Source organism: Myotis myotis, unplaced genomic scaffold, assembly GCF_014108235.1.
Source record: "Myotis myotis isolate mMyoMyo1 unplaced genomic scaffold, mMyoMyo1.p scaffold_m19_p_1, whole genome shotgun sequence".
NCBI lineage: Eukaryota > Metazoa > Chordata > Mammalia > Chiroptera > Vespertilionidae > Myotis > Myotis myotis.
The window spans coordinates 189,081,237-189,153,325 of NW_023416313.1; the positions used below are offsets into that span (position 1 = coordinate 189,081,237).

General features: G+C 43.2%; 1 pseudogene; it reads right to left on the reverse strand.

The window, feature by feature from the left end:
- Positions 1-16,722: 16,722 nt before the first annotated feature.
- Positions 16,723-18,194, reverse strand: LOC118678566 (annotated as a pseudogene).
- Between the last annotated feature and the right edge of the window lie 53,895 nt (positions 18,195-72,089).

Consider the following 72,089-nt stretch of genomic DNA (forward strand, 5'->3'; position numbering starts at 1 on the left):
AAGCTTGCTCCCCGCACCTCCCCCCTCCCCCACACACCTCCCCTCATCCCAGTCAGCCCCCAGGACTGGAGGGCCTGGCTGATGCTCCTGGGATGGGGAGAGGGGCCAGAGCACAATTCCCTACTCGGTCCCCCGGCAGTATGCTGGTTAGCTGCCTCATTCTAAAGTGGCTCCTGGGAGTGTGACTTAGTTGCGTCTCCTCAGATGAACACCACAGCTGTTTCTAGTGATGCTCTGAGTCTGCTGGTTTCTTCAAGCTCCTTTCTCTTTTGGGCGTAAGTGCTGCAGTGAACAGCCCAGGAAACCACTCGGCTTTAGTTGCTAGCTCAGAAATATCTGCCTTACCTGCAGGCTCAAAAGAAGAAGAAAAGCTAATTTTTTTTTGAATGAATTCAAATGATATTGAAAATATTCTTATTGCATCCCTACTACGTGCTAGGTTCTGGGGACACATGTGAACAAGACAGTTATGATCTCTGCTCTCGTGGATTTTATTGTCTGCTGAGGGGTATAAACAACAATAATAGTAGCAATAATGAAGTCAAAACACAAAATAATCAAATAATTACAAGCTGCAATAAGTGCAGTCTCAGTACAATAGGTGGCTGGAATAGGTGCACGTTCCAGATAGAAAAATACCTGTTGTCTTGGCCACTTTCACAAGCAATATCACTAAATCGGCCACAACACCCTTGAAGTAGGTGTAGTCTCCCTGATCTTAGACACAGGGAGAAGTTGGTTCCAGGGACACACTGGGAACTGCATGTAAGGCTGGTGTCTGACTGCAAGGCTAGCATCCTTTCTGGGCTGTTCTGAGGCACAGCAGGGCCCCCAGCGGGGTCACGGGATGTGGTGGAGTTTCCAGGGTTCTGTCAGCTCTTGGTGCAGCTCTGTTGTCCTGTCTGCAAACTCCCTGCCTGCCAGGGGAAATGAGAAACCCGAGTCCTCTCAATGAGTGCATGGTGGCCTGGATATAATTCACTCCCTGGGGAGGTCTTGTCCTCTTCGTTAGCCATCCAGGCTGGCCAGGCCAGGCCTTGGTTCCCAGTGCATGAGTTCCACGTGGGGGTGGGGATGGGGGCAGCTTGTGGTTAGAGATGACCTTCTGACTGGGACTGCTATTCTAGACCCAGAGCCATGTGCCCAGCCTGTTCCTCACTCTGCCAAGCTGCCTCATATGCATTCATAGTTATTTACATTTCTGCTTGGTCCTCTCCATCCTTCTCTTCACGTGGCAGTGCAATTAGGGTCAGGGTCGCAGATATATGCAGGGGACACTCCATAACAGCTGCCTCACTCCATTGCCCTCTTCTTCTGCAAAATGCACACATACCCACACAGAAGCACTCCACGGGTTACCATCAGATGTACAAAACAGAACCCAAATCTTCGTCTCCCATGGCAAAGAGCCTGGGTGGAAAACGGCACTGAGTTCTTTGCAAATAGGCTTGGCCACTGCAGTGGTTCTCAGCATTTTCAGGCTTAACCCCAGTCAATTCAGATAGCTACTTCCAGCTGCCCCTCCTCCCCTCAGGGGGACCTAAGATCCTTGACTTTACAGGATGTCAGGGGTCAAGGGTGTGTGGTCAAGGTGTTGGGGCATGGTCTGGCTCTTTTTTTTTTTTTTTTTTTTTTAATTCCAAGTATAGTGTTTATTTTTCGACCCATTTGACAATGGCAGGCTTAGAAAACAAACCAAACACTAAACCAACAAGTCTGCAGAGCTGACAACATTGCTTTGCCTTTTCTGCATTGAGATTTCTCATGTAGTTCTCATGCCCTCTGAAGACATTGAAAAATCTTACATAAAAAGATTATTATGATTCTTTTTTTTTTTTTTTTTTTTTTTTTTTAGGAAATATAATGGGCCAAATCTAATCATTTATGTGTATTTCTTTCTTTTTTTTTTTTTTTTTTTTTTTTATAAAATATATATTTTATTAATTTTTTACAGAGAGGAAGGGAGAGGGATAGAGAGTTAGGAACATCGATGAGAGAGAAACATCAATTAGCTGCCTCCTGCACACACCCTACTGGGGATGTACCCACAACCAAGGTACATGCCCTTGACAGGAATCAAAACCCTTTCTTTCTTTTTTTTTTTTTTTTTTTTTTTTTTTTTAATTTATTGCTTAAAGTATTACAAAGGGTATTACATATGTGTCCATTTTATCCCCCCGCCCTAGACAGTCCCCTAGCCTCCCCTATCCCCCAATGTCTTATGTCCACTGGTTATGCTTATATGCATGCATACAAGTCCTTTAGTTGATCTCTTACCCCCCTACCTCCTGCCCCCCAACCCTCCCCGGCCTTCCTGCTGCAGTTTGACAATCTGTTTGAGGCAGCTCTGCCCCTGTATCTATTATTGTTCAAAAGTTTATAATGGTCTCTATTATCCATGAATGAGTGAGATCATGTGGTATTTTTCCTTCATTGACTGGTTTATTTCACTTAGCATAATGCTCTCCAGTTCCATCCATGACGTTGCAAATGGTAAGAGTTCCTTCCTTTTTAGAGCAGCATAGTATTCCATCGTGTAGATGTACATGGTCTGGCTCTTGGCTGATATCTAAGGTGCAAATGTTCTTCTCTGGTTTTTGGTGACTACTTATGTCCCATCTGCATCTCTGAGATGCTCACATTTCTCATTTGGTTCTGCCTATTACAATAGTTCTCACAGGTCACTTGACTATTGTAATTATCTATATGATAAAAGCCTAGTGACCATTACGGTGGAATGACCAGAACAACCGGTTGACCAGTTGCTATGAAGCGCACTGACCACCAGGGGCCAGAGGCTCAACGCAGGAGGAGGAGGCGGCATGCAGTGAGGCCTGGAGGCCACATGCTATGGCCCAGGGATCCCAGGAACCGCAAGCCCAGAGCTTGCTTCTCAAAAAACAAACAAACAAACAAACAAACAAAAAACTGAAAAAACAAAAAAATGGCCCAACACTGCCATCCTGGGAAGAATGGCTCCAGGAGGGAAAGGCTTCCCCAGGACCCACCTGGCGCGGGATCCTGGAGACTCACTGGTGTTGTGCAAGAAGCGCAGCCTTTCCAACACCAAAGCCAGTCACACCAACAGCTGCTCCCTGTCCAGCTCCATGGTGGACACAGTACTGTCTGGCCACCTCAGCTCCAACTTCCAGCTTCTGGCCTCCTGCCCACCCCTTTGTATACTTCCTGTGCTTGGGGACATGGCTTCGGCGTCCCCGGTAGTAGCACTGCAGCACAGCCAGAGAGTGGCAGGCCATAGCCACCAGGGCTGGCTGGGCATGGGCAGTTACACTGTGTGTTTACATTTGTAGGGAAGCAGGGCAGCCCACTCCTGCTGCCGGCCTCACCTTCTAGGCTAAGAAAGGCCCACTGATCTCCATGTTTCTCCTCCTGTCCAGAATGAAAACCTCTTGGGGATGAATGATCCCAGCGATGGGCTCAACACATGCTCAGTGTCACTGTCACAGACATTCCCAGTCATTATAGCCTATTCCTCAGCCTGCAGTGCCCTGCTCTACCCACTGCCACTCCTCACCTGTCACCCCCGGAGGACCACCTTATGTTATCTTATTTGAATGTGAGCAAGAGCTCAAATGCCTTTTCTGTCAATAGCTCCCTTGCCCTACCTTTCTTTCTCTAAAAACCTTGCATTTTAAAAATATATATTTGATTGATTTTAGAGAAAAGAAATAGAGATAGAAACATCAATGATGATAGAGAATCATTGATTGGCTGCCTTCTGGGGATTGAAACCTCTCCTGACCCCACTGGGGACTTCAGGCCCCAATCAACCTGGCCCTGATGGGCCTGATCACACGCCAGGCTTAGGGACCCCACCCGTGCAAGAATTTCGTGCATTAGGCCTCTAGTTATATATATAATACTACAGGCCCAGTGCACAAAAATTTGTGCACTCAGGGGGAGGGGGGCGGTCCCTCAGCCCGGCCTGTGCCCTCTCGCAGTCTGGGACCCCTCGGGAGATAACGACCTGCTGGCTTAGGCCTGCTCCCGGGTGGCAGAGAGCAGGCCTAATCCCTAGGTGCAGCCCCTGGTCGGGCTCAGAGCAGGGCCGATTGGGGAGTTGGGGCGCTGCCCCCTGTCATGCACAGAGCAGGGCGGATCAGAAGGTTGCGATGCCACCCTCAGTCACGCTCCGGGTAGGGCCGATTGGGGGGTTGGGGCACTGCCCCCTGTCACACTCAGGGCAGGGCCGATGAGGAGGTTATGGCTCTACCCCATCACACACAGAGCAGGGCCCGTGGAGCGGGGGTTGGGGCGCCGCCCTCTATCACCCACAGAGCAGGACCGATCAGGGGGTTGGGGCGCCGCCACTGTCACACTCAGGGCAGGGCTGATGGGGAGGTTATGGCTCTACCCTGTCACACACAGAGCCGCAGGGTCATCAGGGGTTTGGGGAGCTCCCCCCTATCAGGCACAGAGCAGGGCTGATCAGGGGGTTGGGGCGCCTTCCCCTGTCTCGAACAGAGCAGGGCCGATAGGGAGGTTGTGGCCCCGCCCCCTGTCACACACAGAGCCGCAGGGAGATCAGGAAGTTTGGGCGCTGCCCCCTGTCACATTGATCCCGGTGCCGGGAGGCCTCTCAGCTCCGCTGATCCCGGTGCTGGGAGGCATATTACCCTTTTATTATATAGGATAGAGGCCTGGTGCACGGGTGGGGGCTGGCTGATTTGCCCTGAAGGGTGTCCTGGATCAGGGTGGGGTTCCCCACTGGGGTGCCTGGACAGCCTGGGTGAGGGGCTGAGGACTGTTTTCAGGCTGGCGGGTGACTGAAGCTCCCAACTGCTCCTTTTTTTCTTTTTTTTATTCTGGGACAGCTTTAGCTCTGAGGCTTGACTCCAGCTCTTAGGCCTCTGCTGCTGAAAGCAGGTATCTGGTTTGTTTGGGTTCTATAATTGAAACACTGTATCAACTCCAGCTCTGAGATCTCGGCTGGCTGAAAGCAGGTTTCTGGGGTTTTGTTTAGCTTCTATATTTGTAACAATGTTTCAAACTGCAAGCTCAGAGGCCGGCAAGGCAGGCGGGGAACATTGGTTTCCTCTGTCACTGAAGCAAGCAAGCCTCATGTTATGTTCAAGCTGCCTGGCTGCCGGTTGCCATCTTGGCTGGCAGTTAATTTGCATATCTTCCTGATTAGCCAATGGGAAGGGTAGCGGATGTATGCTAATTACCATGTTTCTATTTTATTACATAGGATGCATTACATATATATAAAGATCACTTGACAATACTACTATGACTGCTACTACTAAATATTATAATTTTGGAGCTGTGGAAGAGGAATGTGGACTATGGCTCCATTACCTGACTACTCACTGGTTTTGCAACCCTCTTCCCTCATTCTTTACCTGGCTAACTCCTGCCCATTCCTCAGCCTTCAGCTGAAATCTATGTCTCCTTCCACTAAGTTAGATGGTTCCCCCTCTGAGCACCATGCACTTTACTTTCATAATAGTCATCAAAGTCCGTAAATATATATGTACACGTGTGATTCTATGTTTGAGGTTTATCCCTCCCAACATCCCCACCCCATTACATCATAAACCTGCTCAAGGAAGGGGTTTTGTATGTGTTTTGTTTGCTCCTGAATTCTCAGCACCTTGACATCATGCTTAGTATCCACTCACACAAAAGGAAAAAGAAAAAAAGAAGGATATAACGCGAGGCTCTGGGCTCACCCAAGATCCTGTGGCTAATTAGTGGAACAGCAGCACTTAAACCGAAGCATTTGGTGGCCTGTAACAGTGCCCTTTCCAGCCATAATGAGTGGTTTGCCATTGTGACAAGGTGTTAAAATCTGGATAATGCCTTCCAGATTCTGAAGACCTGTTTTTAATTAAAAAATAACAGAGTGTAAGATTGTGGCCTGAAAGGGGGTGCCCAATGAAAAGTGCCGTTACCGTACTGCTTGGAATTACACTGCTTGGAATTGGCAGCATTCCCAAGAAACCCTGAAGAAATCCTTGAGGTGGGCCATGCTGTGCTCATGTTAGGAAGCCAAAAGACATTGGGGGGAAAGAGAACACCTCTGTCCACTGCCCTTGTCCTGTCTGCACCCATAGACAAGGGTTCTCAGTGTCCCTGTGGAGAAGGTTCAAAGTCAGAGGTGAGCAGAGCTGATTGCAGGGGGGAGATGCACCGGAGCCTCTGGAATTACTGCCTTGAGTCCCGCTTGACCCAATGGAATATTGAGAGGCTGTGGTGAAGAGGGAGAAAGTGCCCCTGGCAAAAATATGATCTCTGGCCCCTCATCTGTCTATCATCCTGGTGATTGCCCTGGCATTTGGTGAGATGTGCATGAATATCTAGATGAATTGGGAAGGGCAGAAAATAAGTTGGGTTTTTCTCCCTATGTGAGACTACCTCCCTCTCTCAAGTTTGGCCTGGCTGAGTGTGACTTCTCACCAGCTTCCTAATAAGGCCAATTGGAGCAGAGTTGTTACTGGGAAGATGGTTTGCTTGATGCTGACGTGGGTCATGGAGCCTATATCTGATTGAGTCCAATGAAGGTGCTGAACTTAGGCCTGGTGGGAAGCAATGAACAGCAAGACCAAGAAGAACATTAGCTGCCAGGGCATCCGAACTTCATCAGGCCATGCAGTTGACCTTCCACTCGATGTTCATTTCCTTCATCCTGCTCATGTCACTGCCTTGTATCCTACATGGTCACAATAATGTTGAGAATGGGAAGGGTTGATGTTTAATTTATCACACTCACCAAACAGCTGTAGGTCTCTCTCAAGCTTTAACTGCAGGCATGACAGTTAACCCCTGATAATTTTATATAGCTAACTCCTAATTATTTAATGTATTGGTAAGGATTAGTTTTGTTGTAACAGAAGCCTGAATATAGTAGATTAAGTACACAGTGGCTTGAATTCTTTTACTTAAAAAATTCTGGAAGAAAGCAGTCCAGGGTACATATGGCAGCTCCATGGAGTCATTAGAGCTAGGAACCTTTCTCTTCAGCACACAGTTTTCATTACTAAAGTCTTCTTAGAAGAAGAAGGCTGCTGAAGCTCTAGCCATCATACCTACATCCCAGGAAGCATGAAGGAGGACAGAGTGGAAGGACAAAGGGCTCTTTTCCCAGCAGGGTCAGGTATCTTTAAACCTCTTTAAACAGTCTTCTTGGAAGAACCACACAATGTGGATCAGAACTTAGTCACATGGCTACAGAAAACTGCAAAGCAGGCTGGGAAATGCTTTTCAGCTGAGTACCTTGCTGGACCAAACAAATTCAGGGTTCTGTTACAAGGAAAAAAATAAGAAAGTGCTATTGGGGAGTAAGTAACAGTTTTTGCCACATTCTGTTTGGATTTCTTGGGGCTCTTTCTATTTTGTATTCCTGTTTTCCTGATATTGGGACTTTTCAAGGAGAAAAGGAAATAGAAAGAACTGAAAGTCAACCAATCCGTTTTATTGCTCACTATCAGATTTTATTTCAAAAAAAAAAAAAAACTGCCCGAGAAGAGATCAGAATCCCTGTCTCGATCTTCATTAGGATGTAGACATTTCCATATATCTCACACCTGCAGGTGTGGAGGGGGTAGGTGCTAAGTTTAGCTGTGGATATCTAGGGGAAAGGTTTAGTGGCAGGTAGACACATAGGTCTAGAGATGGAGGGAGAGGTAAGGGGTGAATACACAGATCTGGGGGGCCCCTGGTCAGATGGGAGTGGGAGCCCTAGGAGATAACCCCAATATATGTTCCTCCTGATTGTTTACTTCCTATTTTTACTGGCCATTCATCTCCATTGGAGAGTTTCTATGACAACCATGGGGGAAATGTCTATAATGTGTATGAACTCCCCAGAAGTCAGGTATTTGGCCAGCACAAAGAGTTGCTATGAACTTCTAGCCAAATTTCAAGAGATTCTGAGAGAGTACATGTTATTTTCCCTGGAATACCCATTTCTTTCATGAGTAATTTCATCTCTAATCCTCCTTGCTTCACACATCAACAGATTTACTTGATGTCCAGTGACCTAAAAAAGGAGAACAGTCTTGACCAAGGTTCCAGCATGCTTATAGTGATAAATTACTAAAGCTTTCCTCAGCAGTCCTGCCTGTGATCCCTGCATGAAGGGAGGTTACTAAGGGCACAGCAGCTTTTTAGGTAAACTGCAGTGTCTCCCAAGCTCTCCAGGATCCTCCTCCCTGCCCCACTCCTGTGCACATGTCTCTCTTCCTTAACCAGAGCACCAACTTGTAACTTGTCTGCTTCAACAGCTGTTTTTTCTACTGGACTGTAAACTCTTGGAAAAGAAGAACCAATCTCAGTTAAATTTGATATCCTCAGCATTTAGGACAGTGCCTAGCACTTACATGGTCCTCATTAAGTATCTGTTGAATGGATAAATAAATAAATAAGAATCAAATTGTTGTAATAGAAATTGAAAACACTTCTATTAATAGGCAGAGATTGCCTGGCAAGTTTTCACATATGGACTGTGTTGACATGACATAATGCTTTATTGTTTTGACATCTGGCACATGCATGTTGTGCAGAAAGCCAGGTATGGGTCATGAAACTTGGCCACAAAAAAGGGAATGAGAGACGGGGGAAGAAAAAAAGGAAGAGATGGGGGGTGGGGGGGGAGAAGAAGCTTGTGGTTTCCTAAATTCTATGCTTGTAGAAACAGGGATGATCTTCATCTGTTATTATATCTTACAGTTTGTAGTGTCACCAAAAAGTAAAAACCTGAAGGAATGAAACTAACAACAAAGTGGTTTGGGGAGGAAAAACTAAATAAATGCACATTTCTCTTGGAGGAAAAATGGGAATCCATTTGTCAATGGTTAAGCAATGTGATCTTTAAGGGGTAAGAAGCAGTGAGTTGTTGAATTTGACTGGCTCCATAACCCTTGACCAACCTATGTCCCATCTCTTGTGTTCACCTCTAGTGAAACTCTCCTCTTCTCCTTTGATTTTTGCTAAAGGGTCCTTTCCAAGCCAACCAGTCTTGTGAGCACCAAGCCTTATTTTCTTCAGATATAATCTTGGCCACCTGTGCTCTGTCTTAGCCTTACTTAGGTCATCTCTCCAGAATTCCTTCATGACCTTCCTTTGGTGATGTTTTTCTTTTGGCCATTCCTCCAGGTTCTTGCTTCAGATAGCAACCTCATTCTCCTCACCTCATGTCTTACTCCTCAATGAGAGTTTGTCTTATAAGGACTGGGGATGGAGGCTGTGAGAAAGGCTGTCATAGCCTTTACTATCAGGCCACCTCAAGTGATGGACCTCAGCCATGATTTCACACTAGAATCACCTGAGGAGCTTTTAAAGTTCTCAGAGCCTAGCCAGGGGTGGGCAAACTTTTTGACTCGAGGGCCACAATTAGTTCTTAAACTGGACCGGAGGGCCGGAACAAAAGCATGGATGGAGTGTTTGTGTGAACTAATTATAAATTTAAAGTAAACATCATTACATAAAAGGGTACGGTCTTTTTTTTTTTTTTTTTTAGTTTTATTCATTTCAAACTGGCAGGCTCCGGCCCGCGGGCCGTAGTTTGCCCACGGCTGGCCTAGGCTGTACCCCATAACATTGAAATCAGAATCTCTTGGGACGGGACCCAGGTATCAGTATTTTAAAAATCTCCCCATGGATTCTAATGTGAAGCTAAGGCTGAGAACCATGCTTGTCAGCCTCAAGAAGGGTTTTTATACATAGCTCCAGGCATCCCTGAACCCTCTGAAATTGAGTTCAAAATTCTGTGCATTTTTCTAGGAGAATGTGTAGCTTTCACCATATTTTTTAAAGGCACTTAGGATCTACAAACCCAGTAGCTGAAGATCATAATAAAAATTCTAGCTAAAAACAGTCTATTCTGTTGGCTGACTTGGAGAACGGCCTTGGGGAAAAGGTTCAAATGGATTCTCACAAGTTTTTTAAAGGTGAAATTTTAGGTAGTAGATCCCTTGCACTGCTTATATTTTCTCATCTCTAATGTAAAAGCACGTGAGGGACATTTTTCTAGGCAAGGTGTATAAGCCTGGTTCTCGACTCTATCGCATTAGAACGGAAAAAGACAAGCTGATGGGAACAAAGGGATGAACATGGCCCAGAGGGAATGCCGGTTAGGAGAAGCAGCTGTTGAGTGACTGGTTTTGCATGTGCGGCAACAGTGGTCTGAGATCTCTGACAGCTCTGAGGCACAGATGGCGTACTGATCAGAGACCAAGGCACCCGCCTCGCCTAGGCTTCTGTTGCTGTAACTGCATATACATACAAGCAAATATATGTACTTCGCGCCTTGCCTTGATTCATGTTGACAGAGTTACTTGGTCAAGCAGGTGGGTAAGAATGATTCTCCCAGCAGGAAAAGTCTGCTTCAGCTGCTTCATGAACAGCTATCCTGTGATAATGAGCTTCACCCCGTGCCACCGCTAAAGCTGCTGTCCCCTTCAGCAGCAGCCACATTAGAGAGGTCAATGCATTCACAGTAAGCTCTGGAGGGGTGTGTGTGTGTGTGTGTGTGTGTGTGTGTGTGTGTGTGTGTGTGTCTGTGTCTGTGTTTACATTCAGAGCCTGCCAGATACTTATTAAAGGTGATGGCACCCACTAATTAAACTAATTAATTTTTGTCCTCTCCAAAGATTACAAATTTATTGCCAATGGTTTGAGCTTCATCTGGACTCTAGTTTCCTCCTTTGCAAAAGGAAGATGTTGCACAAAAACGATCATGTCATCACTCATGCATAATACCCTCATCAGCTCCCCATTCCTGAGAGCCACAGGATCCCGGGGTTTATATTCAGACACCATTATGTTAACAAGAAAGGTCTTAGGTGCCTGAGACTTGCTCTTATCTGTTTTACATCTTGGCTTTTCACAAGATTTCTTTTGATGGGTGGGTGCACTAGAAATTAGGAAGTTTTCAAAAAGCAGACTATGAAAACTATCGGTCCAGACACAAAGTCTGGTAAAGGGTGGGTTAATGCAGGAAATCCATCTCTGAGTTACTAAAATGGTGCCAGCGAACTCAGGTTTCTACACTCACGTCCTTACACGGCTGGGAAATAGGAATCTGATTCCATTCCCATTGCGATAGATGGCAGCCCATGTTGGAAAACTTAGAAACAATCCTCCTTGGCTGCTCTTTCTCTGATAAGTACTTTGCCCCATACATGCAAGGTTTCAATTAGTGGGAAGTTGGCAGGAAGCTGAGATTTGGAAATCAAATATGTATGTCAAGGTGTTGTTTACCAGGTAAGAGTGATTCATTTTATCATTGAAATTTTAAAACCTTCATATGGTTCCCAAGAAGATGTCTGATTTAGAAAAGGCCAGGAGATAACTGAAGAAAAAGAACTATGGAAAAGTTAGAACTATTTAAATGAGTTCTTTCCAGAATTTAAACTATGTTTGGATTGACAAAAATTGATTAGTAGAGGTATCTGCTTTGTTGATTTGCTTTATGCAGTTTTTATTAATACATTTTCAGTTCCACTACCAAGCCCACTGAATAACTGACATGTTGAAAAAATATTTACAAACTGCTGGTTTGAGGAGTTGTCTAATTATTAGTCTGCTCATATGTCTGGGCCTGGCTCTGCCTAGGAAATAAGAACTTGTTCCTTATTCTAGTTCATCATGTTCTTTACAGTTGGGCTTCAGATTCCATTTCAATCCTTTTCCATCATCATTTATCCCATGAATAACTATGGATTACTACAGTATGCATTAACTTCTTCCCAACCTTCCCCTATTCCATTCACTTTATCAGGAATACCCCCTTTTCCCTCTCACATATCTGAGAAACTCCAAAACACTCTTCAAAACCTAGCTCTAATATCACCTCTGTGAAGCTGTCCATAGCTCTCTCAGTCATTCACCCCTTCTTATACTCCTGATCACACCAAACAGGGGTGGGGACCGTCGGGCCAGGGGCCTATATAAAGCCCTGGAAATCATTTGGTTTGGCCCTGCCAAGGCATTAGGGGTGAGTTAATTACATGTTTGACCAAATATAGCAGGCTACTTTTTAAGTTGATAATTTTGTATGGTCTGCAAATGATGTTATAAATGTCCAAATGGCCCTTGGCAGAAAAAAGGTTCCCCACCCCTGCTCTACAACATAAGTTATAAGTGATTTTTTTTTTTTTTTTTTTTTTTACTGAACCATGAACTCCTTGAGGCAAGCGGCTATGTTTTATATATCCTTATATCCCCAGTGTATATCACAATGGAGCCCAAAATCTCAGAGTTTTGTAAGACAATCATACAGCCTATTTTAAAGGCTGTTATCAAGGAATCAAAATAAAAGTGTCTAGGTCAGTCACCATTGCCTGGGGCTAATTTACTGATATTTGGCACTACCTGACAACTCTATCAATTTCCTTCTTCAGAATCAATGTATATCCCATGGGGTCAGAAACCTCCAGCCCTGACACCAATGAGCAGAGAAATAAGGAGAAAAAGTCTGGGATCATCAACTAACTTTAGTTTTGGAAAGTTAATGGAAGCTCCCTGAGATTCAACTGATAAAGCTGGATATGGTGATTTCAGGTCATTAGGACATGGTTAAAAAGGAAAGGAGTAAATGATATTTTTGTGTTGTTGCTACCACACAGTCCAACTGGTACTTTTACTGTCTTCTATTCTTCATACCTTCTTTCTTCAATCTTTCTCTTGTAAGTTTGGCCTTTTTGATAATGTGTTTATTCGTTCATAATTTCATGTATGAGAAAAGAATAATTGGCTTTGAAAAGAGCTCTTCTACACTCGAGAAGCTAATGGGAGGGACTATGGAGATGGGGAGAAAGCGATATTTAAATTCAATCACCAAGGTGTTAGATTCTAGGAAATCATGTAGGTATACAACATATCAACTCTTCATTCTCACAAGTAGTTTTAAAAGAAGAAAAACTAGATGACGTAGGTTCTGTAGACTCGATCCTCTCAATAGCCTTCTGATGGAACACACTAGCTACTTACAGGTCTGGCAGCTGTGATGGACATCCTAACGTGTAGTTGCTTAAAGGAGATTGGGAGTCTCCCTGGCACCTAAGAGTTTCGTGTGAGCCACCCAGGGCTGGCTTGGTGGCTTCTCGGGTTCAGGGACCCAGGCTTCTTCAGTCTTGCCACTGTCATTCCTGGGGTGGGCCTCCCACACGATCCAGTTCAGCTCACAACCACGTTTGAACTGCAGCCAGTGGAGACAGGAAGGGGCACGTGAAGTAGCCCCCCTCCCCCTTTTCAGCAATGCCTGGCTGTGGCCCACATCACTCATGATCATTTGTGTTGGCCAGAACTTAACCATATGGCTAAGTTTTAGTTAAAAACAAGGGGTTTTATTACTACAGAAGAAGGGAGCAGGAGTCTTAGGGGGCAACTGTCAATTTCTGCCATGTTGTCAATTCATGAGTTTTCCTCAAATTTGCCATTAATTACAATTACTTCTATTTTGTAAAAACTTCTTTTTCTTGTTAAGGGAAAGCTTATATGTTGGCATCTGTGGACACATATGGGCCCCTTTCTGGTTGCCGAAAGTTTTCTTGATTGATTTCTGTAAGTCCCTTAAGAGTGACATAATTAGAATATTCACATCCAAGAGCATAAGAATTCATTGGGTTTTATGCCCAAATATATGAAGAGAAAAACTGACTAAGCAACAAACACTGCCATCACATTTAAAATTTTACTCTGAAGAAGTATGCATCCCGTTTTACAGATGGGAAAGTAATATTTCCAAGGTCACAAAGCTGCTGAGTGACAGCAGGGATTCAGACTCATGTCTGCCTGACTCTGAAGCCTGTAAGCTTATAGGGGCTCTTAAGTGTTAAGCAGTAAACGCTTTGAGCATCTGATGGCCATAGATCTTCTCCCCCAGGATTCAGCTGCAGAGAGTTTAAAATTTCCACCCACAGACAAGTTTATCACCCCTCTGCCTCCCACCACTCCCGCAAGGTTAAGAAACACGTTCTCTGCAAACAGATTCCATACTCTGTAAGAATGCTCCTCTCTGCCCATGGGTAGCATGAGGACTTGTTTCCCTATGCCCTTCCTCACTGTGATATGAGAAAAACCTTGCATGTGGATTCCAAAGTACTTGTCCATTTGAAGAAAAAGGCCGAGGTGGGGAGAAAGGCTGTGATGAGGTCTGCAGGATGCACAGGACAGATGGCCCCAAGAAGGTGCAAGTGAGAGTAAGACTACTGCTGCTTAGCAGGCTTACAGCCAGGGCATGAGGAGGGGCTGTGCTAAGTCCAGGGGGACCCCAGGTAGCCATTGGGAAGTCTGGCTTCTGACCTGGAAGTGCAAAACAGACCAGAGGGCAAAGGGCACTTGAGTGCCAGCAGCTGCTTTCCTGGAAAGACTGAAAATCTCTTACCCTGAGTCCCAATTAACCTGGCCTGGACTGGACCTGAGGTCTTCTCAGGAGACTTAACAGTCCAACATTGACTTTCATGAACAAACTAGAGGCCCAGTGCATGAATTCATGCACGGGTGAGGTCCCTTGGGGTGGCCTGCAGGGATCAGGCTGAAACTGCTCCTACCTACCGCTTCCATTCAGCCCGCCGGCCCCTCTGTGCCTGCCATGGGCTCACGCCCAATCAGTTCTGATCGGGTACCCATCCCAACAGGGGTTAAGAGGGGGGAGCGGGACGCGATCAGCCCTCTGGGCGGGTGATGGGATGCCCTTGTTGGCCCAGGATCCGGATCCATCTTGCTGACATTTGCGCCGGTTGTCAGGAGCTACCTGGTGGCCACTTTTATATCATTTCTTCCTTGCAGAGCGTCTAGGGAGGGGAAGTGGCCATGGTGCCTGAGGCCGAGTCCCAGGAGGCTGGCGGCACTGTGGGGATGGTGCTGGTGGTGCCAACGCCGGTCCATCAGTGCCTGGCCTGTTCTCCAGAGATTGGACCTGCAGGACTACTGAGGGAGTGAGTGGCTGCCACCGGGCTGGTGGCCTGCCAGGACAGGTCAGTCAGCTGAGCAGTGCTCCCTCTGTGGGAGCACACTGACCACCAGGGGGCAGCTCCTGTGTGGAGCATCTGCCCCCTGGTGGTCAGTGCACATCATAGCAACCGGTCGATGGGTCATTCGGGTGTTTGGTCATTCGGTCACTTAGGCTTTTATATAGATGGGAACCGTTGGGAGTATATATTCCTCTCCATTGTGCCTACCATTTATTTATGTAATAATTTATATTGGAAACATACTGTGGCTTACTCAGTCTGTAGTAATTCCCCTCAAGCTCCCTGGCTTATAAAAAGAATTTGCAAAAGCCTTTTGAAGTTTTGGGTATTTCAGAGAACCTGCAAAGTTCCAGATGTCTTACCTTAATGATAGGGCGACTCCATGCTCGGCTGTAATAATCAGTCCTCCTGGTATAAACCATCCCTGACACCGTCACAGACGTACTCTAAGTGATGGTTTTGGAGTATATAAGTCTGCACCAAAGTCACCCAGGAGAGTCAAGAGAGGCTGCTGCCTGTTGTCCCTGGAATGTGGGCCACACCTGAGGGAAAAGTGGGGGACTGGTAGGAGGTGGTGGGGAGGTGAAGTGGGGGGAGGGAGGCCAGGTGGCAGGGAGGCCAAGCGTGGCTGACTGGAGAGGTTTGAACTGCCATCCAGAGGAAGCTGTGCCTCAGAAGACAGTGGAGATGATTTTGACCACTGTTTTTCTCTACAAGGAACTGGTAATTTACACAGAAGTTTTATAGATGGTTATTTCTGGGTCCTTAGAGTGAAGGACCCAGGGAGGTCTGGCTCCTTCTAGTCAGACTGTATGGTTCAGAACAGAATAATAGAAGTTTAGGGATTTTAGAGATGTTAATTTTGATTTTTTAAAAGAGAACCTCATGAGATGAGATTTCCTAATTGAAAAAACTTAAGTCGTTTAGAAGAACTGGATTCAGAAGGGAGAGGAAAGCTTAACATGGGAGCAGCTCAGGGGCACTAACAGGTCTACTGGTAATTACCATGTCCAGAAGCAGGGGTGAGATGGAACACAAATTATTAGCTTTTACAACTTGTTACTTTTCCTAGCCAAAGGCTAATGGAAGAAGGTGATCCTCGCTGCAACCATGGAATGACTGGTTGCAAATGTTGCTCTCTGGGAATTACTCAGAGCATTTACCCTGCAATCAGAGTAGCTATCGCTAATTCTCACTTCTTTGCTTGCTCCAAATGTCAAGGCTCATCGAAAAACCACTTCCTAACAATATTCTCATAAGTCATAATTGTTTCAGGCTTTTAAAGATATAAATGTCTAGGTGAAATCTGGTAGTTTTCCCACTATCATCTTTTCTAAATTCACTGTTTAATATGGAATATGTTACACATACAACAGAGAATATATATATACTAGAGGCCCAGTGCATGAAATTCTTGCACTAGTAGGATCCCTAGTGGCTGGCGGCAGCTGGCCAGGGCCTCCCTCCCTTCCTCCGCCGGCACCTCCCCCTGGTCAAACTCCCAGAAGAACTCCTGGTTGAGGGGACAATTTGCATACTATGCTTTTATTATATAGGATATTGTGTATATATAAAATTTAAATATTTATTTTAAAATATATGCTTTATTTTAAAGAAGTTTAATTTTTTACAAGAGACAGGAAAAGATGATAAAAAAAAACTAAAGAAATTACATATAAAAATTACCTATATGGAAACTAGAGGGATAGCTTCTATACCTGACTGTTGGCTGGTTCAAAAGCTCTCAAGGGCCTTTGGTTATAACATATGAGGTGAGTCCTTAGGGCAGCCTCCAGCAGTGCCCTAAGATATTCAGTATCACATGAAACTTCTTGTCAACCTTCAAAGCTATGACTCTTTTATGTCATCTCCCACTCTAAAAGAAGGACCTTTGGTATTCTTTGTTTCTTCATCAGTAAATCTGTGGTAGAGATTTCTGGCAGACTCATAGCAGACTATTTTGGTCGATGTAGGATCTTTTATGTCGTTGTTGTTGGCATTATTATAGGCGTCCCCCCCTTTACCCTCTTCTAACCCTCCTGCCCCTCTCTCTGGCCATCACCACATTGTTGTTGGTGTCCATGGGCTATGCAAATGTGTTCTTTGGCTAATCTCTTCAGCTTCTTTCATCCAGTTCCCCCCATTTCCCTCCCCTCTGACCTCTGTCAGTTTATTCCATGCATCCATTCCTCTGGTTCATCAGTTTATTTTGTCCATTAGATTCTATATGCAAGTGAGGTCTGTCTTTCTCTCCTGGCTTATTTTGTTTAGCATAAAAACCTCCAGGCCCATTCATGCTGTTGCAAAGGGTAAGAGTTCCTTCCTTTTTACAGCCGAGTAGTATTCCATGCTGTAAATGTACCACAGGTGTTTTATCCACTCATTTGCTGATGGGCACTTGGGCTGTTTCCAGATCTTGGCTATTGTAAATAACACTGCTATGAACTTAGGGGTGCATATATTCTATCTTACAGATGTTTCAGGATTCTTAGGATATATACCCAGAAGTGGGATTTCTGGGTCAAAAGGCAGTTTCATTTTTAATTTTTTTTTTTTAGAAACTCTACACATACTGTTTTCCACAGTGGCTGCACCAGTCTGCATTCCCACCACCAGTTCCCTTTTCTCCGTAACCTCGCCAGCACTTGCTTGTTGATTTATTGATGGTAGCCATTCTGACAAGTGTGAGGTGATATCTCATTGTGGTTTTGATTTACATCTCTCTGATCTTATATTTACTGATTACTGCCTTGTTGATTTCTTTAATAACATCATTAACTTGACAATAGGTTAAGCAGGATTTCATGTACACAGGAATGTCATTGAACTCATCACAAGTTATAAATGGCATTTCTTTAATTTCTTTGTTCTTCAGGGGGCTTCTTTGTGGCTGCAGATTCCTCAACTTTGACAGGTTCTTCAGGGTCAAGATCTGATATAGTCACAAAGTTCTGGGTCACTGAACTTGAGGCAAATGGGAAGGTATGTTTTCTTTGAGATGTTCCACATTTTACAATCTTCTTCAAGAGATTCACTGAATTCCTTGAGTGAACAGGTAGATTGTACTTGATACTGACTTTCTAATTCCAATTTACTTAGTTTGTTTATTAAATGATTTCATTTCCTATTTTATTTAATATAGTCTTTAAGGTAGATTCTTGACCCACAGTTTCTTAATGACAAAGATTTTTATATATTGACAATCATTTCATTAATATGAGAGCATATTTGTTCCAGATCTGAGGAGGCCATCCTTTAAGCCTCTCGTACAGGTCTGGAAGCAAAAAGCACAATTTAAAGATTTATAATAAAATTAACCTGGATAATCACCCACAATAAAACATTGCTAGTACATGTAGAGCCCTCTGTATACCCTTCCTTAATTGCATCTCTCCTCTCTCCCATGAAGAAGTATCCACTCTCCTGAATTTTGAATTCATTATTCTCTTGCTTCTCTTTAGGTTTTACCTTATTTGTATGCATCCCTTAAACTATATTATTTAGTTGTTTAATTTCATATGACTGGAATCTTACTATATATATTCCTCTGTGTCCTGTTTGTTTCATTCCATGCTATATCCCAAGATAATGCTGATCTAAATGTTCAGTGTGAGATTTTTTTTGAAAGTGCTAATGCAGATTCTTGCTCCAAATCTTTTAAAAATTTTATCTTTTTTGATGTCCCTCCCCCAGCATTGACCCCCCCCCCCCCCCGCTCCCCTTCTTGCTCCAAATCTTGATGAGGGATGCTCTTAGTTCTTAGGAATTCTCAGAGAAAACTTTTTTCATATTTATTTCTCTACTAATAGTCAAGGCCAAAATAAGTAATAATTTTAAGCATCTCCCTGTGAAAAATTGTCCCCCAACTCCACCCCAGTTTACCTCTGAGGGTCTGGTCTTCTCAATGTCCTGGCTTTAGTGGGTGGAGGGGGTAGGCTCTAATCCAACCTCCCACTGTGCTGGGGCCCCAGGCTCTTCTTTCCTCCACTAAAACCCATGTGTCAGGCCATTGGGCATTAACAGAGGCCATAGACAAGTGCTTCAGTCTTTCTTGTCTCTTAGATTTAGGTTTCCTCATTGATTTGAATTTCTGAGGATTGCTCTTACATCTATTTTCCAGGCTCAGCCTGTAAGAGATCTTTTCATGTGTTTTTAGATGTTCTGTACTGGACAACTTGTCTGCCATATTGCTGACTATGGCAGTGTTCCCTAATACATTTTAGTTTGAATCCTTAGAATTTGATTAGAATATTTCTTTGTAACAAAACACCAATCCTTAGAGTCATATTCTCTTAAGGAATGGCTTAACATGACCTTCAAATACTTTTAACCTGTCCGGTTCAGCTATTCAATACTTCCCATCACGGGCAACCTAACTGCCTGAACCAAGAAAGCCAAAAATGTATCATCTCTTCAGCTGACTCTGAAATATTGGTGTGCTGGACAGAGTCTAAGGTCACCCTCATGATCCCCACTTCCTGGTGTTCACACTCTTGTGTAATCCCCTTCTCTTGAGTGTGGGCAGGACATGTGACTTGCTTCCAACAAACTTATTTGTATCCTTGCTAACACATTAGCACTGCTAGTGGGGAATGGCCTATCACCACCCAGCTCTGATGCTGAATGGCACAGGGCAGAAATACCTCCTCATCTATCTCACATCTTCCCCGTTGGTCCTGTTTCCTTCTTGGCCCCAATGGGAGTTTCAATTTGGAGTATCTACTCCAGAAATCCAATGCTCAGCAGCCAGTCCTGCTTTGTACTTTCTCTTCCCTGCTTTTGCACAAGGGCACCAAATCACCTCAAATATCCCCTGTGAAGATTTACTAGTACTCCCAGAGGTGAGGACTGGCCCACTGGGTGATTATCTTGCTAGGTTGGTGTTTAAACTACAATGGAAAGAAACATGTCTCACATCTGTAGAGCTAATGGGATAAAACAAATTCACTTAATCATTTATTGATTTCTTTATTCAATTGCTGTCACCGAGTGCCTATTAAATGCAAGGAACTGTTAGGTGCCCAGGAAAATAGAAATGGGCACTGCATCATTGAAGTCAGTTGTTTTCCAGTAAAGAACCCATTGAGTTGTGTGAAGGAGAATAGTAGGCAAGAAAGACCTCAAAGACCCTTTGTAGCTGAGCCATGCTCATGCAGGGCAGGTGTGGTGGCTTTGCCCCTAGAGCAGCCATGGGCAAACTACGGCCCGAGGGTGGCCCGTATGAAATGAATAAAACTATTGAAAAAAAAGACCGTACCCTTTTATGTAATGATGTTTACTTTGAATTTATATTAGTTCACACAAACACTCCATCCATGCTTTTGTTCCGGCCCTCCGGTCCAGTTTAAGAACCCATTGTGGCCCTCGAGTCAAAAAGTTTGCCCACCCCTGCCCTAGAGTAAGGGTACGAGTAGACACTTAACAGCCACAGGGCAGGGCAGTGAAGGAATACAAACTGTGTCCCAGTTTGCCATCTTGCCATATGATGTTGGGCAAGTCCCCTCACCCATCTGGTTTTAGTTTTTCTGTGTTCTCTGTGATAATCTGAAGCCCTCTTTCCTTCTGTCTGGCAGAGAGTCCAAATCTGGGTTCCACTTCTGGCCCTGCTGGCCACTGGCCCAGCTTTTGTGCATGCTTCTCTAGGCCAGGCTGGGCCAAACACATGGGCATGGCTGGATGTTGCTCTAATAAAAAGCAGTTGACAGCAGAACACCAGGACTTGTTCATTCCCTGCCAAGTCATGTCAAGTGAAGAAGCACGTGCTCAGAAAAGTTCAGAGTAGCTCCATGGCATACCCAGGGATGCTTGGAACTAGTTGAAAGGAGGTGGGGACAGCTTACCACGTCTGGATGCCAGGTGCCAGCTGTCAAGCCTAGGGTTTCACATCGGAGCTGAGTTGCTTAAGCTTGGCTGTGGGCCTCTGGGCAAAAGACTGTCTTCATGCCTAAAAGGAGCTGTATACAAACAATGGATCCGTGTCATGGCAGTTGGCAGGAGGAAGGATGGCCGCCTCCAAGGAGAGAACCAACACGCTGGCCCAAATAGGCAAGAAAAGCTTTGAAAATCAGAGGGTTTAGAGATCAGGGAAGGGAACTTTGAACCCTCTTCTAGTTTTAACTTCAATTTAATTTGGTAAATAATTTTTGACTGCCTACTACTGGTCAGACCTCTCACAAGCACATGGGATATGTCAGTGAACAAAAAAAGTCTTCTTCTTTTTTTTAAAATATATTTTTAATTGATTAAGATATTACATATGTGTCCTTATCCCCACGTTGCCCCCTACCACCCCCCCTCCACCCCCCTGCTCATGCCCTGACCCCCCCCCCCGCCCCCCCGTTGTCCGTGTCCATTGGTTAGGCCTATATGCTTGCATATAAGTCCTTTGGTTGATCTTTCCCCCTTACCCCCACCCTCCCCTACCTTCCCTCCAAGGCCCGACAGTCCAATCAATGTCTCTCAGTCTCTGGATCAGTCCTTGTTCATCAGTTTATGTTGTTCATTATATTCCACAAATGAGTGAGATCATGTGGTATTTATCTGCTCTCCAGTTCCATCCATGCTGTGACAAATGGTAAGAGTTCCTTTTTCTTCTTCCTCTTCTTAAAGAATACCTTTCAGCATTTCATATAATGCTGGATTGGTGGTGATGAACTCCTTTAGCTTTTTCTTATCTGTGAAGATCTTTATCTGACCTTCAATTCCGAATTATAGCTTTGCTGGATAAAGTAATCTTGGTTGTAGGTTCTTGCTATTCATCACTTTGAATATTTCTTGCCACTCTCTTCTGGCCTGCATGGTTTCTGTTGAGAAATCAGCTGACAGTCGTATGGGTACTCCCTTGTAGGTAACTGTCTTTCTCTTGCTGCTTTTAAGAGTCTCTCTTTGTCTTTTGCTCTTGGCATTTTAATTATGATGTGTCTTGGTGTGGTCCTCTTTGGGTTCCTTTTGTTTGGGGTTCTCTGCGCTTCCTGGACTTGTAAGTCTATTTCTTTGACCAGGTAGGGGAAGTTTTCTGTCATTATTTCTTCAAATAGGTTTTCAATATCTTGCCCTCTCTCTTCTTCTGGTGCCCCTATAATTCTGATGTTGGTACGCTTGAAGTTGTCCCAGAGGCTCCTTACACTATCTTCATATTTTTGGAATCTTTTTTCTTTTTTCTTTTTTGGTTGGGTCTTTTTTGTTTCTTCGTATTTCAAATCTTTGACTTGATTCTTGGGATCCTCTTGTCTGCTGTTGGATCTCTGTATATTATTCTTTATTTCAGTCAGTGTATGCTTAATTTCTAGTTGGTCTTTTTTCATATCCTCCAGGGGCTCACTAAATTTATCGGTGGTTTCCATAAAATTCTTGAAAAACCTTATAAATGTGGTTTTGAACTCTATATCCAGTCGTTTGCTTTCCTCCATTTCTGTCATTTGTGACCTGTTTCTTTGTCTCCGCATTTTTTATGCTTCCCTGTGTTGATAGAGTGGTTTTGTGTGCTAGGTGTCCTGTAGGGCCCAGTGGCTCAGCCTCCCCAGTTACCTGAGGTGGACACTCTTGGTGCACCCCCTTGTGGGCTTTGTGCATAGTCTTGTTGTAGTTATGCCTTGATTGTTGTAGGATCACTGGGAGGAATTGACCTCCAGGCCAATTGGCAGTGAGAATCAGCTGTGTCTGCAGTGGGAGAACTTCTGTGCTGAAGACACCCTTCTGGGGCAAGACTTGCTTCAGTGGGGCTTTGGTGCTCACTGAGTCTGCGCCCTGAGTGTGTCCCTTATGGATCTGAGGAGTTGTAATCTGAATGGTCCCCCTCTGACCACTGGGTACACTGGCTCTTGGATCTAAGGAGGTGCTAATTTAGCCTCTGCCTGAGGTTACCCAGCAGGAGCTCCGAAGAGAACTGCAGATTCCCCTTCCTTTTTTGGAGTTTGGAGGTGCCCTGATGAGGCCCAGCTGTGAAGCAATGCAAGCTGCTGTGGGGCCTTGGGCCTTCTCTTGGAAGTTCTGGGTCTGTCTGGCCCAGCTGCAATTTGTTAGGTAATTTTCAGGTTGCAAAGGGCCAGGGCATTCATATGCAAAAGCCTCTGCTGCAGCCTGGGTGGGGTGGGGTCTCAGGGAATCAAAGGGCGGAGCAAGTAGCTATGGCTGGTCCTCAGCCCTGCCCTAAGGGGTCGTGCGTCTCAGTGTTCCGATAATTGCTGCAAGCACCTCTGAGGGAAAGCCACCCTCGAGTTCCGAGTTCTGCCTGCTTCCAGACAGTCCAGTTTCTCCCCGTATGAGTCCTGGGTCCCCAGAGACTTCCTGGAACCAGAGTTCAGAGCAGTCGGGAGCTTGTGACTCCCTCCAGATTAAAAAAGACAGCCGCGTCCTCAGGTACCAGCCCCTTTCCGCGCAAGCCTCCATACCTTTGCACTTTACTTCCGCAGCTCCTGACCCTCAGTGTGCTTTTCTCTTTTCTTCTAGTTGTAGAATTTACACTCAGCCAGCCTTCCTGTAGTTCTGGATGATGTCCGTTTTGTCTTTTCATTGTATTTTTAAGTTGTTGTGGGAGGCAGCAATTTCCCGGTGTTTACCTATGCTGCCATCTTAGTTTCTCCAAAACAAAGTCTTCTTGGCGTTCACATTCCACAAGAAGAGATCAATGATAATAAACAAAATAAATAAAGACATTTTATGGTATATCAGAAAACAAGTGTTTTGGAAACCACTTTTGTGGAAGCCAATGGAAACCTCCAAACAGAGCCATTCAGGATGCTTAAGCACTTACTAGATGGCATTTGGGATGGGATGAGCAAACTTCTGTAGGTCATGACTAGAACATCAGAGAAATGTCAAATGACCAGACCAAGGTAAAGGCTTGTCTCCAGAAATCTCTCAGGACACTTTTGCTCTCATTGCTTGGTCTACCACTACCTGTAAAGCTGGGGCCCTTATCCACTGTGCCAAGCACACCTGGGTCCCAGCGCCTGGGGGAGTGAAGGGAGACAGGGGTAAGCACAATTATATCAATCAGACCTGTTTTGGAGACACACTCCCAAATTTCCTTCACTCTCCTAGCTATTCTGAGTTAGAAAACCATCTGCAGAGAATTGTGTATCTTGTGAGTTGCAGGAAACTAAACCTGGAGCCACCCATTTGATTTTCTTCCTGTGAAAAGAAGAAACACTGGATTTTAAATTGACAGTTGCTAAGAATGCTATTGCTAGCACTTATTTGAAGAGGTAAGCAGAAAACCCAAATTTGAAAAAGAGCCTGACATCCTAAGATTGAATATGTACTCCAAATCTCTGATACATTGCCTGTGGGGGCTCCTCATAGAATCCTACTGAAAGGCTTAGGAGGCAAAGATTGAAAATAAATAGTTGTTGCCCTAGCCAGTTTGAGCATTGGCCTGAGGACTGAAGGGTCGAGGGTTTGATTCCTGGTCAAGGGCACATACCTCGGTTGTAGGCTTGATCCCTGGCCCCTGGTCAGGTCACATGTGGGAGACAACCTATCAATGTGTCTCTCTCACATCAATGTTTCTCTCTTTCTCTCTTTCTTTCTCCCCCCCATCCCTCCCTCTCTTCCATTCTCTTTCAAACTCAATGGAAAAATATCCTGAGTGACGATTAAAAATTATAATAAAATAAACAGTTTATAGTGGCGGGATGGTGAGGGCTGGGTGGGTCCTTACTAAGCAGAGCTTCAGGCACTGATGGTCACTGCTCTGAAGGCCCCACCCCAGCCTGACCATATGTCAAGGCCCCTGCTGAGTGTTCCTCCTGCGCCATGGCTGAGTGCAGGGAATGCTTACTTGGCTGTGGCACACACGCTGTGGGTTGTGAGGGTTGTGAGGGAGATCTGGCTCTCCCCAAAGAATGATGGTGACCATTAGGGAAGAAGTGGGAAGAGATGGAGGTCCCACAAAGGTGGGTGGAGGTAAGAAGCAGAGAAATATATATTTTCCTATTAGTCTGATGATAGCCAAAAAATAAAATAAAATAAAATAATGGATGTCTGAAAAGTTAAAAGAGAAGGGTTAAGAGCAGATATTTCCTAAACAGAAAAAAGAGTTCAAACAGAACTGTAAGGTCAAGTAGAGAAGTCTCCCCTATTGACCAGCAACATGGATGAGAGGTTGTCCAGGCCTAGAGCGGCAGGGTCCTGTGAGTGCACTTGACCCCAGCACTAAGAAAAGAGGATCTGGCTGCCCAGGCCAAAGCTCTGACTTGAGAGAGAGGTGAAAAAGCAGGTCAGAGAAGCCCGAGGCCCTTCCTGCGTGGTTCCCTCCATCAGTAGCCAGGGAAGCATCAGAGAAGAGAGTTTCAGAAACCACACCCCAGGTGGTCAGGAGACCAGCAAGCCTAGAAGACTGTAGCTGGATGCACACCCAGTATCATCCTAGAAGAGTACCCAGTCCCTTCTCAACCACATTACAGCAACAAGACGGGGGATTTAAGCAACAGGAAGAAATGGAATATTTAAGCAGGCCTTGGTGTTTAAGAGGTTGGTTCTAGCACATGCCTGCTCTGAGGTTTGCTTAATGGGAGCTTTCTAATAGGAAGCTTTATTTTTGGTTAATAAAAAATGGGGAAATTCTTGGTCATAAGTCTCCAGGGTCTCAAATAGCAAATCTATTCTCTATCTCAGGGGTTCTAAATGGCAGGTCATCTTACTGAGGGGATGGAATAGTGACTAAAGCTTTTGGCCGCAGCTCCTCCTGCCGCAGGGGTGGTGGCAGCTGGGACTCCTACAGTGTCGGTAGGTGGAGTGGTAGCTGGGCAGGTGGTTTAGAGACAGTGGTGTACTTGGGCTTTCGGCATAAAGCAGAACATTTGGACAGTGGAGTCGGCCTGACCTGGTCATAAATCTGGACTCTGTCATTCTCTTATGGGGTTTTTGTTTTTTTGTTTTTACTGTTTTCTTGTTGAAAATATTTCAAAGAACACTGAAAGTTAAAGTTCCCCTGCACTCCTGCTCCTGAGGGGGAAACACTGTTAAAATTGGACGTTTATTTTTTTTATGGCAATGCCAATAACTATGGCTCCAGCTGTCAATATAGACTATGTGGATGCACAGTTTTGAGCTTTTTACACACAAATGGAATTCTACTAAGCAGACTTCTTGAATTTCTCCTTTGCTTCCTACATACCCTTGCATGCCTAAGTATAGAGAAATATCTCCTTTTAAAAGCTGTGTTGTGTTTCATACTGAGTTCAGGTCATAATATATTTAATAAGCTCTCCAGTAATGGTTATTTTAATATTTCCATTTTTTTCTTTTTTTGTTGTTGAAAACGATGCCACAAAAAATAATCCATCTGTACCTAAATATGTGTACATCTGCTGAGTATTTCTATAGGATACATTCCTAGAAGTGGAATTGCTGCATTGATGAGTGTGCATACTTAAATGATTATTACATTGCCAAGTTTCTAAAAGAAAGTTGGGCCAATTTGCATTCCTACCAATAAATGACAAGTGGCCTTTGCTACGCACCTTCACCTGTATTTTTATTGCCATGTTCACTTTACGCGATGGACACGTAGCTCAGCATGTTGTGCTCGTTAGACATGAGGACCTAGTACATGCTCTTTACCGTTGTCACAGGAGCTTCCCACAACACCAGCTCATGGCAGCACAGTTTCAGATCCCAGAGCATTCTGCTTCAGAGGTCACCACTATGGGCAACCAAAGCCTGAGGCTATCCTGGCTTACACGACTGTGGCCGTTGCCTAATTCTATACCCGAATTTTATGCCAGGGAAAATAGAGGAAATATATTTTTCTTCCTTACCCTCCTTCAAGTCTGATAAAGACCATGGGAATTTTTAATTTTCTTGCTTGTCTCCAGGTGTGACCAACATTGCCAAGATCCTTTCTTTCAGACTTAGCATTCACATTTGCTTTTTTCTTGGACAAGACTGAGGGCAAATGATCAGAGGCAAGAATTGTCTAACTCAGATCTTTCCGAATGGCCCTCAGGGAGGGGTAAGGACTGAAGGAGAGGTTGAGTACCCTGTCCCCTCCAAGCCCCTGTGGTTAAAAGAGAAGCAAGGGATTCCTCGCTCCCATTCCCAGCGATTAAAAGGAGGCTAACTAGACCTCTCCCATCTCCAGTAAATACAGGGGAGCCCAATGCCTCTCCCTATCTCCTCTGCAATGACTGCAGCATTCCTTTATCTGTTATGTATTGGTTTATAATTGAGACTTTATATTTTTGAAAATGTTCCAATGATTTAAAATTTTAGAAAATAATTAGTGGAACATGGAAAGGAAGCCTGCCTCCAGCCTTAGTCCCTGATTCAGCTCCAGCCCGATCTTAAGTCTGATCCAACGTGACATTAGGACCTTCCACTCCATGGGCCAGTGGACTCTGAAAATAGTCTTCAGTGCTGTATATAGCTGGCTGTCAGCTACCTCCTCCAGCCTTTCTGTGTTGCTCTCAGAAACTGCACCTGCTCCTAGGTGTGTGTGTGTGGGTCCTCCTCCCTGCCCCGCACCCCACTTCTTCAACTTGCTGACCTGTATCCACTCTGCACTGGATCTCACCTCTGACCTTTCGCTTGGTCCTCCCCACAGCCCCTTTCTTCCATTTTCCACAACACCAATTACACATTTCAGCATGCATCGGAAAACCCACCCTTCAAGCGCTTCCTCTGGACCTCATTATTTCAGAAGTATTATATTGAGTGCCTATGGTTCTTTTGGTTGCAGAGGGTTGACTAAAGCAGTCTTAGTGGGTGAGTATTGTTTGCCTGTAGAAGCTGTACGTACGTCTCTATATGGAAAAATCTCCAGTGAGAATGGCCCATAAGTATCGACTTGAGATCTAAAGTTAGACAATATGACCCTCCTGGCACCTGCTGCAAGGCCAATGTGTGAGATAGAGAAAACTAGTGATTTTGCTGAACTGCTCAGGCTCTTATCAAAGTTCTTATGTTCTTATCACAGTTTTTATGTTCATATCAGAAGAACATATTACCGATGTTCTTATATTTGATCAAGAACAAACTGGATTCTCCCACCCCTACCAGGCATTAAGATTCTTTGACCTTGATCAAACCAGCATGGGAAAGTTCCACCCACTTTTGGAAATGTATGGAGAAGTCTGTTAATGAGCTCTGGTTCCCGCCTTCCCACTGGAACCCACTGTTTCTCACAGAACTTACAAAACACCTTTTAGTGTAGGAGTTATACAACACCAAAACAAAAAACCTAAAACAAATAACAACACCTAGATACTATATCAACGATATTATGAGGTAGTTATGAGGTAAGTGCAAAATATTTATGGGAGTCAGCAAAGCCAATTTAGTCAGAATTTACTTGTTCTGGAGAAAAGAAATAAGAATTACTAAAAATCTATGTGAGAATATTTATGAAATTGATCAAGGAAAAAGCCCTTGTGTAGGTGGCAAGCTACAAGGGGCTGATTTATGTCAATATTTTCACAGAAAAATATTTAAAAATATATTTAATATACCTCTGTATATTAAATGTTAACATATTTATGTATATTTATGTTTATTAAACAGATACATGTTACATTTCAATGGATATAATCAGAGAAAAAGAACAAGGAATTGTTCTGGATATGATCATTTAAAGTGTGTGCATAGGCAACTGATATAGAGAAATGCTAGTACACTTGTAACTTCTACTTCTGCAACCATAATTCAACAAAAAATTTGGAGTGAAATAGAGATTCTCCAAATTAAAATGCTTCTGTGCTCACTTTAAACAAACGCTATGTATGTTTTTATGAACCTTCAATTGCACTTAACAAGTACATCTTCTGAAAGAGTTCTTTTTGTAATATGGTAGAGCAAGCAGTCTACCTCTGTCACAGATAACAACTCTAAAATCTGAACAACATGGAAAAGTCTCTTTGAGGGCTCTGGAGAGTATGGAAAATCAGGAAGGGGGTCAAAACTTGAAAGAAGTGACTGCCAATGACCAGCACCAGTTTTGCTCTAAGGACAATTGTGGTGTGAGTAGGAGGAGTTAAAACTTCAGTAGAAAATCTACCCGTGCCTCTTTGGCAACATGACTCAGAGGAAGGAGACCTGGACAACTAGGACCACTGGAAAGTAATGAGGGAAACTCCAGAATAAGAGAACCAACCAGGGAAGGGAGTGTCAAAGTCTGTGTATAAACCTGGCTCAAGACTCTGGCAGACTGTGGAACCACACAGGCAGAGACACCATCAAGACAGGCAAGTTTGAATTTTCCATTTTGAGTCTAACCAAAGTACTTGTCTTATACAAAAAAAAAAAAAAAAAAAAAAAAAGAACACCCTGGAAGAATAGAACACAATTAAAAGTCTCTACAACATAGAATTAACATGTCAAAGACCCAATTCATAATTACGTGACATTTGAAGAACTTGGTAAATATGACCCATTCCTAAAGGAAAGAATAATCAACAGATGCTAATGCCAAGAAAATGTAGATGTTGGAACTATCAGGAAAGAACTTTAAAGCAGTTATTATAACTATGCTCAATCAGGTAAAAGAAAATATATTGATAACAAATTAAAAAATAGACAATCTCGAAAGAAAAGGTGAAGTTATAGCAAATGTGCAAAAGTTGTACATAATCGTGACTGTGCAATGATGGTGTGTTAGGCATGTGACTGCCTCTTCTCATGGATGTTCTGAATGAAAACAAAATGGGAAAATGCTGTATTAAACAGTAAGGAACTACTAACCTTTTTATTTGATTATTGTTTGTTTTGTTTTTTTAGGAGATTGTCACAGTAAAAGATGTAGCCTTTTTAAAAGTTCTTATTAAAAGGAATATAAATGATTGAAAAAGAAATAGACTGTAGATAGAGTATCAAAAAAAGGCAAGAAATGTTTATAGCAAATATAACAAAATGTTATACTATTATTGGAAGTACCCTAAAATTGATAAGAAATATAGCAAGAAAAAATATAGCAGATATCAAAGAATAATAGACAGAAGACATAGACTTACAACGCCTAAAAGAAAAAATGATGAACAAATTTAACTAAAAAGCTGGTCTCAGTATTATTCAAGGAAATGCAGTCCGAAAAAATGATATTACTTTTTGCTAATTAAGTTAGCAAAACTTTGATGATAATATTTGTTTGAACTGAGGGATAAAAAACTACATATTCTTATTTAATATAAAACAGTTAAGCTGATTTGAAAAGTAATTGACAATATGTATCGAGAGCTATATGAGTATTCATATCATTAAATCTAATAATACTCTTTTGGATATTTAGGCAATAATCTCAAATATTAGAAAGCTACATAAATGAAATTGCGTATCCTTCACCAAGTAACTTATAACTAAGTAAATTAAGATACATTCATGTAATGGAAAGTTGTAGTCATTAAAATCAAATGGCTATGAAGACTATGTAGCAAAATCGAGAGATATGAATGAAGAAAGCAGTCAACAATATGTATAACATATAATAATTCTCTAAAAATGCCTTTGGCCGTAACCGGTTTGGCTCAGTGGATAGAGCGTCGGCCTGCGGACTGAAAGGTCCCAGGTTCGATTTCAGTCAAGGGCATGTACCTTGGTTGTGGGCACATCCCCAGTAGTGGTTGTGCAGGAGGGAGCTGATGGATGTTTCTCTCTCATCCATGTTTCTAACTCTCTATCCCCTTCTCTTCCTCTCTGTAAAAAAATCAATAAAATATATTAAAAAAAATAAAAATACCTTTGAAAGATAAACCAAATTATTTTACTGTAGCAGTCCCCCCTTATTCTCAGGGGATATGGTCCAAGACCCCCAATGGATGCCTGAACCATGGATAGTACCAAACCCCTATTCATATTATGTTTTTTCTTATGCATACATCCCATAACAAAGTTTAACTTAGGCACAGTAAAAGATTATAACAACAACTAATAATAAAATAGAACAATTAACAATATACTATAATAAAAGTTACGTGAATGTGGTCTCTTTCTCAGCAAGCTAGCATGAATTTCTTTTTCCTTCTTTATAATTTTACAGATGGAAAATTTATTCTTTTTTTAAAAAAATATATTTCATTGATTTTTTTACAGAGAGGAAGGGAGAGAGATAGAGAGTTAGAAACATCGATCAGCTGCCTCCTGCACACCTCTTACTGGGGATGTGCCCGCAACCAAGGTACATGCCCTTCACCGGAATCGAACCTGGGACCTTTCAGTCCGCAGGCCGACGCTCTAGCCACTGAGCCAAACCGGTTTCAGCGGAAAATTTATTCTTATAATAGATAATAGAAACCTCAGCATATGATTTTTAAAAATTTATTAAGTCAAGAAATTTCATTTTTTTACTCAAAGGAAGCATTTACGGCTTCTCCCTGACATCCAAATTGTCAGCATCCCAACTCTTACGTTTTGGGGCCTTCACTAAGTAAAGTAAAGGTGGCTTGGACACAAGCACTGCGAAGACTGAGATGGCTACTAAGTGTTAACGGGTGGGTAGCATGTATAGTGTGGATACACTGGACCAAGGAATGAGTCACATCCCAGGTGGCATGGAGTAGGACAGCATCAGATTTCATCATGCTCAGAATGACATAAAATTTAGAACGTATGAATTGTTTTTTTCTGGATATTTCAATTTAATATTTTTAGACCACAGTTGACTGTGGGTAACTGAAACCATGTAAAAGGAAACTATGGATAATGGGGGACTACTGTAATTGTGTGAGGGTAGTGGCGTTTCCGGGTTATGACTCAATTCCCCTCTAGTTTAAAACTATTTAGGTGCTTAAAATTGTAGTTTTTAAAACAGTCTAAGGAAAGGTTTAAACGACTTTGGGGAGTGGGAATAATGAAAGGCATGGATTGAGAGGTGAGGAGGAAATGATGGCACCTTGATGATGGGTGGGCTGTGGGAGAGGGCAGTGTCCAGGGTATTCAGAGACTTCAATCCTGGGTGATTGGGAAGAGCCAATTCCAGGATCAAAAATAGAGAACAAAGAGCGTCAGCAAGTAGAAAATGGAAGAGCATGGATCCCATCTTGGGCATATTTAGTCTGAAGGACTGGTCAAACTTCTCCATCTAGAAGACCACTGGGAATGGGAGAAATCATCGACAGAAGGCATGACACCCATTCCTGCAGAAGTGAGTTGCTGAGTTCCTGAGATGCGATGGAGTTACCAAAGAAGAGTTGTCAGAAGGGTCAGGGGACAGAACTTCAGTGAGGGGTAAGGATAACAACAAAGAGGGACAATGGGACAAGAATATGATTCACCAAACGTAGAGTTAAAGAACTGGCCCATCCCAGCTTCCTCACTCAGAGGCTGGTTACATGGGTGGTCCCAAAGAGCTCTGCTTCCCTTCCCCTGGAACATGGTCTGGTGTGTGGCTTGGTCTCACCAATGGAATATGGCAGAGGTGCCAGTTCTAGACTTAGGCCTAACAAGGCTGTTGCTCTTTGGGGATCTCTGAGCCACCATGTAAGAAATCAAATTATCCTGCTGCAGAACCCATATAGAGAGGGAGGAGACTATGTGAGGAGAGAGAAGCCCAGCCATCTCAGCATCCCAGATGGGACCAGCCTTTTAGCTGCCCCCAGCCAGGTGCTAGACATGCGAGCAAGCCATCTAAGATAGTCCAGCCCCAGTCACCATCTGATGCAGAAATCCCAAATGAGGCCACAAAAAGAACTGCTCAGCTGAGCCCCGGTCCACCCACACAATCATTTAAAATAATAAATTGGTTGCTGTTTCAAACCACTAAGTTTGGGGTGGCTTGTTATGTGGCACTAGATAACTGAAACCACAAGTGAATCAAGGAACTTACCCTACCCTCAGCTCTCTTGTCTGCAAAACCGAGTCTGCAATGATATCATCCTGATAGTAGGTTTGCCATAATGGTCAAATGAGATCATGTGCTCAGTGATTCTGAAGTTTTTCCACAAAAGCACATGGGGTGACAGAGGCCAGTGGATGACATACAGCTGGGGGCTGGAGGGTGTGGCTATTTCTTGGAAGGCTTACAGTCTCACGTTAAGCATCAGAGTTAGTTTTGCATTCTCCATCAATTGTCCCCATTATTATTTTGTAATGTCTTTTCTCCAGTTCTGTGTACCCTGTTATCCTGTGTCTTCACATTCTTCCACTGCATTACAGTGAAGCTTCGGGGTATGAACACCCAGGTGGAAAGATGTAGGTGCATGTAACCTCTAAATGTTCAACAGAGGAGCATCATTGTTAAGAAGAGATAGAATGGCCAGGAAAGGCAGAGGAGAATCAAGAATCCCCGGGTTTTAGAATCTGGGGGAGGTTGTTTAACTATCAAATGCTGCAAAAAAAAAAAAAAAAAAGAAAGCATTGAATTTGGTGACTGGTAGGGCACTGATCTCCACAACAGTGATTTCTTTGGTGAGGGGGCAGGAGCCAAGGGTGAATGAAGGTGGACAGAGTGGGTTTTTTGAGGACATTGGGAGGGAAAAGAAGGCAGCTGCTGAAATAATATAGCTTCAGGAAGAAGTGGGAATACAGAGAGGAATTTTGTTCTGTTAAGTTTCATTTTAGAACAAAAGAACACATGTTTTTAATGTTGGGGAGAAAAGCAATGAAGAGAGAAAGAATTTGAAGGATGTAAGAGAGAGGGTTGGTAAAGTAAGAGGCAAGATTGAAGAAGAATTGGGAGGCTTAGGATGGCTGATATAAGTAGAGGAATTGACCTCAGAAAGGAGAATGAAAGAACCACCTCGGTAACAGGAGGGAAGGAGCCCAGAGGGGAGAAAAAACAGACATTCAGAAGTGGAAGGAGAGGGGTGAAAAGTTCATGTTATGCAGCTTCAGTCCATGAGGACTTCGTCACCTGCAGAGAAGGGAAGCTTGGAAGCTTTAGGAGAATGGGAAAGATTTAATATTTTTTAAGGAATGACAGTGGGAATCAGTTGGAGGCAAATAAAAATCCAAGCAGCAGTGAGAGGCTGGCTTAGGGTAGGGAACATGCATTTATTGAGGCATTACTCACTAACCTCATTCAGTGACTATTGAGAGGGAGGGAGGGAGGAAGGGAGGGAGGGAGGGAAGGAGGGAGGGAGGGAGGGAGAGAGAGAGAGAGAGAGAGAGAGAGAGAGAGAGAGAGAGAGAGAGAGATTGAGTTGAGAGAACATGAGAACAGTGCAGGGTTTCCCAAAAGTCAGCTAAGTCGGGAGGAAGTGTCAGAGATGGGGAACCTGAGCTAGCAGAGCATGGTTAACCAGGTGGAGTGTGATCCAGGCTGAAAGCATGTTGGTGAACTAGGGGCATGTGACAGGGTCCTGGGTTGGGACAGGATGGACAGGAAGAGCATTCTTAGTTGGCGTGAGCAAGGAGGAAATGTTAACTACAGCTAGAGGCATTTCACATTTACAGATCTTAAATTTGAATAACTGCCAATAACGATGTGTTCTAATGTGTACTTGTAATTCTGAATGGCTGAAGCAGAGTCAAGAATACAGTGAATAGTTTAAAGAAATTAAGACTGGTGGGTTTGAAGTGTTGTTTTATGGCTGTTGATGGTCAGTTTTATGTGTGAACTTGGCTCCAGTACAGTCCTCAGTGACTCCATCAAACAAACACTAATCTAGGTGGTGTTGTGAAGATGTTTTGTAGCTGTAATTAAAGTCTGTAATCGGTTAACTTTAAATGAGTGACATTCTCCTAGGTTATCAGATAGGCATGATTCAATGGGTTGAAAGGCCATGAGAGCCAAGCTGACACTTCCCTGAAAAGGAAATCCTAGCTGTGGTCGACAGCTTCCGCCCGCACCTGAGAATTCCAACCTTTCCTTCCTGCCCCCTGCCTACCCAGTCCCCACAATTGAATACGCAGTCCCTTCCAACAAACCTCTTCAGATATCATCTCCTGATGGTTCTGCTGCTCTCATGGAATCCTGACGGACACAGATGATGAGGGATGGGCAAAGGAAAAAGATGATAAGCGTCTACCTACTTTTGCTCATGATGGGATTATGGCACCTCTTTGTAATACAGAGGCAAAAAGTGGAAGTAATTCAGGTGCGAGATGGAAGGAATACAGGATGGCTTGCTGGCTGCCTAGATGGGTGTATGGTTGTGTGGGTGAGTGCAAGAGTGGGTGAGTGGAAGAATAAGTGAGTACATGTGTGTGTAAGTAAATCATTCCATGTATCTTGCCTCTAAAACAGGAAGAAAAAATTCCTGCCATCTACTAGCCGGTGTGGATCAAGTAAATGCCAAGGGGTACTTTTGAAACCTAGAGTTCTTGGTAAATATAGAACATTTGTTTTCTACGTTAACCATCAACTCAAAGTATGAGAACCACAGAACACATTTCTAGTTGGTGTCTCTTCAAGTCTCCTAGAGTGGTCCGTGCATTCTGCTTCCCAGTGTTGAGCAGGTGTGAAGGTCTGCTCCTGGGGACATGCTGGTCTTTTGTTTTGTGGATATGAGAACAGGGGTTTGATTTAGGAATTGAGATGAGCTAAAAGAAACAGAACCCTTTCTGCTTCTCTCTTTTATCCCTTCCTTCTTCCACAGGGGGAATATGACAGAACATGGTTTTGTTCAGCAACCATTTCCTGTGAGCCTGGGGGTCATAGAGGGACTGGAAATATCTCACAGAAAAGATGGGAAATTGCTCCCCAGCATTCCACCAAGCAAACCCTGTTTAATCTGCTTATGAGAGTTAGGAAGCTTTTAAATTTCTGAATAAAAACTATGCACCATCTCTCTAGAATCAGAAATGTATTGTTTCCATCAGCACCTCTCTGCTGTTGATAGGTGTGGCTGGTCCAATGAAGCAAGTAGGTAGGAGAGAGATGATCCCATGTTGTGTGTGGGCTCCATGCCTAGAGCTTATTATGCCTCCAGGGGACACCCTCTTCGAGCATGTGGAATAGCTTTCCTGTGTGAAGATATGAGGGAGCCCTGCAGCCTGATCTGTCTGGGCAGAAGGGCCACCTGCAGGATGGCATGGCAGGAGCTCTGAGCATGGATCTAAGGAGGCCCCTTGGGGAGAACTTATCCAAAGGGAAAGGGAGCCAGGCTTGCTGAAGTGGCCCAGTAACAGAGCCGTGGCCATCAGAGGAGCACAGAGGTTAGGACAGGGTATTTCTTTGCGTGTTGCTGGACTCTGAAGAGCTGTTCTGCTAAAACTATAAACATTGGGTTATCAGAAAGTGTGGCTTTAGCAAGTGTTTCTGAAATGGGAGGGGGTCTTCTCACTTTTCCATAAACCGCCAAACAGCCGAGGCCTCAGGGAGGTCAGGGTGCTGCTCCTGGTGCAGTGAAGGGCAGCAGCCTGTGCAGTGCCAGCAGGAGGGAGGGCATTCCTGAGCGCACAGCACATGTCCGAAGGGGGACTCCCTGAAGTGCTTGGGGCTCTTTGCAGGTTTGTAGAAAAGAGCCAATGACACGCGAAGCATCTCACTGTTACTACAACCCCAGCTCTATCCATAGACCAGCTGGTGGGGGGAAGCTGGAGCCACACAGAACTCAGAGGACCCACTGCTTGGTTGGGGGGATGGAGCCTTCTGTCTGGTAAAGCTTAGAGTGCCAACCAGGTATCACATTGTCCCTCCTAATTGTTTTGTTCAAACACGTCATTAATCCAGTCCTCCTATGTATTTGTAGGTAAGCTTCAGTTAAGTGCCAGCCTGCACGTCTTAGTGTTAGCTTGTCTCTGTGACCAGGAAAACTTAGCCACAGCTACTTCCACTTCCTTCTGCCATTGGGGTGACTATATTCTGATACCCTTAAATGTCCATGCAGATTCTGTCCTTTCTCTTCCAAGGGAGGGCCCTTTTGCCTGTTGGTCCATAGGTACCAGGGAACTGAGTGGGCTGGAGTCAGGGAGCAGTGTATGCTGTTTCTGCTTTTAATGGCCACTGACCAAGTTGTATAGCTCCGTTTTAGAAGTTCCTGAAACCTCCAGTGCATAGCAATGAAGTCATTCCCTCGCTGTTGGGTCCAAAACGCCTTTGTTTTTAAAAGCCAAGGGGGCTGTGTGACTCCCAGAGGCTTCTCCTGATGCACAGCCAAAAGGCCATGTTTCGTTCACACCTTCCTCCGAGGAGAGGACCTGACCCGCTTATGAATACTAGAAAACATGCATTCGATTCCTGCTTTCAATCATTTTTGTTTTAAAGATCGACTGTTCCTGTTTGTATATCATTAGATAGAAGTGATGGGATCAATAAAACGTGGAATTGTATAACAAGAGAGGTCAGTTTCTCGCTTATTGTATTTATAATAACAGAGTTCATGGGGTGTCACTCTGCCTTATGAAAGCCGGTGAATCAATGCTCTTACCACCTGGATAGCAATAAACCTTGGCATTAAATGGGTGATACCGAGGAGGTGTGAGCGGGGGAGGGGAGGAGGAGGCACTGTCAACTTGCACGGGAAGGACTCATGCCTGTTGGGTTAGTACCTGTGAAGAAGCATCAATTCCTTTCCCTTTTCCAATATATTCTTCGCTTGTGCATAAGAAATTATTCAATGATAGCAACAAATTTCCCATATGACCTTTACAGCTACTAGTTTGGAATGACATTGGGCTGCTTGTTGAAAAAAAAAAAGAATGACCTCAGAGATGAATTGTCAGGACATTAGCTCATCTTCCACCAGCTTTAGGAACACCCCGTACTTGAGGTAGGTGAGTGTGTACTACTGAGGAAATGCAGTGGGCACGTGCAGTGAAAACTAATATGCTTTGTTGGCCACCAGATCAAGGCCGCTCCCACTGGATAGAGTGATTGATGCCACACCTCCCCAAGTGCTCAGACTAAGCAGGTCTCCCCACAGAGAAAGCACCTGAGACAGATGTTCTCTGGGAATATCTTTCCACAGGAGGGTGACATGATTCCCCTGAAGGTCGAGGGTTGGAGAAGTGACGTGAGTCCATTTGCAGAGCCCCTGAAGGAAAGTACAGCTGCTCTCACTCCTCCAAGCTCATGGGAGTTGGGGTTCTGCTGAGGAGCCTGTCCTCGTCTCCTCTGGGGCCACCGTCCTTTGTTTCTAGAAGAGCTGGGCGGGATGGGGAGAACCGAAATGATGCTACATGGCCACAGGAAAGGAGCTCTTCCGAGGTTATTGCAGATGGTGGGCAGAGGTGCAGGTGTGGTGACCAGAAGCTGCTTGAATTCCAAACTGCTCAGTGAAGCCAGAACTTTCTCCTGGACTCCCACAGCTTAAAATCTAAAGAACACTGCGCTCTTTGCAAGGGAAAGACTGCGATGGCTTTTCTTTAGCTCACACAGGAAATGAGCCTGTCACTAATGGGTCTTTTGTTTTAAAAAAAGAAAGAAAGAAAGAAAGAAAGAAAGAAAGAAAGAAAGAAAGAAAGAAAGAAAGAAAGAGAGAGAGAGAGAGAGAGAGAGAGAGAGAGAAAGAGAAAGAAAGGAAGGAAGGAAGGAAGGAAGGAAGGAAGGAAGGAAGGAAGGAAGGAAGGAAGGAAGGAAGGAAGAAGGAAAGAAAGAAAGGAAGAAATTATTCCAGAAAAGGAAGCCATAGGCAGCCAGATTTTGGTGAAAATAAAAAAGCCAGATCCGATGCTGTTTTATAGAGAAATTAAAAATCCATCCGGGTTCTCTTCATTGGGACCTAAAATATAACCCCTCCCTGACTCCCTTTTACAGGAAAATGTTAAAATTGAGCACATGCACAGTGACCTCTTCTACTAGTACTTACAGAGGAGAATGCTGCCACCAGAAAGCGTGCCCGCTACTGTGCTGTGGCCCAGTTCTCCTCAGAGACGCTGCTTAGCAGAAGGAATGGGTGGAAAATTAGTACATACAAATGGCTATTCAGACATGAGGCTGAAGCGCTAATGCAGTGACCTTTACATCTTTATTTTTCTTTCTTTCTCTGAATGCTAATTAACGGACATGGTCAGCACGAGGAGGAATTTGCGTCCAAGTCCATCTCCCTGCTCAGCGGTATTTTGGAAATTTCTGGAGCTGAGTCACAGAGAAGGGCTGATCCAAGCTTCCCAAGGCTCCCATCCCTGCTGCCACAGTGTGGCTTTCCCCCTGAGAGCACAAAAGGCCATGGTCCAGCAGCTCATTAGCATGGCTGCACAGCCTCCGCAGTTAGCAAGGTAATTAGTTCCAGAGGAAAGTGGAGGTTGGGGAGGTTCGAGGCTCAGCCTGTTTATTGACTGCTGTCCCTGGGCAACAGAAGCCCGCCTGCTTGTTAAGGAGACCTGAGTTATTGCCTGCCCCGCGCCAGGATCTGAGGAAGAAGCACTGTGGTAATTGGGGCCTTTCTGGAAGCAAAGGGCAAAGGTAAATTTGTAATTCAGGCAATAACCTTTAGAGTGATGCCAAGGGATGCTCTCTGGAAAACATTCCCTTCATGCAGGGAGGGCAATAGACTGAAAGCACATGCTGAGTTTGGATGGGAAATTCCTATCCTCTCAGAGGAAGAAGAAATATCTCCCATGGAATGAAAATGAGTTGGAGTTGTTAGGGAGAAAGTACTTTGGGATTAACTTAAAACAACAACACACGATAAGATAATGTTTTATCACTACCGTAAGCAGGAGGGGCCTGCATGGGGAGAGGAGGGTGCGGAGGTGGATGCTGGGCTCAGGATGTGTGTGTTCTTTGAGGAGATGATGATTGAGAAGTTGGAAAGAAAGGGAGTCTGAAGGCCGGCTCCGAGGGAACAGCTAAAGGAGTCATGGCAGGCTACCTCCATACTGCCAATAAGATTAAGAAGCTCTTGCAAATCTAGCTGCCCATCACAACGGAGGTCCAAAGTCTTCATCATGAGGTCAAGGACACCAGGGTCCTTCTGATTCTTTATGAATGCAGCCAGTTCTGTATTCATGAAGGTCAGGAACTCAGTCTTGGACAGTGTGCAGCTATTACTGCCCTTTCCCGCACACTCCGATGCCGCTCTCGGTGTCTGTCGGGCGGGACATTTTTGCCACGTGGGAGTGGAGTGAGGCATGGGCTGTGAGTAGACAGCAGCACCGTGTGCTCCAGGATGAACTTTCTACAGGCATAGCCCTTCCGTGACGGAACTGTGAGGGAGTGAGGTTCAAGCAGAAGTTGGAGGACTATGTATGCCTCAGTCTTCAATTTTCCTTCTGTAAAATGGGGATATAATACTACCCATCTTACAAGTTTAGTACGTGGATTCAATACATTAATATTATAAAATGCGTATTGAATATAATCATGTCACTAAGTCTTTGACATTATCACCCTCATTATTATTTATCTATAAAGGTTTGCTAGAGGATTTGGGTGGGAGATTGGACTACATGATCTCAAGATCCTGCCATAACTCTTGGATCCTATGGTTTAGTGGTAAAAGTATTCTGCACCCTGCAATCCCTTAGGCAAGTTTTTATTTAGGGCACATAGATCCTCCATTCTTTTGAATCCTAGCAGATGTCTTTAGAAAAGTGATGATCTTTCTGTCTGATTTTCTTGACCCACTTAGAGAATATTTATTTGTTTTTACCTATCCTACTTTGTTCCTAAAAGATTTTAGGTACAACATTTAAAGTAACTTTGAATTTGCTTTGGAGGATGCACTGAATTAAATTCTCTGAACTTGTCTCTTGTTGAAGCATAGCTTTCATAAAGGATTTAAACCATCAAATGTACTGGTAGATTGTGGGAATTAAATCCAATATTTCTAAAACAATATCATATGATTTGGGGGGCATAGACAGTGGTATAGAGGAGAGGGGAGTGGGAAGAGGAAGAAGACACCGAAAATATGACTTACAGTAGTTTCAAATTGTAGAAGAAAACAAAGGTCAACGGCAAGTGTTCAGTGGACACAGGTTACACATGAGTCCCCAGAGCACCATTTCATTGATTTGTGTCCAAGAATGGCCTTTCTGATCAGCTTCTAATTATTCTCCATGGGAACCATTAGATGCTATCTCATGGGTGGCATTCAAAATATAACAGAGCTCATGATGGAGAGGGTAACAGAGAGAAGACCTGTTGTGTGCCAGTTGCTTTACAAACATCATCTGTTTTAATCTTCACTTGAAGCCTGGTGAGAAAATTGGGGTCCATCAAGATAAAATGACTTGCCCTAACCAGTTTGGCTCAGTGGATAGAGCGTCGGCCTGTGGACTGAAAGGTCCCAGGTTTGATTTCGGCCAAGGGCATGTACCTTGGTTGCGGGCACATCCCCAGTAGGAGGTGTGCAGGAGCAGTTGATTGATATTTCTCTCTCATTGATGTTTCTAACTCTCTATCCCTCTCCCTTCCTCTCTGTGAAAAATCAATAAAATGTATTTTAAAAAAAGATAAAATAACTTGCCCAAAATCTAGTTAGTAAGTGATGGAATTGCTATGCCATCCTAGGAATGCCTAATTCCAAAATCCACGTTCCCTCTAACACTCTCTTCCTCTCTGATGTAGACCTATGAACGTCTAGCACCCAATAATACGGAAACTTGGAAAATAGAGGGTTCTTTCATGTTTATAATTTATGAAGAAGTGTATTGCTTAACCTCTAAATTCCCTCTTAATTTTCACATAATCTGAACATTTAAGGAAATCTGATCCTATACTTTGCCTTTTCTGGATTCCTCTCAAATGTAAGTCATTTGAGAGGAAATTAGTTTAGGAAACTATATAACTTGATGCCAAAAACTGGGAAAGGCTCTCCTTTTTTCCATGAATAACCCAAAACTAAAATCTTTGAATAAAAAGTTTTTTCATCAGAATTTTATTACTAATATAACACCATGTATGAAATCTTTTCTTCAAAAACCTGAGATGAAACTTTTTGAAATCAAGTTGCTAGCCATTATTAGTAATGCTTTTGCTGTTCAATATATTATCCTGTGTGAAGTGTACCTTTAGTAGGGTTGTCTAGCCCACAATTCAGGAACGCCCCTCTATTCCAAATGCTCCATGATATTATACTGCTCTAAATCTCTAGTGTCAGGCCATTTTTTTCTAAATTCTGCTTGATTATGGAGGGAGATTTCTTAGGACAAATTCTTTGACTCTTCCTAGCAATGAGGATAGAGAAGGATATAGAAAATTAATGAAGGACACATTGCATTAGCCAAGAAGTTCCTGAGGTGGTATCTGAAAGTGGATGGTATTATTGACAAACTGAACCTTGCATTCCACAGAAATTTTATATACTAGCATGAAGACTTACCCTTCTTGATAAGCCAATCATCTTCTCTGTTCATTGCCTCTTCTATGCATCCCATTCATCCCTTTCCTGGAGTCATTAGGTGATGTCACCAGCACTACCAGTAACTAGAGACTGGCCCAGAAAGGGGTTTCCAGGGTGAGAGTTTTGTTATGGCTGTCTCTTACTTACATATAGAAGGGAAAGAGGGAGCAATACCATATCCCATCTCATTTACCAATTAGAGTCATTGGCCACTGTCTCTCCTAACTCCTACCAGACATAATATTCTAGACTTCTTACAGACACCACTTTGTTTTGTGTTTTGCCCTGGCCCTTTTTTTGATGTCTGAACTTTTTTGTTCCAAAAGAGAGTCTAACTTTCTCAATCTGATAAAAAAAATTGCTGAAGAAAACAACCCTATAAACATCACACTTAATGTAAGACTGAGTGCATTTCTTTCAGATCAAGAGTAAAATAAGGATGTTCACTCACACTACTTCTGTTCAAGATCATGCCCTGGTCAGGTAGCTGGAGTGTGGTCTTGGGCACCAAAAGGTTGCAGGTTCAATTCCTGGTCAGGGTGCATACCTAACTTGTGAGTTCAATCCCTGGTTGAATCCTTGGACAGAAGGCAACTGATTGATGTTTCTATCTCACACTGATGTCTCTCTCTCTCTCTCTCTCTCTCTCTCTCACTCTCTGTCTCTCTCTCTCTCTGTCTCAAAAAAATAATACTGGAAGTTCTAGTCAGTGAAATTAGAAAGAAAAATTAAAGACAAACAAATCAAAGAGGTGGAAATAAAACTGTCTTTATTCACAAACAACAGGATCCTATAGAGAACATCTTTAAAAATCAACAAAACAATCATTACAACCAATAAAAGAGCTTAGAAAGTTTGCAGGATATGAGATCATTACAAAACATCAACTGTATTTTTATAAATGCTCAATAAAAAATATAAAAAAATAATTGCATTCAAAATATCATCAAAAATATAAGAATAAATGTAACAAAAGACTTCAAAGCCTACACAACATAACATTTACAATGTCCAGAATATCATCTAAAATACTTGACATACCAGTATGACCAGTTTCAAAAAAATTAAATGGAAATGCACCCCAAGAAGACCCATTTTAGAATTCTTGGACAAGAAGATGACATAACTATGCACTATGAAGTAATGGAAAATAAGCTTGCAATAAATAAGAGGCAAACTCAGTCAGAGAAAGATAAATATCACATGATCTCACTCATATGTGGGATATAATGATCAACATAATTTGATGAACAAGAATAGATCTATCTAGAGACAAATGGTAGGGGAGGGGGGTGTTAGAGAGCAATCAAAAGACTTGTATGCATGCATATTAGCATAACCCAGTGGTCGGCAAACCGCGGCTCGCGAGCCACATGCGGCTCTTTGGCCCCTTGAGTGTGGCTCTTCCACAAAATACCACGTGCGGGCGCACACGTATAGTGTGACTGAAACTTCGTGGCCCATGCGCAGAAGTCGGTTTTCGGCCTGGGTGAGTCTATTTTGAAGAAGTGGTGTTAGAAGAAGTGGGGGGTGTCGGTCCTTCGGGCGAGGGGAAACGAGGTGCAGGCGGGCCGCAGGATACGCAGCGTGGGGGAGGTACATTGTTTTGAGGTACGTTTACTGAGGTTGACCCCTTCCAACTCTCCCATCCACACTCGTCTATCTGAAACAAGTATACAAGATGAGTGTGGATGAGAGAGTTGGAAGGGGTCGACCTCAGCGAACATACCTCAATCAGATTGAGGACGTTTTTAGCAAAGGCCAGCAAAGGAGTACCCTAATTAAGTTAATAACAATGTACCTGCCTATATAGTTTAAGTTTAAAAAATTTGGCTCTCAAAAGAAATTTCAATTGTTGTACTGTTGATATTTGGCTGTGTTGACTAATGAGTTTGCTGACCACTGGTATAGCCAATGGACACAGACACTGGGGGGGTGGGGGCTTGCCTGGGGTGGGAATGGCTGGGGGGGGGGTCAATTGGGGAAAAAGGAGACATATGTAAAACTTTAGACAATAAAAGAAAAAAATAAATTAATTAAAAAAATAAGAGGCAAACTCAGCAAAGAATCTATAATAATAAAAGTGTAATATGCTAATTAGACCAGAAGCCAAACGACCTTCCAGACGTCATTCCAGACATCTTTCCGGATGAAGCCATGGTGGCAGGGGCAGAGGCAGCTAAAATTGATCAGGCAGGCAGGCAAGCAGTTAGGGGTGATCAGGCAGGCAGGCCAGCGGTTAGGGGTTATCAGGCAGGCAGGTGAGTAGTTGGGGCGATCAGGCAGGCAGGCAGGCAAGCAGTTAAGGGCATCAGGCAGGCATGCAGAGTGGTTAGGGGTGATTAGGTAGGCAGGCAGAGGTGGTTAGGGGCGATCATGCAGGTAGGCAGAGTGGTTAGGGGTAATCAGGCAGGCAGGTGAGCAGTTAAGGGCATCAGGCAGGCATGCAGAGTGGTTAGGGGTGATTAGGCAGGCAGGTAAGTGGTGATCAGGCAGGCAGGCAGAGATGGTTGGGGTGATCAGGCAGGCAGGCAGAGGTGGTTAGGGGTGATCAGGCAGGCAGGTGAGTGGTGAGGAGTGATCAGGCAGGCAGGCAGAGGTGGTTAGGGGTGATCAGGCAGGCAGGTGAGTGGTGAGGGGTGATCAGGCAGGCAGGCAGAGGTGGTTAGGGGTGATCATGCAGGTAGGCAGAGTGGTTAGGGGTAATCAGGAGGCAGGTGAGCAGTTAAGGGCATCAGGCAGGCATGCAGAGTGGTTAGGGGTGATTAGGCAGGCAGGTAAGTGGTGATCAGGCAGGCAGGCAGAGATGGTTGGGGTGATCAGGCAGGCAGGCAGAGGTGGTTAGGGGTGATCAGGCAGGCAGGTGAGTGGTGAGGAGTGATCAGGCAGGCAGGCAGAGGTGGTTAGGGGTGATCAGGCAGGCAGGTGAGTGGTGAGGGGTGATCAGGCAGGCAGGCAGAGGTGGTTAGGGGTGATCAGGCAGGCAGGTGAGTGGTGAGGGGTGATCAGGCAGGCAGGCAGAGGTGGTTGGGGTGATCAGGCAGATAGGGGAGTGGTTAGGGGTGATGAGGCAGGCAGGCGAGTGGTTTGGGGCAATAAAGCAGGCAGGTGAGTGGTTAGGGGTGATGAGGCAGGCAGGTGAGTGGGTAGGAGCCAGCCGTCCCGGATTGCGAGAGGGTGCAGGCCGGGCTGAGGGACCCCTCTCCTGTGCATGAATTTCATGCATGGGCCTCTAGTATAAAAAAAGTGAAAATTCTAGAATTAAATATTATAATAGCTAAAGCAAAACATTACTGGATGGACTTAAGAAAGAAAGAGACATGATAGAGAAGGTTGAGTGAACTTGGATGAAAAGAGAGAAAAAAGATTGAAAGAATAAACAGAGCTTTAGAGATGTGGAGCAATAGCAATAGGTCCAACATATGTGTACTTGGATCCCAGAAGGAGAGGAGAGAGAAAAATGGTGCAGAAAAAAAATGTTTGAAGAATTAATAGCCAAAAACTTCTCAAAATTGGGGAAACACATAAATTTACAGATCAAAGGAACTCAATAATCCCCAATCAGGATTGTTTAAGTACGGTGAAGACAATCATGCTTGACACATCTTAATCAAATAGTTGAAATCCAAATATAAATAGAAAGTCTTAAAAGCTGCCAGAAAATAACTGACACTTTATATAAAGGTAAACAATAATTTAAATAACTACATACTACAGAGGTCAGAAGAAAACAGAACATCTTTGGCAGGCTTAAAAAAAAAGAAAGGAAAAAAATCCAGCAAAAATATTCTTCTAGAATGACTATACAATAAAGGCATTTTTTTTTTTTGATAAAAGAAAGCTAAGAGAGTTCATCTGCAGCTGTCCTGCCTACAAGAGATGCTAAGAAAGATCTACCAAGATAAAAGGAAATAATACTGGAGGAAAACTTGGGTCTTCAGGAAAGAATAAAGAACACTTATAGTAAATATATGGGTAAATATACAAGATTGCCTTCTTCATTTCTTTAAAACCATCTAAAATAAAACTTATAATGCTTACCGTGGGAAATTATTTCCCCACGGTAAGCATTATAAGTTTTATACACACACACACACACACACACACACACACACACACACGGAATTTGTCTGACAACTACAAAATAAAGGAATAGAATATATAATAAAAGGATCTGGAGGAGGTTAGGGAAGTAAATAGTAAATAAAACTAAACAATTGCAAGTTTCCTATTATATGGTACAATAATAACTCTAAGAAGAATGTAAAGTTAAAGATTTATAGTGTAATCACTACAGCAAACATTAACAAATAATGCAAAGAGGTATAATTAAAGTGCCCATAAATAAATTAAAATGGAATTCTAAAATATGTTAAAATATTTCCAAAAGAAGTAAGGCAAGAGAGAGAAGGGGAAAAAAGGGGGGGGGGGGGCAAACAGGAAACAAATAATAAAAATGGTAAATCTAATTCAAAACATTATGAAAGACTATGTTAAACATTAATGAATTAAACACTTCAAAGGCAGAGATTATACGGATTTTAAAAAGTGAGACCTGTGTTGTCTATGGAGTTACACTTTAAAAATAAAATCAAGATAGGTTAATAGTAAATATGTGAATTCTATCTACATATATTAAACATTCAAATTTTCCTTTGGACAGAGAGTTCTCTTTATTTCATTTTAATTTTTTTAAAATTATTTTTGTTAATCCTCACCAGAGGATATTTTTCCATTGATTGTTTTAGAAAGAGTGAAAGGAGATGGAGAGACAGAGAGAGAAATATTGATGTGAGAGAGACACATCAATTAGTTGCCTCCCTCATGCGCTCTGACCAGGGACGGGGATTGAGCCTGCAACCGAGGTACGTGCCCTTGACCAGAATCAAACCCGGAACCCTTCAGTCTACAGGCCAGATGCTCTGTCCACTGAGCAGAACTGGCTAGGGCCAGTTTTCTTTATTTTAAAGAAAGAAGTAGTCTATTGTATTTACCCATACATTTACTACCTGGAAAACAGATAGACCATGCAAATAGGAAATATAAGAAGGCTGAAGTGGCTATATTAATATAGAAAAAAAGAGAAAAGGGGACATTTCCAAATGATAAAATGGTCAGTGTATCAGGAAAACGTAATATTCACAAATAGGGAGATGCCAAATAACAATTTCAAAATACATGAAGCAAAAGTGGACAGAATTAACTAGATAACTGTCAGCATCGTCACATTATGTAGATATATTTTAGACTCCACAATTACAATTCAGGTTAGAAACCACTTATTAATGCTTACTGTATATTGGCTTCAGGTGATACAAAATAATATGACAAGGTCCATATCTTTAATGAGCTTACAATCCTACTGTGGCATCAAACTTGTGCTTACACTACAACAGAAGAATAAGAAATTACAGAATTAAGAAAAGAAGGCTTTATCTTTCGTTCCCTTTGTTTTGGTATATGGGACTAAACAGGCATTTCCATGAAGGTGACAGCAATTACTAGCAGAACACATGAAGGAAGAGCTCAGAACGAAGACTAATACCAAAAAGCAGAACATAATGGGTATTGTGAGTTGACTTTCCAGTCCCGCCTTTTCCCTTTTAATGGAATTCCACTTTTTTTTGTCAGATGGTATTGATACCACCCCAGTTCAGAATGAGATTTGAGTAGCCGCTGAGTATAACCTCATTGCCATTGCTGCAGCAATGAATGGTTTTGGGGTGACTACTGTTTGGTGGTAGGAGGGAGAAATGCTTTCATTTCCTGCTGCCTATGGTCAAGAACCTGTGTGGTTCTGATTGCTGCCATTAGTCATGTTGCCTTAAAATGAAACCCAGTGAACACATGTAAAGCACTTTAAATAGTTCCTGGTGCAAGGTTAATGTTCAACATGTTATTTGTTTATTGTTATTTTTGGTGTGTGTGTGTGTGTGTGTGTGTGTGTGTGTGTGTGTGTGTGTGTTAATTTTCTTGGAAGGCATAGCTGAGAGATAAAAATATATCAAAGTTTGGTGACATGGCTGAGCTTCTGGCTCAAACAGTCTTAAAGTCCTTCCAACCTCTGAACCAGTTGGAGTTAAGTTTCTTATTATTTTTTTCACCTTGAGGGTTCCTAACAAACTCAGAGTCAGTGTGTTTTAACTTTATGTGAAGGACAGTTTTACAGGGATGATCCTCAGCATCTATATGGCGTTTGAATTTATGTATCATATGATTGTATATACAAAATGAAAATATAGACTCTACAGGAGAGGTGACTCTCCCCAGCTTCCATCATCCTTTATATTTTGCTAATTGGTATAGAAACAGAACCAAACTCGCTGGCTCCAGACTTGTCCTACCCCTTCTAATAATACTTCACATAGCTGCCAGTTATCTTTAAAATACAAATGTCATTTTACATAGGCACAGGCACATGCATTATCTCCTTAAAATCTTTCTATAGTTCCTGATTGCCTACTGGACTTTAAAAATTATTAAGATTGATTTCAGAGAGAGAAGGAGAGAGAGAGAGAGAGAGTGAGAGAGAATAGAAACATCAATGATGAAAAAGAACCATTAATCGGCTGCATCCTACATGCCTCCTATTGGGGATCGAGCCTGCAACCTGGGCATGTGCCCCGACTGGGAATCGAACCTCAACCTCCTGATTCATGGGTTGACACTCAACCACTGAGCTACACTGGCCGGGCTGCCTACCGGATTTTATTCAAACTTCTTAGCATGGTCTATATGGTCCTTAAAACCTTCTTTAGCCTTCCTTTCTATTTTTGTCTCCCAGGGACCCGCTCCCACAAATTTGATGGTCACTCCATCCTGAATGTGTGATGTTCTTGCACGTCTGCAAGCCTTTTCATATGCTATTCTCCATGCCTGAAGGTCTTTCTCCTACCTTCTGTAGTGGGGAACTCTTTTTTTCTCTCAAAGACCCTCAACTCAAATATCATCTGACTAAAGAACATTTCCTGATACCCCCTGGCAGAACCGTTAGGATATGATTTATTATAGGGAGGTGACTTTCCACAATGGTGGGAGTTGGTGAAACAGCCTATGAGAGGTTGTTATGTCTGTCTTCAGGGTGGGCAGGTAGGAAGGCAAGATGGGGAAGAAGAACAAAGTGGACCTGAACGGGGCCTAGGAGGATGAATGGGAAGCTGTGTTGGTCTTTTGCTGCTTGAGGCCTCCAACTTTGATGTGTGGGTGTCTGCTGCAGGAGAAGCCATTTCATTTTGTCATGATCCTTAATATATGCCTGGTCCAGGAGTCAGAGGAGCCAAAGGAGGATGCAGCAGCAGTTGGAGTTGTCAGCCCGGCTGCTGCCTGCCCCCACCCCACCAGGTAAGTCAGCAGATACACCATCACCTATGTGAGATGGCCCAGCACCCACTGCCCTGCTCAACCTTCTGAGTAGTAAGAATATGGCTATTTCACTTTTTCTTCCAAATTTCCCATAAAACAGCTCGTGTAGTCCATGCTAACCTGGAACTGTGGGGGGAAGGAAATTCTGAGAAACATAAATCCAGCAAAACTGAGTTGACAGAATAATACCTCTTTGTAAATCTGTTTCCACTATCAGGGTATAAAATCTTTTGAGCAAGGAACATGTATTTGTATTTCTATTTGAAGCACCCAGAAGTACTTATCAATGTTCAATAAACAACTAACAAAAAAATTCTTACACATAGCAACTTAGCCCTGAGTAAAATGCCTGTTTCATTATTATTTCTTACATGTATTTCTTTTTCTTTTTATTGTTTACACTATTACAGATTTCCCCATATCCCACTTCATCTGCCTCCTCTCCCCCTCCTCCCCTCCCCCTCCCCACCCCGTTCCCTCTGCCCGTCACCACAGTATTTCTTAATGGTTGAGAAACTAGTATTTGCCATTTGTTTGTACAACCACCTGAATAGCATTCTGGAAAAGAGGGATTTCTTAACATACAAGCTGGCATTGAATTTTAGGGCGAATAAACCTACTTCATTGGTGAATTTTGGTGGGGAGCTGCCTCTGAGGATGACAGCGTAAAGCATTCCTTTTGTGATGCATTGCAGAGCTTCCCGAAGAGGTGGCAAGGTTAATTATGTTAAGCATTTGGAACTTGGCAACAAGTAGGGTGGAACAAACATACTGACTGGACATATGCTATAGAATATTCCGTAAAGCTCTCTCCGTCTATCCTGGTTTTCGCAGAAAGCTGAACATATGGTGGGCTTGGTTTGGCTTTTTCTCTGGAGTCATCTGTCAAGACGTGAGCTGCCACCTCATTACCCCCCACATTCTACGACTCCGCATTTTCCATCTTTGGCCTGATTTCTCAAAGCTTTCAAGCGCTCATTTTTAAACAAACTTATTTTTAAAAAATTATTTTGATCTGACCTACAAAAGAGTTGTGGGTGTTTCTGGGAGACACTTTCAAAAGGCCTGCAATGTGGGCTCCACATCCTGGTTTTGGGAATCTGCATCCTGTCAAGGTGACGTGGGCCTTAGAGAGGTAAGGATTGATCATCTTACTAAAGAGAAAGGGGAATAATGGGAACTATTAGCATCAAACTTTTATTTTTTCTTGAGCGCCTACTATGTGTAAGCATGTCTTCGTAGAGCACTGCTTCTCAAAGTACAGCCCACTGGGTGAGGTGAGGAGCCCTTCAAAGTTGCAAGTCTTTTCTCTGGGTCAGATATGCAAATAGGTCATATTTGTATGCGTATTTTCTTTTCTTTTTTTTTAAATATATTTTATTGATTTTTTACATCGAGGAAGGGAGAGAGATAGAGAGTTAGAAACATCGATGAGAGAGAAACATCGATCAGCTGCCTCCTGCACACCTCCCACCAGGATGTGCCCACAACCCGGGTACATGCCCTTGACCGGAATCGAACCTGGGACCTTTCAGTCCGCAGGCCGACGCTCTATCCACTGAGCCAAACCGGTTTCGGCATATTTTCATTTTTGCTTACAACTAATAGCCACTGTCTGGCGACCTAGAAAATGAATTATTGAGGCTTATTGAAATTTGATATTTATAAATTGACACATTCAGAGAGCTAAGGCATAACAGTTATTTTGCTAAAATGGAAAAGCTCCTATCGGGAATAAGACCCTATAGATAATTGCCATTTGTGAAAATTTTGAGAAAGAATGAATCCTTTCAGTACCGAATGAATGTTGATTTGGGGATGGTTGTCATTCTTCATTGTTGTTTTCCTAATATTAATCAGCTAGTCGCTGTAGCTTTTACTTTTGTTAAAAGTTTATTTATTTTTATGTAATATTGCAGTTATTTTTTTGTTTCTATTTAGCTCCTCTCCAGTTCTTATTATCATCGTTTTTTTCCACCAAAGAGTAGGAATAGATGGTGTTAGTGGTCCACACAGATTTTGCCCTGCTTAAGAAGGCCTCACTCAAATAAGTTAGTTGTCCAATGGTATAGTGAGACTACAACACTATGGATTAATCAAAGGATAGAGAGCAGAGACTTGGCACTGCCAGGATCAGTTTAGTTTCATGGTAATCATTTGTGCTGGTCTTTTCCATCTAATAATTATTTTTAAAACCAACATTGATAATAAAACTGTTTTCCCAATGTGTCAGCATTCAGCGTCCATACTCACAGAAGGCCTGGCCTTTAGCATTTTGTCTCACACCAGGAAAGGGAGCTGAATGAATGGCCCAGAGTAATAAATGCTCTGTCACGCCTTGCTGCTTAAATATTTTATAACTTTTAAGCTCTATTAAAGGAAGTGATGTCAAGAGTATTTAGTGGAGATAGCTTCTGGCAATGGCTTTTTATTAAGAAAGATGACACCAATCATCTAGCTGATGATGGAGTGAGAGAAGATATTACCCCACTGAAGATGGGCTTATTATCACAGCTCCTGGGATGGTTGGCTGCGGTTAGAAATGGTTGGGAAAGTCCTGGCCAGTTTTCCTCAGTGGTTAGAGCATAGGCCCCACAGACCAAAGGGTCAACTCCTGGTCAAGGGCACATATTTAGGTTGCAAGTTTCTGGCATGTATGGGAGGCAACCAATCAATGTATCTCTCCTACACTGATGTTTCTCTCTCTCTCTCTCTCTCTCTCTCTCTCTCTCTCTCTCTCTCTCTCTCTCTCTCCCCCCTTTTTGCATCTTTCTCTGCCCCTCCTCCCTCCCTCCCTTCCACTCTCTCTCTAGAAATCAATATCCTCAAATGAGGATTTTCTTTTTTTAAAAAAAGGAAGAAATGGTTGGGCAAAAGAGGGCAGGACAATTGACAGGTGTGACTCAACCAAAATTTTTGTGTCTGGTTTCCTTAGTAGAGAGACATTGATGTAGGAAATGACCTGTGACGAGCACAGTTTTTATTTTAGTAAATGCCAACTTTTATTATGTCTGAAGAGGATACAGAACAAAGTGCATTCTAAATCCTCTCTCCCCCACTATCTTATGTGCTGGCTGAGGGCAAGAAGGTCTTCACTTTTCTTCCAACTCCTTTTTAGGATCTCATTCCCTGCCCTGCATCTGGTGTGTGCAGAACTAACTCATAGGCCCACAAAACTTCTAGTAGCCCATACAACATTTTAGATTTCTTTTAAAATCAGAAGACAAAAACAAAGTTTTGGGTCATAAAACATGTTAATATATTAATAAATTCATCTTTCTACCAATGCAGTTGTTGAATATAATTTTTAATAATTTTTAATGAAAGAATTCTTGGGCCCCCAATGAAAGTACAATGCAGTCCTAAGTGGACATTGAATAAAGGCTTATGATGAATTGAAAACAAATGTTTGGATGCTTCAGCATATCTCTCTGAGGACTCAATTGTACTCCTGCAGCCTGCAAGAAGGTTCATGAGGCAGTCACGGAGCACTGATGGTGAGCCAGGAGATCTGAGTTTGAGACCTACTTTTTTCACATAGACTCTATTTCCTCACGGCTAAAAAGAGAATTTGAATTCCATTTCTAGGATCTTTCTAGGCTACAAATTCTATTATACTGATTCTATTGTACTAGGATAGATAGTAAGTAGCTGATATTTCTTCATGACAAATTTTAGACAGACGGCAAACATAGCATTTATGTTATTTCTTGACCTCATAGTAAATGCTCAATGAACAGTTGTTGAATAGAGAACTTTGATGGTGTGGGGTTCCTGCAAAAACTTTTGCTCTCTCTTAATCGCCTAGGAAGACATAGCCTCTTCTGCTCCTTTCCAAACCTGTGAATACTTCTCCTTGAAAAAACTCAAACTATTATTTCCTGGCCAGGCTTAAAGATGTTTGTAAACTGACTGCCTGTCGTTGGATTAAAAATTAAGTTGACGACTGGAGCCCCATGGATTCAGGTCGGACTCCCCAAACAGCAATATCCAAGGTAGAGGTGCTCACCTGCTCAGCTCATTCTTCCTTGGCCCACGTTGTACTTGCAAGCCTGAGCCCCAGGTGAGCCTTTTGCTACTGGGAGTTGTGGCCTGGGCAGGACTGAAGTCAGCTGATCTCCAGCTTCTTATTTCAGTACCCTGATGGGAAGACAGAGAGGAGTGGCCCTCCCCCATCCCTAAAGCTCTCTAAACCCTCTTTGCCACCCTCTGAGACCATAACTGAGGATTGCCAATAGAAGCTCAGATTCCTTCCCGTTCAGATTCTGGGAAATTAACCTTAAAGAATCCTAGGAACAGGTGTGAGTTTTTAAGTTATTACCTTATTAAAATAGCATTGATAAGTGCATCATAGATGAAATGGACATAGATCCACTAAGACCATAGAAAAAAAATCCCAAAGGAAAACATCAACTAGGAAAAAAAGCTGATGAGCATTTTGTCATTAAAATATTGTTCTGATGTTGCCTTAGAACAGTGGTTCTCAACCTTCCTAATGCCGCAGCCCTTTAATACAGTTCCTCATGTTGTGGTGACCCCCAATCATAAAATTATTTTCATTGCTCCTTCATAACTATAATTTTGCTACTGTAATGAATCAAAATGTAAATATCTGATATGCAGGATGTATTTTCATTGTTACAAACTGAACATAATTAAAGCATAGTGATTAATCACAAAAACAACACATAATTATATATGTGTTTTCCAATGGTCTTAGGCGACCCCTGTGAAAGGGTCGTTCGACCCCCAAAGGGGTCGAGACCCACAGGTTGAGAACCGCTGCCTTAGAAGAAGGTAACAGCATTAAAACTCTGAATCTTCTTCAGAAAATATACTATAAAGAGCTATCGCCCATGTGGACTCAGCCCCAAGGCATGCTGGGACCTCAAAGGAGAGCAGACAGAGTGAGAAGGGAACCTGGAATGGGGTGACCTGGGGCTAAAGACAGATTGTAGGGCTTTTCTCCTCAAGTAGGGTTGCCTGATTGGTTCAGTAACTTTAAAGTTATACCTTCTTCATCTATGAAAGCTCTCATTTGTATGAGAGGACTCCAGGCCATATAATGAGCTTGGGTAATCCACACAAGTAGAGAAGAGATATCCTCTCCATTCTACACAGTAAGGCCAGAACTTACGGGCCTGCCTTCTGGTTTGGTATCAGATCTGTTTTGAAAGGTTGATCCACTGGGGAGGGTGCTGCCTAGTTCCAAATTCTGTATCTTGATTGATTACCCAGAGCAGATTCAGAAAATGCTGGAAATAACTTTCTTCTCACTCTCAAGGATGTTTTACATGGAAAATGAATTATCTTGTCTTTTCAGAGCACACACAGGGAAAACTCATAAACGATCTGTCTGCTTTTCTTTCATGGTCATAATTCTTATTTTTATTGTGAGATTTTTCCCTCTTAAGACCTCTCACTATTGTATAGTATAAACAAGTGCTTTTATGCTATCATCAGTTATCAGATCTGATTTTAATTATGTGATTGATCCCCAAAAATATAAAGTCAAATTGGATATTAATGACAAGAATCTGAGCCCTGTCATCCACAAACAGAGACATGTTAAAAAATTACTCTTCATTTCTGAGCCTTTGTACCTTTAAACTTCCAATTTAAAACATTTTGCTGTTTCTTTTAAGTTCTGATGAGATTAGGTGGCATTTTGACTTCTGTAGTTGTATCCAGTCAATATTTTTTCTTTTTTCTACCTCATTATCTCCAGTTCTCATAAGATTCCATAGACAATGGGCAGTTCAGCTTTTTACCAGTGATTTCTGTCAGACCCTGATCAAAGCAAAGGCCCTTGTTTGCTGTTTGAATTATAATAAACGTATTTGCAGAGAGAGAGCAAAGGAATAGGAAACAAGGTATACAATGTAATGGGAAATGAAAATAGACCACGTTATGAAATACTACAACCTTAATAACAACACTAGGCATCCCGGAAATTTATATTATAAATCAGGATACCAAATGGATATGCTACCTGAAAAAATTGAAATATATACATATTGTCTTACTGTTATTGTCTGGTTCTCCATGCTTCCTTGATTTTTAGTGAATGCCAGTGGTGGGAAGGGAAGGAGCCAGAAATTCTTGATCAAGTGCCAGCTTCTGTACCAGGCAGTATACTTGCTATATTTTGTCAATTTTCATGATGACCTCAAGAGCCAGGTATTTTATTACCGTCTCTCATGTGCCCTTGCAACCACCTTCCATTAGCTGATTTTGTTTCCGGGCTTGCCCTTTCATCCTATCCTCATTCAATCCATTCTCTAAACAGCAGCCAGAGGGATCACTGTGGAGTGCAGATTTGGTCACATTCTCCCCCTGTTTCAAACCCTGTGAGTGCTCTCCATTTCCCTTGGAATAAAGGATTCCTGAACAGAGCCTTCATGATTTGGCCCTGCTTCCTTCCTCAGCCCTAGCATGGACCATTCTCCCATCCCACATCCAAATGTCCTTCAGTTCCCTGTTCTGCACTCTCTTTTGACTGCTACCCACAACACTTGACTAGCACCAAGACTGAGCTCCCAACCCCACCCCCCTCACAACCCAGGGCGGGCTCCAGGATAGCAAGGGCCATGTCTATTTGTTCACCAATCAATATATTTCCTATTGATTTTTAGAAACTGAGCCCCAGAGAGCTTAAATTACTTTCTCAAGGTCAAAAAGCTGGTTAATGATAGAGATCTGGGAAAAAAAATTGTAGCCAAACCTACCGCTTTTCTCACCGCATCATGGTGTCTGTCATAGATGGGTGAGTGTGAGGCACCCAGTAATTCATTTTGGCTGGATCATAGCATGCACATAAGAGGGAACTGGGAAAAGAAGGCTTTAATCATATTGCATATAGCCTTGTTCCCTAGGTTAAGGAGTAAGGATTTTATTCTGCAGACATTGGGGAATTATAGATGAGCACAGAAGTGACAAGAGCAGAGTAATTAGGTTTCCTTACGCCTTTCAAACGTGCAAGTGAGGGCAGAGAAACACAAGAAAAATTGGGAGCTTTTTGCCTTGATCTTCATCTATAAAATAATACCACCTACCTCACATGACTTTTGTGAAATGAAAATCAATAATGCATGTAGACATGCTGTGTAGCCCTGTACCTCTTTATAAATAAAGGAGCTGTTCAGCGTTGTAGCTAGTACTTCTAGAAGACTCTGACTGGCCCCTCCTTGGAGCTGTTCTCTGAAGGTGGTGTTGAGGCTGTACAGGAAGCTTCTAAGCTACCAGGAAGTTATAGACCTGCTCCAGGAGACAAGAGAAGCACTGATGGGAGCAGCTGAAAAATTCCCAGGTGACAAATGGGGATGGGGGAACCGAAAAGGGGGAGGCAGTGCTGTTGGTTGGAGATCCCCCCCTAGGAACAGCTGTCAAAAGACACTGCTGGCGACTCCTGTGAGGAATAGCAGCTGGAAACCAGCATTGGGAACAGCAGGGACATCGTGAAGAGGGGATCTCGTTGCTTGAAAGTCTCTGGCCTATGCTGTCTTCCCAGCCTGATTTATGGTGAAGAAGGGGGGCTGTACTAATCATCTGCTCATTACTAAGAGGGCTATTGAAAGTGTTTTGATGTAAATGATGATGATGATGATGACGATGGAGGAGGTGGTGGTGGTGGTGATGATGGCAATGATGATGATGACATTCAATGGAGAAAGTAAAGACAAATGGGAGGCCCAGAAAGTCTATTAAGAAGGTGCACCAGGCCCTGGCTGGTTTGGCTCAGTGGATAGAGCGTCAGCCTGAGGACTGAAGGGTCACAGGTTCAATTCTGGTCTAGGGCATGTACCTTGGTTGCAGGCACATCCCCAGTAGGGGGTGTGCAGGAGGCAGCTGATTGATGTTTCTCTCTCATCGATGTTTCTGACTCTCTATCCTTCTCCCTTCCTCTCTGTAAAAAATCAATAAAATATATTTTTTTAAAAAAAGAAGGTGCACCAGGAAAAAGGTCTGCCTGTAATAACAGCTCCTTTGGCCCAGGGGGTTGAGCGTATTGCAGGTGGTCATTAGAGTGAACTTGAGACTCAGGTCATCTGAGGAAGGTCCACTGAAGGGACCGTATTTATTTACTTCTCTTTGGACTCACCATTTGGAAAAAGGAGTAGTAAACTGTTCAGGTGGGGAGTTGTTCCAGGAGCCCTGGTGGACAGGATCAAGCCCTAGACTTGAGAGAAATATTTGCAGGATTTCTATAACCTTTACCTGTTTTCTGTTGGCATTGAGAATTGCATGCAAATGTAGAGAAATCGGCTCTCCGGAACAGGAGATTAATTTGTCCCTCTTGCATTCCCTAGCGCATCAGTGCATTTTACAAATAGCTGGTGAATTCACCAGCTATCCTCTGACTCAGCTCAGACGGCAGGTCTTCCTGGCCCAGTACGAAGCAGGTGAGGTGGAAAGGCTAGGGAGCAGCCAGATGCTGTGAGTTCTATTCCCAGCTCCTCTAAGAATAAGCTGACACGAATGATATCTACGACCCACCAGTTTTCCAGATGGTATTCAGGGATTTTTTTCCCTAGCATCTTGGCAATGAATATGATTCATCATCTAGTCTAACAGGTCCTCTCATGTAAAAGCTGAACTTATAATTACGACCCAAACTCTTTTACATAATTTTTCAAAAGAATTAACTTTAAACACATTGTCAAGGAGAAAATGTTGTATATGGGTGTCACAGGCAACATTTCCCTATGCTGCCCATGAAAAAAAAAAGATATAAATGGAGCTGATTCAAAATTACCCCCATTAAAGTGTGTCCCAAACCAACATGGGCTTAAAATGATTACTTCTTTCAGTCGAATTGAACTTCTTTGCAAACGCAACTAAGAAAACTGCCCTTTAATTTGGATCTAGTTTAAATTATTTAATGAATCCCTTTCGCAGTTAATTGGACATTAGGTTTAAGAATGAATGAAAGTGCTTCATGTGCCACATAATAGCTGAACAGTGTCTGTGGCAGGCAGCAGGACCGGCCGACTTTCTGGAAGAGACAGATCAGTGGTCTGGTCTTGACCTCAGGCCTGGAAAAACCATTAACCAAACAAGTTGAGTTTTATTTTTAACTTGATGCACTGTGTTTAATGCAAAATGTATGGGCACTTCAGGAGGTGGTTTGCGCAATGGTGGGGAATGGCTGCAATCCCAGTGGGTTCATCTCGCAGGCTCCGGAGGCTGCTGTTATTTCCTGGTGGGTGTCTGAGGGAGTAGGCAGCAGAATGCAGAGAATCTGGGCAAATAAAGCCGTATGAAGCAGCCCTTTGATTAGATTGGAATAGGCTGCTTTATCCCTGAGGCTATGAGTTGGGCTGTAGGTGAAGTGCCAAATCACTTCTTGCCTACTCTGTGACAACCCGTTCACAGCAGGAATCCAGGAGACAGAATTTAAGAGGCCCCAGCCTGCAAATGCCACCCTGGCCAAGGGGGAAAGCAGAGGCGTGCTGAGGGAAACCCACCTCTTCATACTCGCTTGGCCACTTTCCACATCCTCTTTCTTCACCCAGAAAGCAGTTCTGAGGTGCTACTGTGTGCCAAGCACCTGGCGAAGATAAGGTCTCTGACCTGGACAAACTCATTTTTGGTAGGCCTGAGTCTCATCCAGATACTTAAGGCATGAAATAAAATCGTGATGCTTAATGTCTGTAGCAAGTTCACTGGGAACAGGACGAACCATGTGACTCAATATTCAGGAATGCCAACTTAACTCACTGTAGCAAACGCATTGCGTACCTGCGTGGAGTTTCCAGTCTAGTGAGCCAAGAAGGATTTTGAGAGATGGGTCCTATATGGAGAAGAGGAAGAAAAAGAGAAAAGGAAAGGAAATGGGTGAAGACACAGAAACTTGGAAATGTATGGAGTACTGAGATAATCATAAGAAATTGTGTGTATGTGTGTGTGTGTGTGTGTGTGCACGTGTGCATGTGTGTGTGTGCATGGGAGAGTGTGTGTGTCAGGATATTTGAGGCCCTTTTCAAGGCTTTTTTATGCCAGGCCATACAAAAGTTGGTTTTATATCCTGTAGAAGCTGGAAGCCAAAGAATTATTTAAATGGGTAAAGCGAGCATAACCACATTTTGGAACTATTACTCTGGCAGGCAGAGAAGAGGAGGAGGGGTCTCACAGAAGGTTGCTGTGGCCAGTAAGGACAGTGCCCACGAGGCAGTGCCTAGCTGTTTGAATTGCCTCCGAAAGGTCAAGAAGGCCAACGACCTAAAGCAGGTCACTGGGTTTGGCAGTTACGAGGTCAGTGGGGACCTTCCAGACAGCGCTCTGGGCGCAACCAGATGGCCCTGCTTAAAGAGGCATTTACAGGGAAGCAAAGCGGAGGCTCTAATTGTCCAGAGCACAGTCACCCTTTTTGTGGTGGTTCAGTCTGGCGAGTGTGGTTTGCTTTGTAAGGAAAAAACCCAAAAGGAAATAACAGGAGTCCTCGTGGCCTCCAGTGGCTGTGATGGTCCTTGAGAGTGTGTCTTGATTTGCAATTGTGTTGGATGAGGTTTGTCCTTTAACGGCAAGAACCCAGCAGTCTCTGAGGCTTTATTTAGTTCAGTTTGGGTTGCCTGCTCCCTGGAGCTTGCAGGGAGTATCCCTGTGTTAGAGTTTTCGAAATGCCATTTACACGTCATTCCGATGTCCCTAGTCACGGTTCTCATCTTCTGAGGACGAACCAGGGAACACCCTCCCCGAGTTCTAACGGGGCAGGGAGGAGTTCTCACATGCTGTACCAAGTCCCTAATAATCCATTGGAACATCTATAAAGGTGGAGTTATGCCCCAGGGACCCTACCCCGTGATTCCAGTTCTGGGTCCCCACCCAGTGATAGAGCCAGCCTGTTTTTCTAACACCTGACCCAGCTAGCTCTTTGCTATAATCAATGTTTCCATTCTTTTCCAAAATAAACATGTTGATGGTCATTTGCAAACAGGGAAATGGAAGTTTTCCACCCCTAGGTGCAGTGCATGTGTTTTTGAAAACAAAGAATTTAACAAAAGGAATTTAATCTAATCTCTGCTTACTTTGTAATTCTCTGGGCCATTAGACAGAAGGCATTTATTTTTTCTTTTAGATTCAGTTGAATTCTCCCCACGCCCTTCTGGCTTTGTTCAGAATTATCGAGCAGAATGGCTCGAGGAGAATAGGACCTTATTGTATCACATTTCGGGGAACGAGCGGAGGAAACAGGAGCCAAGCCTGGAAATGAAAACGTCCTTGTAAATGACCAGCAGAAGATAGGAGTTAAAACACACAGCTGTTGTTGTGCCAGAAAATTGTCTGCGGTCTCTGAGCGCACTGCGGAGGGCTAGTTTGCATTGAGACCGGGTTTTAAAAATAAAAAAGTGCCGTTCTCCCTGCTCAAATGAAATGTCATTTCATACCTAACTGCTTTGAAGATAACCCTGCCTTATTGTAGCCCTAGAAATGAATAGCTTAATACCCCTGAAAACCCCAGGTCGCACACCTGTTTAATGTAAACAAGGTTTATTTAGTCTGGGTTATTTGTAATTTTATTTCAGAAAGAAATGACTAATTAAGAGTTGTGTAGATGTCACGATCAAAGCTTACTTCTTGCTCATCGGGGGTGTCAGATGCAGGCAAGCTGTTTATGTATCCACTGGGCTAAATGAGTACCATTATCACTTTGGTAAAGCTTAGCTATTACTGTGTTCTCTGTGAAAGAAACCAATTATAATGTCTGCTGGACGGTATATTAAATGACACTATTTAATTAAAGCCTAATCTCTCTCCGAGTGAACAATATTTTAAATTATTGTACATTATTTCATTCAATTACTGCAAACCTCTGTCCATTTTTAAGTGCAGGAAAACCTCATCTGGCACCCTGACCGCTGGGAGGAATAATTGCTGTTCTGTCTCGCGTTTGGTGCTCAGTGCCCAGTAGCAGTCAATCCAGGACACACATCAGCTCAGGAGCTCTTTCCGTTTTAAAATATTTCAGATTTGTTTCTCAAGCCTCTAGGCAGCAAAGAGCCCTATTCTCCGGGTGCCAGTGGTTCCCTCCAAGGACTGGCGGATAATGGAGGCCTCTAAAAAGAATATGTTTAGAGGAATAAAGCCATTAAAGAAATACAATTCCCATGCCAGGAAGAGAGTGGTGTAACTGACAGGATAGCAATTTGTTTCGAATGAGTATCTCATAAGGGAATGCAAGAATTAAAATGGACTTGGCAGTGAACTCGAGAGATAACCTTTAATAGAAAGGAACAGTCACATGTTAGAAGGAGACATGAGTCAAAAAGAGGGAACTATTCTAAAAAAACAAGGGGGAGAGCCAAATGTGAATGGATTTTCATTCCTTGCAGCCATTTAATTTAACTATGGAGAAATGTTGGCACACATTTGAATAGCAGAGAGCAAGAACCACTAGCAAATATCAATAGCATGCTGCTTCTGTAGCTTTATAATGCCAAGGGATACATAGTGTGTGGATATTGTGTGTTGACCAGCCTATTGGGTCATCTATAAGATCCCAGGGATGGGAAGTAGCAGTAATGTGTTCCAGAGCATGAAGGATCATAGTCCAGAACCCAGACTCTGAATAAGGAAGGTTAGACCTCAATCCTAGACCTCGCATCATGCCTTGCTCACATGAAATTCTTTGCAAATGTATTTTAATTCCCTGAAGCTGTAATCCTAATGTGGGAAATGAATGGTCCAAGCTGATCTATATGTCTTTTGGCCAATCCTTGTTATGTGTGGCTTATCTCAGCCTAGATTCTGACCTGAGGAATGGTGGTGGTCAGTGGCAATTATAAAGAAGCTCAGAGCATAATGCAGGTATTGTCCAGGCATAAACAGTCTTGGTCTGTTTGTGCAACTTCATGGATTTTGTTCCTTTGGTGTTACTATTTTCAAGACTGTTTTTTAGAGTAATTTTAGATTCACAGCGAAACTGAGAGGAAGGTACAGACATTTCCCTTATGCATACCTAGCCTCCCCCATTATCAGCAACCTACACCAGAGTGATACATTTGTTACAGTTGATGAACCTACATTGATTGTCACATTATAATCACCCAAAGTCTATAGTTTACCTTAGGGTTCTCTCTTGGTGTTTTACATTCTGTGTGTTTGGACAAATGTACAATGATATGTATCTACCATTAGCGTATTATTTAAGGCATTATTAGTATACTACCCTAAAAAATCATCTGTGATTTCACTATTCATCCCTTTACACCCCCCACCTCTTGACAATCACTGATTCTTTTTTTTTTTTTACTGTCTCCCCAGTTTAGCCTTTTCCAGAATGTCATATTATTAAAATCATATGGTATGTAGCCTTTTCAGATTGGATTCTTTCCCATAATAACATACATTTAAGATTCCTCCATGTCTTTTCATGATTGATTGCTCATTTCTTTTTAGTGCCAAATAATATTCCATTGTTTTGATGTACCACAGGTTATTTTAACCAGCTGGTAGTATGTTTTTTAAAGACAACTCTTAAATATTCTGTAATTGTCAACTACCTGCACTATGAGACATATGTCATGTCCAAGATATTGGGCTTGTCATTGTGACTATAAGTTGGTCCAGTATAATGTTGATGTAAGAAACATCCAAACCTGTAGAGAATTTTTATGAGTTTATTTGAGCCAAACTGATGACAATTGCCAGGGATAAAAATTTCAACAGATTTAGAAGATGCTTTAGAGAATGGCAGTTTTGCAGCTTATTTTATACATTAGAATCAAAGGAGGAGATACAAAGAGGGTTACATGAAATTCATTGGTGGTAGATTAGGGGGTGGGAGAAAGCAAAGCAGGGAAAATCTCTGGGATTGAATAAAAAGCAAAATAGACATACTTCTTTTACATTGGTGGGTACAGGATAGTTAATAATGAACATTTACAGCACATAGAAATGATATTTGAGGAACAATATAACAAGGAGGGGTTTTTTGGTCTTCTGCTTTAATGTGTGGTTGTGCCCGGAGGGGTCTGGCAGTGAAGATTACGGTGACATTTCAAAGCAATGTTATCCTATATGCAAAAGGATAAGAGACAAGCTTACTTAATGTAAAGATTGGCCTTTGTCAAGGAAGCTACAGGCCTGGGATGGGACTATCTGCCATCCATCCCTTTTAGGAATTTTAATGTGCAGGCCATCCTACGTGTGGTTACTTTCATTCTCTGAGTTTGGGGGGCCCACCATGCTGGCCTCCCCTGAGTTTATCAGGTTTAGTATGTGGCCCGTTTTTCATCCACAATAACATAGAGATGAAAGGTGTGGGATTTCGAGTCCCTCACTCATGCCTTCATTTAACAAATATGTACTGACCCTTAGTGTTAGTTAAGATAGATGAGACCCTGCCCAGGAATACTCAAATCCAAATTCCCAGTCCACCTTTGCAACCACATAGAATTGAGCAAGTTGTTTTCCTAACCTGTAATGTGAAGTTAATAAGACACCCTTCAAGGGATTCCTGTGAAAATTGAGAGTAATTTCAGTACCTGCCATAAAATAAAAAATATATATCACAAAATATATAATGATGTTGCTTTACATAAGTAGGATTATCGTTGGGCTCAGAGGCTGGGCATATAGTATATACATCTATAATAATAAAAGCATAATATGCTAATTAGACCGGACAGCCAAACAACCTTCCGAACGACCTTCCATGAAGCTGGGGCTGCGAGGGCCAAGCCTTTTGCACAAGTTTCATGCATTGGGCCTCTAGTATAGTAATAGTGATTTATTAAAAGCAATACTTAAGAACCAGTAAAAATTAATGCCAGCTTGTGTGGGACAGTACAGTACACTTTAACCTCTAAATACATTCATATACATAAACACAAATACAGCCTTTTAAAGGAAGGCATACTTCCTGTCGAGGATGCTCCATAATTGGAAAGGGCAGTGGGAGTGCTCCCTGCACTGGGAGAGTCTCCAGGATCGGGCCAGGAATTATTAGATGTGATCATCAGGTTGAGTTACTTATACAAAGCCAGTTATTTGCCATCTGCCATTTGGAGACGTGCCCTTAGGCCCTGCTTGGATACCAGCCCATTGCTATGCTGCAGGGGAAATGTTTCTGTCCAAATAACTTATCTCCTTGGTTTCAAATTCTAATGTGAGAAAGGACTGTCACATAGATGCTCTGTCTTAATGATAAAAGGGACAATGGGCATTCATTGTCCTTCTGATGGGCAGAGACAATAGATAGGACATGCATCTTGAGGTTTTTAAGATAGAGAGCTGAAGAATAAAATACTATTTGGAAAACTTAAACTTGGTCAAAGATAAATTCGGTAGAAATTTAGCCAAGTGGGAGAAGAAAGCCCTTTTCAGATGTTTCTATCTGAGGAAGGGATAGTGGGCAGTGGGGAGTGTGTAAGGTTGAAAATGATCAAACAGTGTTAAGATACTATGTGAAATATGTTATGTATAACTCTTGTTTATTGTGGTCTAGCTGAAATAAAAATGGGGTAAATATGTAGAGGCCTGGGCATGCCCTGTGGAGAGGTAGGTAATGACTAGGCAGTGATACAACTAGGAATGTGTAAGAGAACAGAGCCAACCATGTGGACTCTGTGCCTGTGGTCAATGCGACTTTTTGTGGTTATTTAACTCCAATGTATGAATAAGGCGACTGAGGCCAAGGTCACTCAGCTAGCAAATGGAGGAGCCAAAGGTCTGGGTTGCTTCTCCAATGGCCTATTGTTTTGGTAGGTAAATCGCATTAAGCTTATCTACTCTTACCTCTAGGAAGTTGACTCCCTAATCAGTCTTCTGTTGAACTTCTCTTCCCTGACCCTGAACCAAATTTTCAACTGCTCTTTGAAGATTATCACCTGTATATCTGTCCAGCATCATGAATGTGGGATGTCTAAAACACTTTATTTCCCATTCCCTCTCCATCCTGCTCCCAACATCCCAGTCAGGGTTCCTTCCTCCAACTTTCCTACTTCTAATGGCACCATTCCCCAGTCTTTCAGCCTCAAGTATTCAGAGTTACTACCCACAATTTTCTTACTTAACTCATCCTTCTCTACCTTCTCCACTCAGTTCATTTCCAATGTGCATTTTACTTTCCATTAGTATCTCAGATCTAGACTTTGTAACCTCATGCTGTACACACACTATTCCAATGAACTCTACACTTGCCCCTACCTTCCCATATTTTCCTGCTCTGACTCATCCACATGTATTGCCAAATAATTCTTCCTAGACCACTGCTTTGACCCTATCTCTTCCCTGATTAAAAACCTTCAATGGGTCCCAAGGGTCCCTGTACCTAAGTATAGGACCTTGTATGTATCCTTGTTGAAATTCACCTTGTTACATTTGACTAACATTTTCATCTATCTGGAACTGTTTACATCATTGATCTCTCCCTTTATGAACTTGCTCTGCTTGTGGAACCTACATAACCAGGGTAGTTCTATTTTTCTACCCAGCGAGGTGATACACCCCATGAGGATAAGGGTCTAGTCTCAAGTTGTCTTATTTTCCCCACAGAATTCAGAGGGAGTGCTTCACATATATTTATTGATCTATTATTTATTCAGCTAATGTGATAACAAGGTATTGTGGGAAAGGAAGGAGGCAGCCTAGATGGTGAAAATCAGAGGTTTTCATAAATTCATGAATTCAGAAGGAGTTAGAGGTTAGATAGGATAGACTCAGAGTGGGCAAGTGTTGTTTTTGCCACATGAGACCTTTCCCTCCCTCTGCTGGCAACAGCAATCCCCCTCTTCACCCCTGCCGGCAGTTCTTCTCAGGCAAGACCCTGTGGTCCAAGCCAATGATTGAGCATACTCCCTGTCCTGATGTGCTAATTGGTTCAGATATGAGCATGCTTCACCCTTATTTGGGCCAGTACAGGTCAATACCAAAACTAAACACCTCTTGGGGGAAACTTTTTCTCTTGTGCTCCTAAGATGGGAGGTAGACAGAAAGCTCTGGCAGTCTTCCTGCCACCAGGAGGGCAGGCCTATCAGAGATGGAGCCAGCAGAGAAGGACAGGGAGCTGAGTGTGCAGGGAAACGTGGTCCTGGTGGTACCATTGGTCCCCGACCCAGCAGTTATTGAAAGCAATCTAGATGGGGATTTTGTTTCCATTTCTTAACTCAATACATCCTCCTTTCTGCTTAAGTCAGCTCCAGTTGTGTATTCTGTTACTTGCAACTGGAAGATATTTGAGGAACTCAGTATCCAGGCCAGAGGTTTAAGGCTGTGTTCCTTGGAGCACAGGGGCCCTCAAAGTGGGTCCCATAGTAGAAGCCCCACAAAATGCTGCCAGGGCCCCTTGCCTCTGTGAATTGCTAGTCTCCACACTGACATGTAAGGAATTTAGGTTTGAATTTAGGATTCCTTGACTAAAAACCTTTTCTTCCCCCTTCCAAACACAAGTTTATTCTAACCCTTTTATTTAACAGATGCGGAAACTCAAGTTTAGAAACATCATGTGACTTTCTCAAGATCACACACTAACTAGGTAGCAGAGCTTCAAAAATCTCGGTCCCACACTACTTCTTCTGAAAACACACACACACACACACACACACACACACACACACACACACACACACCAAAGAGTAGGACAAACAAAACTGATAATAATGCCCATCCTTTTATCGAGCACTTGGCCACTGTACTAAGAGCTTTACCTGTATTGTCACATTTAAGTCTGCGGGGCCATATGAAGGGGACACAATCACCATCTCCATTGTAAGGGCTTGAGACCTGGAGAGGTTGTTAGCCTTTGGTTACCAACGAGTAAGAGCCAGAGGAGCGATTCTTCTTTAAGACAATCTGGTCAAGAACTTTTGAAGCACACGTGAGAGTAAGTGAACATAGTTGTGCTGCCCCATATCCCACAGCTAAGTGAGCCCTCCTGCAGCTGCAGGCGAAGATGGTTTCTAGCACCCCACAGCCTCTCTCCTCACAGACTCTCTCCTCCAGCACCTGCAGCCACGTCTTCTCTGCCCCAGGGCTTTCTCCTGCTCGCTTCCTACCCTCCAAACGAATAGTGGAGTGCCAGGCAGCTCATTTCCCTTGGCGCAGCCCCCCACCAATGGGGCCTGGGAGTTGGTGGATAATGCCCAGTCTCTCTGTCCTCAGGTGGGGTGATTCCACATGGTTTCTTGGAGGGTCCCCAGGCCCCTCAGGTACCCACAGCAGTAACCTTATCGATGTACAAGTTATCAGCTTTCTCCGTCCCCTTCCTCACATCTCACCAACTCAAACCTCCTCCCAGAGATCACTGGTCAAATAAAGTCTTTGTCTCAGGATGTCTCTGGGGGAGGAATCCAAAGTGGTTTAGAAGGACATATTTAGATCATATTCAGCCTTGAATGTTCCATTTAAGGGGGTGGCACTATAAGAATTCTTTCTAACTATTCTAGAGGGAGCAAGACAAAAATGTGAAAAAGGATGTTTACAAAGATGAACGTTTTCCATGCAAAGAGCTGTAAGGGAAGTTAAGAAAGAAGTCTTTATAATGTCATTTGCAGTACCTTGAGAGCAGCACCTTTTGGCACTTTGACCTTCCATGGGGCTAATGGTAGGTGGGCACATGCTCCAGCTCCCGGATGAAGGGAGGGGGTGGGTGGGAGAACACAGGATTCCCTCTGCCCTTCAGTATGACTCAGACATTCCCTCGTTTTGTGCATTCACCTCATTCAGAGGCAAGCTGAGGCTCCTTGTCTCACCCTATTTCAAAGGCTCTGACAATGGGAGGTAACAGGAGCACTTTGCTGTATTCCCAAGGAGCTATTTGAAGCCTAATCCTTCAGCATTGCTTCTAATAAGTTTCCCCAAGGAGCTGCTTTCATTAATTTTTATATTCACTCTCCAGATGCAAGATTCTAGTGACTTCCTAGATGCCTTAAAGGCATAATACCACCATTTTGGGATTTAAGCATACTATTTTATTTCGATTGAGTTTATCTAATGTCTAATTGAAAATGATAGACGGCATACATTTGTTTTAAATATATATATTAATTTGCTTAGACTTTTTTGAAGAAAATTTTCTATGTTTTGAGGTAATATTAGGTATCCCTTTGTGTGTCCCAAATGGGGTTAAGAATAGGTACTCTAGCCCTGGCTGGGTGGCTTGATTGGAACATAGCCCTGGCCACCAAAAGGTTGTAGGTTTGGCTTGACTGGTGTGGCTCAGTGGTTGAGCATCGACCCATGAACCAGCAGATCATAGTTCGATTCCCAGTCAGAGCACATGCCCAGGTTGCGGGCTCAGTCCCCAGTAGGGGACATGCAGGAGGCAGCCGATCAATGGTTCTCTCTCATCATTGATGTTTTTGTATCTCTCTCTCCCTCTCCCTTCCTCTCTGAAATCAATAAAAATATATCTTTAAAAAAAAGGTTGCAGGTTTGATTCCCAGTCAGGGCACACACCTAGATTGTGAGTTTGATACCCAGCTGGGAGACGTACAGGAGGCAGCTGATTGATATTTCTCTCACATCTATGTTTCTCTCTCTCTTTCCCTTCCTATCTCTTTAAAATCAATAAAAAACATATCACCAGGTGAGGATTAAAGAAAAAAAGAATGGATGCTCTAGAATCCAGAGAAAGACCTCTCTCTAGTTCATTTGGTGTTTCAGGGAAGGGGCTTTTCTTTGAAGGGTAGGGCAGACTCAAGATTGGTCAGACTGTGGGCTCTTCCCCACCCAGCTTAACTGTGACATCAGGTGCAGAAAACCATTAAGTGGCTTGCACAGTAGATTGCATGTAGATGGTCCCCAACAGACATTTACTTAATCAAACTGGAAATATGTCATAAGCTAAATATATCCTAAACAAGTTTATAACTAACATGAAAAACAATTTAAAAATCATGAGTTAACTATAAGAGGGAGCACTGTCCCTCCAACCTGAATTTGCTGCTTGAGGGTGTGTGTGTGTGGGGGGGGGGGGGGGCGGGGTGCCTGTGCATGCACATGATTCAGGCCTGAGTGAATATGAGAGTCCCGTGTCACCTTACCAGACTCTTGTGTGCTTCGAACAGCACAGCTACCCTGTTTCTGAAGTTACATGGAGTCCCTCAACACTAGGCTTCTGTGTTTGCTAGTGCTGAGTTCAAACACTGGTTCTGCCTCCGTGGTTGTGTTATCTAGGGCAAGTCACTTAACTGCTCTGAAACCCACATTGGTTTTTTAGATACAAAATTAGGATATAGGTTACCTTCGCCCTAGACCTCTAGACAGCAGACCCAAGGCAAGGATTAGGGGGCTGAAGCTTCGTGTGAGAAGCACAAAGCCAGAGCCACGCAGACAAAGGGAACACGGGAAGTGAGGCAAGGAAAGATGAGAAAACACTTGATGTGATGTGCTACTGTGCCAGCCACCACTTTACAGTAAGTTGTTCAATGGGAGTATTCCCTAGAGCAGTGGTTCTCAACCTTCTGGCCCTTTAAATACAGTTCCTCGTGTTGTGACCCAACCATAAAATTATTTTTGTTGCTACTTCATAACTGTAATGTTGCTACTGTTATGAATCGTAATGTAAATATCTGATATGCAGGATGGTCTTAGGCGACCCCTGTGAAAGGGTCATTCGACCGCCAAAGGGGTCGCGACCCACAGGTTGAGAACCGCTTCCCTAGAGAGTTTATGATCAGAATCGGGCCATTCATGGAAGGGGAAAGGAGAGGGGCCTATCCATTCAGTTTCCTCATAGCTCATGCCTCCTATTGATCTTGTTGGGAACAACATCTCCCCAGCTTGTAAGGGGCCTCATCTAGCCCTTGGTGACTCCTCAGGAATCCGGACGCAAGCATCTGCAGCATGGTGCTTAGCCTCAGCACGGCAGTGACAGGAACGTCAGAGGAGAGAAGGCTCAGCACGCATGATGTGGTACCCCGATCAGCCAAGGGTGCTGGGCAGGGCACCAGCAGAGCTGCCGGCAGTCGTAAAGTCTGAGAGGCGCCTTCGGAAAGAAGCAGGTGGACAAGGGAATTGGGAAACTGTACCGTTTGTGCCCAGTACACGCTGGTACCCACCTCACCGGACTTTCGTCAGAAGTGAATTCATGAAGAGTATTGAGAACAATGCGCACCGTTACAGCGGACTCTGAAACAGATGACTCGAGTTATTTGTGTTGCAGCTTGTCAACTATGTAAACACAAGCAAGTTATTTCCTTTAAACCTCAGGAGCCGCGCTGTAAAATGAAAGATAATGATTGCACCTATTTTATAGAGTTGTTGGAAGGACTAAATGAGATGAAGTGCTTGGCACAGTGCCTCATGTGTGGAAAGTGGCCCATAAATGTTTGGGATGATGGTGATGATAATGATGATGAAGACTCAACAGTGCCTCGTTGTAAAGCAAGAATGTTCTTCCCTGGATTCCTGGGTTCCTAAAGCAATTCTTCTTTAGTGTCAATTATGTAAAATTGTCTAAGAGGAAATCACTGGTATCTGGCATTTTTCAATTTTGTTTCCCTATTGCACTGTTGTTGTGCTTGAATTATATTAGACTTGATTTCAGTTTTTTCTCAAAACCATGCTTGCTGCAAATTTACCCAGTGGCTGAACACGACTACAGCGGCTGCTCTAAGAATATTCCTACTCACACTATCAGGCAGCAAGATCGCTTAATAAATCTTGAGCCTGGTCTGAAGTTTAATGACTTTGAAGGCAGCCATAGTCGACCAGTCAACCGAAGACACATCAACTTTATTAATAAGATTTTGCGGAGTCCTTATCTACTTATGCATCAGTGGGCACCGTGGCAACCGAACCCATCTTTGTGCTGTCCACGAACACATTCGATTTCTGGTGTCGGCAATACTTTCCGAGTACAGATGAATTTGTGTCCTCAACTGCAGGCGAGCTAAGCGATTGTCATCACTCAGGGCTGAAACGTCTTTCCTTATGAAAAGACAACTTATTACATACACTTGACTTCAGACACATTATGTGTTTTCTTGGGAGAAACTGCAAAACAAGTTGTTGAAACAACTTGATGTGAATCCTAAGTTTCCTAGATTCTTTAGGACAAACCCCAGCAAACCAGGTAGCAGTGAGCTCTACCCCTGATTTGGAATAGGAGAGGAGGGCAAGGTGCAGGAGCCAGGGCACTTGCAATAAGGAGGCACACAAAGCCATTCCCTCAGCCTGAGAGAGTCCTGCCCCTCCCCAGGGAACCCTCAGCCTGTGTGCTCCCTTCACTCAGCCCAAGTGCCCTAATTAGAGACCCAGCAACAGATACACATAGACCTCTCAGTTGTTTCCAAAATCTGTTATTTTCTTGGACCCAAGAAAGTAAATTCTGTGTCAGGGGAAATAATTTTCTAGCAGGCTAATGCAGCCATGTATCAAGAAGATGCTAGAGATCGGTAATAAAAACCAATGGACTTAGGGTCACTCAAACACGAGTGTGATGACGCTCACTACTTCAGGACCCTGACTTAGTCTCTGTGATCCTCAGTTTTCCTATTTCTGAAATAGGATTGGTGATGAAAAAGAAGGTGACGATGATAATTACCCTTCATGAGAACTTACAATGCCCCGAGAACTGTGCTAAGTGCCTTATGTACCTCCTTTCACTCACCTTCACAACCCTTTGAGGCATGTACTATGAAAGCAAATAGTGCTCTGTGGGTAGTAGTTACTCTAACACCTACTGCAAATGCCGCCATCGCTGTTTCTCCAGAAAAGGCTTTCACTCCCAGACACTGCT